Below are 72,089 nucleotides of genomic sequence, written 5' to 3' on the forward strand. Positions count from 1 at the left end.
ACACATATATATACTGCCTTTCACATATGTAGTTACTCACACATGTAACACTGAAATATACATTCACTCACTAACACACCCATACACACACTCACCCACCCATACAGTCCATCACAGATGCACTCTTGAAACCATGCACCCAGTGAATCACTCACTCACACATCTATGCACAGAGCCACACACACCCCCGCAAACACTCAGGCACCCATACAGATACTCAGACAACCAATCAATAACCCATATAGACACTCAAGTAGCTATTCGCAAACCCATGCAGCCGCTTACACACCAACAGACAGATGGATACAGACATTCACACAGTTTAGTCACTAACCCATGCATTCAGTAAGATATGTTTAATCACTCACTTATAGAGTCAGTCACGCACCTACTAAATCATCCATTCAGACACTTATACACCCACTCATTCTTCAATATGCCTTTCCCGATATATATTAAACATATTTAAACTTTACAGAAACACACAGTCACTGGATGATGTCATCAGTGATGTCATTTGAGATGTCATCAGTGATGTCATCAGTGATGTACTGACCATGCCATGAGTGATGTAATATGTGACGTCATCAGCAGTGCATTGCGGGGGTGCGAGTTATAGTTAGCTGAACTAACTATAACGAGGGAATTTCATTGTTTTTGTACGAGTGAAATGTCCAACTAACTATAACTTTCCCTAAAACCTATGGTTTTTTCAGTGAATATATATATATACATATATTTTTTGATATATATATATATATATATATATATATATATATATATATATATATATATATATATATTCACTGACAAAAACACAGGATTCAGGGACGTTATAGTTAGAAATTAGCATTTAAAAAACCTTGGAAATTCACTGAAAAACCACAGGTTTCAGGGATGTTATATTATAGTTAATTGGACATTTCACTCGTTCAAAACCAGAGAAATGTGGCCGTTGTAGTTAGTTGAGGTAACTATAACTCGCGCCCCCGCAATGCACTGCTGATGATGTCACATATTACATCACTCATGACATGGTCAGTGACATCACTGATGATATCTCAAATGACATCACTGATGACATCTCTGATGATATCATCCTGTAATTGTGTGTCTCTGTAAAGTTTAAATATGTTTTATATATATATGGGCCACGGTTTATTGAAGAATGAGTGGGTGAATGATTGTCTGTATGGATGATTTAGTAGGTGCGTGATTGACTGTATAAGTGAGTGATTAAACATGTCTTATTGAATGCATCGGTTAGTGACTGAACTATTTGAATGTTTGTATCAGTCTGTCTGTTCGTGTGTAAGGGGCAGCATGGGTTGGTGAGTAGCTACATGAGTGTCTAAATGGGTTATTGATTGGTTGTCTAGGTATCTGTATGGGTGCCTGAGTATCTGTGTAGGGGTGTGAGACTTTCTGCATAGATGTGTGAGTAGGTGACTCACTGGGTGTTTGAGTTCAAGAGTACATCTGTGAATGGCTGTATGGGTGGGTGAGTGTATGTATGAATTTGTTGGTGAGTGAATGGATGTTTCAATGGTACATGTGTGAGTAACTACATATGTGAAAGGCAGTAAATGTGAGTGTTGGAGTAAATAAATTACTATATTTGAGAGTGAGTTATTGTGAGAGTGCCTGTATGGATGAGTGTGTGATTGTGTCAATGAATGTTTGAGAGAGTAAGTACGTGTTAGTATCTGTATGAATAAGTGAGGTGGTGTGTGTATAATTGTGTAGGTGAGTAAATGGGAGCGTGATTGATTCTTTGCATGACTATGTGTGTGAGTAAATCTATGGGTGAGTGGCAGTGTGTGAATGTCTGTATAGGTGTATGAGTGTATATGATAGTGCTGTGTTGATGAGTGAATGCATGTATGAGTGACTGTATGGGTGAATGAGTAGATAGGTGTGTAGACCTAGGAATCAGTGAGTGGGTATGTAGTAACTGGTATTGGTGTATCTTTGGTTTCAAAAATGGTAGTCTGTATTTTAGAGTGAGTGTATCAAAGGCTATATTAGGGTGTGAGGAGGTGCCATGTTATTTTCATGTGGATGATGCCATCAGTGATGTCATCTGTGATGTCATTTGAGATGTCATCAGTGATGTCATCAGTGATGTCACTTACCATGACATGAGTGATGTAAGATGTGACGTCATCAGCAGTGCATTGCGGGGGCTCGAGTTACAGTTACATCAACTAACTATAACGGCTGCATTTTTCTGGTTTTGTATGAGTAAAATGTCCAACTAACTATAACGTCCCCAAAACCTGTGATTTTTTCAATGATTTTCTAAGGCTTTTTTAAATGCTAATTTCTAATTCTAACGTCCCTGTTAGAAATGGGGATCTCTAGTTGGCAGAGGTATGTATCTTTGAAACTTGCTTCTAGTCAGGGTAAGGGACAAACACACTCTAGATAGCCACTGCTAAGTAGCTTGGCACGAGCAGACAGAATTATCCTCAAGGCAATATGTGAAGTATTTGTACCAATACTCACAGTAACATAGTGATAACACCACAAATGGACACCACAAAGGTTTTTAAAAAAAAGTATATTTATCTATCTTCACAAGACCAAAACAACAAAAATCCTACATACACAATAAAAAGGTTTTCAGTAAAAATGTCTTTTAAAAGTGTTGCCAATAATAAACTTGTAGATTCTTCTTCTTTGTGCACAAGAGTCCTGAGGCAAAACAGTCCTTAAATTGTAGCAAGTTATGTGCCCAAAACATTGTAGTACAAACATGCGTCACTTCAGCACCGACAGACGATGCCCCCTACTGTTTTGAGCCCTAAAATACTCTAGCAAAGCTGACTCCGTGGCCAGCGATCATGAAGGTATGCCCTCAAATGCGCAGTAACTAAACTGGAGGTGTAGCACAGACTGCGCATTGTTGAAATTGCCGCCTGAGAAGCCCCTTGCAGCCCCGCAACCGACCCCAGGCAGCGACACTTGCTGCGGCTCTGGACTTCAATCTGAGCATTACCTGGGGGTTGCGATTCCTCCTCTCACAGCTGGTGTCCTGGCAGGCAGTCCCTGCGGCAACAACTGATTGTCTAAGGGAATCCCAGTTGCTAAGCAGCCCCTTGTCTCCGCTCCGGTTGCAGCGTTGATCCTTTTCTCGTAGCTGCAGTCTTTGACAATCGACTCCTGTCGGCGGTGGTGAAAGCACGCAGCACTCTGTAGGTCGCAGCTCGGGTCGGCGGTGGTGACAAGCCCTCAGCTGCTTTATTTCACGGCAGAATTCATGGGATTACAGCACAGACAGGGCTGGGTGCTGGCACATGCACACAGCGGCACTGCGACTCATGCCGATGAGGGTATCAGATAAACAGAACTTAAAATGATCAGGGCCTCTTGATGTCACTGCAGGCTTTACAAAGGTTACATGCTGCGCCCAGACACAAGCAAACAGTGTTGTGAAGATCTTGGAAACTTTGATGTTCCTGAGTTTCCACAACAGGAGGCCAGCTCTCCTCAGGCCCTTGGAGATTTCCTTTAAGTAGAGGACACAGCACACAGCAAAGTCCTTCTCCTTCCCTTGGCAGAATAGCAACTGCAGGTCAGCCCCAGAACACACAGCAAGGGCAGTCCTTCTTCTCAGTTTCTCGCGCTCTTCTCCTTGGAAAAGGATCTTCTTATTTCCAAGAGTGCACAACTTCTTCTTTTGTCAGTATGGGTCAGGGTCTTCAGACACACTGCAGGAAGTGGAGCCAGTCTTTTGTGGAAGGCAGGCAAAGCCCTAGTCAGGTACAGGTGCTACTCCTCCCACCACTCAAAATGCAGATCGGCCTTTTCAGCCTAGGGTTGACTCACTCAGACTCCTGGAGCCACCCCAGCTCCTGTCACTCCAAAGCCAGACAGTCAATCCGCAACCAGGCAGAGGCACACAGAAAGGTTGAACAAGAAAACAGGCACTTTCTAAAAGTGCTATTTTTGAACACAGAATTTGAAAACCATCCTTACTAAAATATGTGTTATTAAATTCTGAGTTCAGGAATACCAGAATCCAATTTTCCATCTTACTCCTATGGGAAGATATGCTTGTAAAAATGTCAAGGAGCATTACCCATTCTGTCCTATGGGCAAGATAGCATTTCAATAGTGAAAAACAAAATTGGCAGTATTTCACTATCAGGACATGTTACACACATCAGTACATGTTCTACCTTTCACATACACTGCACCCTGCCCAAGGGGGGTACCTTGGGCCTTCCATAGGGGTGTCCTATGTGCAAGGAAAGGGAAGGGTAGGGCCTGGCAAGTGGGTGTACTTGCCAAGTCAACATGGCAGTTAGCAAACTGCACGCAGGCACTGCGATGGCAGGCCTGAGACATCATTTTAGTGCTACTCATGTGGGTGGCACAATCAGTGCTGTAGGCCCACTAGTAGCATTTGATTTATCAGTCCTGGTGCAGGTAGTGCACTATACTAGGGACCTACTGGCAAAACAAATTTGCCAATCAGGGAGAACATATCACAATATCAATTTATACAGTGAGCACTTGCACTTTAACATTGATCCGCAGTGGCAATGTACCCAAAGCATCTAAGCCAGCCAAATGAAATCCAGCACATTATCAAAAACACAGGAGGAAGAGGGAGAAAAGTTAGGGAAAACCACGCCAAGGATGCCAGGTCTAACAGTCCCTGAAACCTATGGTTTTTTCAGTGAATTTCAAAGGTTTTTCAAATGCTAATTTCAAACTATAATGTCCCTTAAACCTGTGTTTTTTCAGTGAATTTCAAAGGTTTTTTAAATGTTAACTTCTAACTATGCCTACAGAGGTAGGACATGTGCAGAAAGAGGAAGAAAAGTAAAGATCGAAGCAAGAGATTTGCAGAAAGAACCAACAGGCAAGAGAGATGCAGAAAGAGGGAAGAGTGATGCAGAAAAAAACCAGGGATGCAGAAATTTGGAACAGAGATGTGCAGAAAGTAGGAACCTAGTTGCAGAAAGAGGCAAGAAGAGTACAGAAGGAGGCAAGTGAAGTGCAGAATGAAGCAAAAGAGGTGTAGAAAGAACCAACAGAGGTGGAAAAAGAGGAAAGAGGGTTGCCGAAAAGGGTAGGAGAGGTGCACAAAGAGGCAAGAGGGGTATAGAAAGAGGCAGGAGGGGTAAAGAAAGAGGAAGAGAAATGCAGAAAGAAGGAACAGAGGTGCTGAAAGAGGCACAAAGGGTGTAGAAAGAGACAAGACAGGTGAAGAAAGAAGGAACAGAGGTACAGAAAGAGGCAAGAGTGGTACAGAAAGAGGGAAGAGAGGTGTGGAAAGAGGCAAGAGAGTTGCACAAAGAGGGAAGAGGGGTACAGAAACAGGCAAAGGCGTGCAGAAAGGAGCAAGTGAGGTGCAGAAAGAGGCAAGAGAGGTATAAAAAGAAGCAAAAGAACTGCAGAAAGAGGCGAGAGGTGCAGAAAGAGGCAAGTGAGCTACAGAAAGAATCAAGATAAGTGCAGAAAGAAGCAACAGCAGTGCAGAAAGAGAGAAGAGAGGTGGATAGAGAGGCAAGAGGGGTACAGATAGAAGTAAGACAGGTGTAGAAAGAAGGAACAGAGGTGCAGAAAGAAGCAAAAAGGGTGCAGAAACATATAAGAGGGAAACAGAAAAAGGCAAGAGAGGTGCAGAAAGAGGGAAAAAAGGTGCAGAAAGAGGCAAGAGGGGTACAGAAAGAAGCAAATGAGGTGCAGAGAGTAGAAGAGATTTACAGAAAGAGGCAAGAAATAATAATAATAATAATAATAATAATAATAATAATAATAATAATAATAATAATAATAATAATAATAATAAAAGAGCTTGTAAAGCGCCTGGTTACACTAGGTATTGTGTCCCCGCGCTGCGGCCGGAAAGTGCTACACGGGATGCGATAAAAAGCAAGCAGAAACATAAAAAAGCCCTATGTCTGGAAGAGCCATGTCTTCAGTTTTTTCTGAAAAATGTTTTCAGATTGTTCCAGAGGAGTGCAGAAAAAGAAAGAAATGTGCAGAAAGAAGTAATAGAAATGCAGACAGAAGCAAGAGAGGCGCAGAATGAAGCAAGAGTGGCTTGCGCACCATTAGTACCAATGTAACACCCACATTTAGCAATAAGTAACTTGTGACCATTCTAGGTTTGCAAAGGGCCTGCCACCATGCTGTAACACTTGTCGCTGCAGTTTTGGTAACTTTTGAGCTGTTTGAACTAGAAACAAGGCTTTTTTGTTCAAATCTCCAGATTAGGGAGCAGATGATGAGTTGGGTGGCTAATGTGGAAAATTTATAATTGTGCGAATGTCGGTGCAGCCAAACAGTCGCATAATTCAAGTGGCTCAGCTCATACCTCTGACTAGGTCCAAAAGTGCTCCTCAGTGATTCCTTTTTTTTTGTCTCACTGAGTTCATAGTTGAGCTTCTATGGAAGCGAGAAAGACTAAACCTGAGGTTACCACTTCACAACGCAGACTACCACACCACAAAATTACTCTCCATAAGACATAATCCCACTCTACTAAAATTCCTATAAAATAAATACCACATACTTTCTATCCACATAATTTCACTGCACAATTTACCACATAATTCCACTACACACAACGTACATCCACTCCACTCACAAAACAGTATTAAAAAACATTTACATTTACAACGCCAATAGCTCTAACTCTCTCAAATGCAAAACCTATTTCATTGCAAATACTTCTTTAACTAGTAGACGCATTTGTAGGGTGGTGGAGAAAGGGTGGTGGGCCTCCGACTGGCACTCAGGAATTCCGCTGTGTAGGACTTACAGGAAGTACCAGTAGGGCTTCTTGCCCCCCAAAGTCCCTCAGGAGTAAACTGGACTTCATCCCCCATCCTGTAGTCTTCCAGAAGACACGTTTGCAGAGTGTTGGAGAAAGGGGGGCATGGCCTCCGAAGACGTTTTAGCAATCCCACTTTGTGCGACTTACTGGAGATAACAAGAGGGGTAGTTGGCCCCCAAGGAAATCCTGGGGGCCAACTATTCCACCTGTTACCTCCAGTAAGTTCCACACTGCAGGATTGCTAAGTTCTCATAGCAGGCCACGTCCCCTTTCTGCACCACTCTGCAAATGCGCTTCCTGGCATGCTCTTGGATGGGGATTAAAATCCCCTTCGCTGCTTGGGGTCCTTAATTGCCAACTAGCCTACCTGATACCTCAAGTATGTCCCAGATAGTGGGATTGCTGAAAGGTGGACACAGGCTACGCCCCTTTTCTCCAGCACTCTGCAAACATGCCTCCTGGCGTGTTCTGGGTTGAGTGATTAAGTCCCCATGAAACCTGAGGGTCTCTAGGGGCCAACTAGCTAACCAGGTACATCTGTATTCTTGTGACTCAGTTACCGAGTCACAAGATGGCTCCCAAAACTTCCTGGTTTGAAGTGTTGGCAGCCAATCAGAATTAAGCTTGTGCTCGGGAGGGTGTGCGAATCCTTCTTGGTGCTCAGATATCGATAATATTATTTTTCAAAGTTCTTAGGAACTACTGAATGGATTTACACATTTTAAAAAAAGGTCGCTTTCTGAACCAAGAGCTACCTTTTTGCCAAACTTGATGTAAATCCGTTCAGCAGTTCGAGCTGTAGCCTGTTCTAAAAATTTCAATGGAAATTAACATGAAGAAAACGTGTTTTGGGACCCCCCTTTTTTCTCGGCCTCGCTTGACAAAAAACGCCAAACTTTCAAGACAGGAGCTGACCTGAACTGGTCATGAGTTTGGAAAATTTCACAAAGATTTGTCAAATGGCACTAAAGATATTGGCAAATAAAAAAATGTTTTCCTATGGATAATAGGTCCTAACTATAACTATATGTAATATATATATATATATATGTTCACGGGAAAAAACACAGGCTTCAGGGACATTTTAGTTAGGAATTAGCATATAAAAAAACTTTCGCAATTAAAGGGAAATAACGAATTTTACAGAGACGTTATAGTTATGCTGAATATGTGTTCTTTTTTTGCATGCAACGACCGCATTGTTATGGCATGTGTTGTTACGCATGCGTGATAAACGCTGTTTACCAGTTAGGCTGACATTTCACTCATACAATACCAGAGAAATTCAGACGTTATATGTTAGACGGCGACCTCGGGGGAGCCCGGAAGGGGGTCCTGACTACCCTGAGTCCCACCCGTGTAGTATCGTAGCCGGGCACTGGCGGGAGATTCCCCAGGGGGAGGAATCTCGCAACTAGGATCGTACTTCTGGCACCACACGACACAGAGTGACCACACTGGGTATTCTCAGAAAACAAGCTTTATCCAATAGGTATCACTGCAAATATGTACAAGGTGAGCACGGGCTCAAGAGTCTCGGAAAGGTAGGGGGTAGCGGGACAGTCTCTGGTACCGGTTCAAAGCAGGGACGTATCCGGCGCACAGCTCACAATCCTCGAGCTGGGGGATACGTGGTCGGAGTCGGGGTCCGGCGGGACCGTGAGAGTCTGGGGGAGCCGCAAGTCACTCAGCGGGCTCAGGTACAGGTTCGGAGGTCTTACGATCTTCAAGGAGCCGCGAGTCACTCAGCAGGCTCAGGCACAGGTTCGGAGGTTTTACGATCTTCAAGGAGCCGCGAGTCACTCAGCAGGCTTCTGCACAAGTTCGGAGGTCTTACGATCTTCAAGGAGCCGCGAGTCACTCAGCAGGCCCAGGCACAAGTTCGGAGGTCTTACGATCTTCAGGAAGCCGCGAGTCACTCAGCAGGCTTAGGTTGGTTCAGTTCCAGGAGCCACGCACACGTCGGCAGGCTCTCGTTGTTCCAGCGTCGAATCTACCGGACAGTCTCAGAGCACCCCTTGTTATAGGTCGACCCCTCTTTGATGTCCGGAGTCTGTGCAGGCAGGGGTCTTGTCACCTGGGGGCCGCTCGTCGGGGTTTCCTGCTATTGTCTTTTGATCCTTTCAGGGCCGGGTCGGGAGGAGTCCCAGACACCCAGCAGGCACGGAGCCAGCCCGCAGGGAGGCCGGAGGGCCGATCGAAACCCATCGTCCCAGGGGAGTTCAGAGGTGCGATAGAAACTGCTCCTCCCTCTCTCATCCCCTGGAAGCGTGATGTCCTCCAGCCGGAGTGGCGCCTCGAGGCCCGGGTCGCGCTGGGGCCGGGCGGCCACCTTGTTGCATGGAGTGGGCACGCGGGCCCGGGGTGGCCGAAAGGAGAGAGGCCATGGACGGGGATGTCCGGGGTTGGTGCGGGTGTCCTGGTGGGAAGGGTCAGCTGGGCCGTGTGCTTGGGCTGCAGGTACCAGGTTTCGGTGGTGCGGGGGCACGGAGGGCCATTCTACGAGGCCAGGTCCAACACGCATCCCCCCCAGCTGAAAGCCGGAGAGAACTGCCCATCACCTTGGGGGGGTTCTCTTCGCTGAGGCGGAAGAACCGGGAGAGGCCGTCAGCGTTGGCGTGGTCCGTACCAGGGCGGTGTTCTACGGTGAAGTCCATTCCCTGGAGGGAGATTGACCACCGCAGTAGCTTGGGGTTTTCTCCTCGCATCTGCATGAGCCATCGCAAGGGCCGATGGTCAGTTTGGACTCTGAAATGAGTGCCGAACAGGTAGGGTCGTAGTTTTTTGAGTGCCCAGACCACGGCAAAGGCTTCGCGCTCTATGGTGCTCCACCTCTATTCTCGGGGCAGCAGCCGCCGACTGAGGAAGGCGACGGGCTGGTCTAGGCCTTGATCATTCACTTGGGACAGGACGGCCCCAATGCCATGCTCGGAGGCATCGGTCTGGACTATGAACTCCTTGGTGTAGTCGGGAGCCTGGAGGACGGGGGCAGTGCACATGGCCTTTTTTAGAGCATCGAAAGCTTCCTGGCAGGCAGCCGTCCACTGCACCTTCTTTGGCTGTTTTTTAGACGTGAGTTCAGTGAGAGGGCCGACAAGGCTGCCATACCCCCGAATGAATCGGCGGTAGTAGCCCGTGAGTCCCAGAAAGGCTCGGACCTCCGTTTGGGTGATGGGTGGTTCCCATGCCAGGATGGCGTCGATCTTTGGCTGTAGAGGGGCGACCTGGCCACTCCTGACTTGGTGCCCCAGGTAGACTACGGATCCTTGCCCGATCTGGCACTTGCTGGCTTTTACTGTGAGGCCTGCCTGGCGCAGGGCGGTTAGCACTCTCCGGAGGTGCTGGAGGTGCTCACTCCACTCTGAACTGAAGACAGCGATGTCGTCCAGATAGGCCGCGCTGAACTGTTCTAGCCCGGCCAGGACCCTATTCACCAGTCTCTGGAAAGTGGCCGGGGCATTTTTCATCCCGAAGGGCATCACGCGGAAGCGGTAGTGCCCATCGGGGGTGGAGAAAGCAGACCGCTCCTTGGCCCCTTCGGTGAGCGCAATCTGCCAGTATCCGCAGGTGAGGTCGAAAGTGCTGAGGAACCGGGCGGCCCCTAGTCGGTCAATGAGTTCGTCGGCTCGTGGAATGGGGTGGGCATCGGCTCGGGTAATGTCATTGAGCCCCCGGTAATCCACGCAGAACCGGAGCTCGGGGGCGACACCGGGGGCCGCTGCCTTCGGAACCAGGACCACGGGGCTGGCCCAGGGACTGTCAGAGGGCTCGATCACCCCCAGGGTCAACATCTTCGAGACTTCAGCTTGAATGCAGGACCGGACCCGGTCAGGAACCCGGTAGGCTCGGTGTCTCACCGGCGGGCTGTCCCCGGTGTCCACATCGTGAACACACCAGTTGGTGACCCGGGGGGTCAGGGAGAAGAGGTCGGAAAATTGTCTGAGGAGCTGGCGGCAGTCCGCTTGTTGCTGGGCAGTGAGGGCTGGGGAGAGGTTCACTCCCTCCACGGAGCCATCCTGCTCCTTGACACACAGGAGGTCCGGGAGGGGATCCGACTCATCTTCGGCCCCGTCATCGGTGGCCAGCAGGAGGCTCAGTTCTGTCCGCACGAAGTGAGGCTTGAGGCGGTTCACGTGCAGGACCCGGAGGGGATCCCGAGGCGACTGGACGTCCACCAAGTAGGTGACTTGACTCTTCCTCTCAACCACTTTGTAGGGCCCAGTCCATCGGTCCTGGAGGGCGCCAGGCTTCACGGGGGCCATGACCCACACCTGCTGGCCCGGCTGGAACTCGACCAGAGTAGCATTCTGGTCGTACCAGCGCTTAATTTCTTCTTGACTCGCCTCCAGGTTGGCCTCGGCCAGTTCTCGGAACCTCCTGGTCTGGTTCCGGAGGGCCAGGACATATTGGAACACATCTCGGGGGGTGGTCTGGGGTGCTGCCTCCCACCCTTCCTTAACCAAACTGAGGGGACCTCGGACGGGGTGTCCATAGAGTAATTCAAACGGGCTGAACCCTAAGGACTTCTGGGGGACCTCCCGGTAAGCGAACAAGAGGCAGGTGAGCAGGACGTCCCACTTACGCCGGAGGGGCTCTTCTAGGCCAGCGATCATCCCTTTCAAAGTCCTATTAAACCTCTCTACTAGGCCGTTCCCTTGGGGATGGTACGGGGTGGTGAACTTATAGGACACCCCACATTGTTGCCACAGGGACGTCATATACCTTGATATAAAATTAGTGCCGCGATCGCTCACGACCTCGCGGGGGAAACCCACCCTGGAAAAGATCCCCATCAGGGCCCGGCCCACCACGGGGGCCGTAATGGTGCATAGGGGAATAGCCTCCGGATAGCGGGTGGCGTGGTCTACTAGGACCAAGATGAAACGGTGACCTTGGGAGGTGGGGGGGTCCAGTGGCCCCACGATATCGATTCCGACTCGTTCGAAGGGGGTACTGACGACCGGGAAGGGTTGGAGGGGAGCCTTGCGCTTCCCCCCACGCTTCCCACAGGCCTGGCACGTGGGGCAGGACTTGCAGTGTGCCTCTACCGCTGCTTTCATCTTAGGCCAATAAAAATGGGTCACGAGACGGCTGTAGGTCTTGTCCTGACCCAGGTGGCCGGCGAGGGGGACGTCGTGGGCTAAGCCCAGGAGGAAATCTCGGAAGCGGAGGGGTACCACCCGTACCCGTCCGGATCCCAGCACCACTGACTTCTGCTCACTATACAGGATGTTATTCTCCCAATAGATTCGGTGCGTTCCGGTCTGGTCACCTGCGGCTTGGCCCTCGGCCTGGCGCCGCAGCCCGACCAGGGAAGGACAGGTGGCTTGCTCCCGGCAAAATTCTTCCCGGGTGGGCCCGCTCTCGTGGCGCCAATGGGCCAACTCGGGTAGATCCCCCAACTCGGGGACCGGGGCGGGGTCGGATGGTGCGGGTTCGTCGCTGGCGACGGACCCTTCTGATGGGGGAACGGGAGGACCCTCGGCGGGGACGGTACTGGTTTCTTCGACCGGGGTGCTCTCGACTTCTCTCCGGGGAGTGAGTCAGGCTGTCATAGATTGGGTGGTGGCACACACCCACTCGGGGAGTCCCATCATTCCTAGGTGGGCCTTGCGCTCTACGTGCTTCCAGGGAGAACTCTCCAGGTCATTCCCTAGGAGGCAGTCGACCGGCTGGGAGGTTCTTACGGCCACCTTGAGTTTACCTATCACCCCTCCCCACTCAAATGGCACCAGGGCTACCTGACACATACTTTCCCTATTGTCTGCGGAAATTACGGGGCAAAAGACATTGGGGAGGATCTGCTCCTCGGGGACTAGGTGCCTGAGGACACCGGTGATACTGGCCCCGGTGTCCCGCAGGGCCTCTACCTGGTGGCCATTGATCTTGACGAGCTGCCCATATTTCTGTGTGTTGGAGGGTAGGAGGCTACCAGGGATCATTTCCCTATCTCCCAGGGATACTAGGGCCATCGCGGCGGGTTCCCACTCCTCGGCTTCCTCAGCCTCCTCCCCCAGGGCTACGTTGGCTATCTGTCTCGCAGGGGGGACTTGGGTGGCCATGGGACACTCTGGGTCATTGGCGTAGTGCCCGGGTTTCTGGCAACGGAAGCATGTGACGGTCACCCGGTGTCCCCGTCTCCCAGGGGGCCCGGTCACTGGTGGGGGGGGCGCCGGGAAAGGTGGAGGTGGTGTCTTCGGGGGGCTAGGCTGGGACTCTCTCGGCCCTCCCTGGTTCCCTCCCCCTCTCTGGCGGGGTGGTCCCTGACTGGTTCGGGGGTACTCTCCTACTATGCCCCGGGAGACCCGGGTGTTGGTCCAGCGGTCGGCCTCCACAGCCAGCTTCCGGGGATCTGTGAGCTTGCTATCCAGCAGATGTTGACGTAGCTCTATGAAGCAGTTCGCAGCCAGATGTTCCCATAACATGAGATCAGTGAGTTCGGCAAGGGTGGTGACTTTGCTGCCCTTGACCCACCCATCGAAGGCCCGACTAAAAAAGTTTACATACTCCACCCAGGTGGTGCCCGGGATCTTCCTGCAGTCCCGGAACCGTTGGCGGTACATTTCTGGGGTGAGGCCGTATCTTGTGAGGAGAGCCTCTTTCATGTGGCTGTAGGAGGTCTGCAGGGAGAGGGGTAGGTCGAGCAAGGTGTCCCTTCCTTCGCTCAGAAACCGCCCCCACAACCCCGCCCCCCAGTCCTTCTGTGGGATCCGATCGGAGGTCATGGCGACCTCGTAGGCCCGAAACCATTGCTGAATGTCATCGTTTTTATAATATTCCTTGACCACATCCTTGGGGATGTGGACCTTCTGTTCCGCTGGGGGGGCCGTCTCTCGGTTTCCCGAGGGCCTCCCGTCCTCATTTCGGGCCTTGAGCTCGAGTTCCTTTAAGCTGCGTTCGTGCTCCAGTTGGAGCTTCCTTCCTTCGTGCTCCCGTTGGAGCTTCTTTTCTTCCAGTTCGCCTTGTGCGCGCATTTGCTCTACCGCTAGCTTTTTCTCCGCTAACTTCAATTCGCCCTCGATTTTGAGTTTGGCTAACTCGAGTTCATGACTGCGGCTTCTCTCTCTGTCCGCGAGTTCTTCCGGGGATAGGCCCCCGTCTGGTACGATGCCTCGCACCTGATTGCCGCTGCTTTCACTTGGGGGGGTTCGGCTTCGTCGGGGCGCTCCCCCGTGCCTTCCGGGCGGGAGGCCCCGGTCTCCACCCAAGTTTTCAGTGCTTTCTGCAAGTCTTCCTTAGTGTTGAGGCCAGTGGTAGCGATTTTAAGTTCTTTGCAAAATTGCTTTAGCTCTTTGTGCGTGTATTCTTCTAGATGCTCCACCTGGAACACTCTGTTGGCGTTGGTTTCTGCGGAGCTCATGGCGCTTCCTTCTGCCATCTTTGTTGGTCGTGCGTCCGTTGTTCACTGTACGATCTCTAGGTGATGGGCCCGAATCCCGTCGCTTGCCACCAATGTTAGACGGCGACCTCGGGGGAGCCCGGAAGGGGGTCCTGACTACCCTGAGTCCCACCCGTGTAGTATCGTAGCCGGGCACTGGTGGGAGATTCCCCAGGGGGAGGAATCTCGCAACTAGGATCGTACTTCTGGCACCACACGACACAGAGTGACCACACTGGGTATTCTCAGAAAACAAGCTTTATCCAATAGGTATCACTGCAAATATGTACAAGGTGAGCACGGGCTCAAGAGTCTCGGAAAGGTAGGGGGTAGCGGGACAGTCTCTGGTACCGGTTCAAAGCAGGGACGTATCCGGCGCACAGCTCACAATCCTCGAGCTGGGGGATACGTGGTCGGAGTCGGGGTCCGGCGGGACCGTGAGAGTCTGGGGGAGCCGCGAGTCACTCAGCGGGCTCAGGTACAGGTTCGGAGGTCTTACGATCTTCAAGGAGCCGCGAGTCACTCAGCAGGCTCAGGCACAGGTTCGGAGGTTTTACGATCTTCAAGGAGCCGCGAGTCACTCAGCAGGCTTCGGCACAAGTTCGGAGGTCTTACGATCTTCAAGGAGCCGCGAGTCACTCAGCAGGCCCAGGCACAAGTTCGGAGGTCTTACGATCTTCAGGAAGCCGCGAGTCACTCAGCAGGCTTAGGTTGGTTCAGTTCCAGGAGCCACGCACACGTCGGCAGGCTCTCGTTGTTCCAGCGTCGAATCTACCGGACAGTCTCAGAGCACCCCTTGTTATAGGTCGACCCCTCTTTGATGTCCGGAGTCTGTGCAGGCAGGGGTCTTGTCACCTGGGGGCCGCTCGTCGGGGTTTCCTGCTATTGTCTTTTGATCCTTTCAGGGCCGGGTCGGGAGGAGTCCCAGACACCCAGCAGGCACGGAGCCAGCCCGCAGGGAGGCCGGAGGGCCGATCGAAACCCATCGTCCCAGGGGAGTTCAGAGGTGCGATAGAAACTGCTCCTCCCTCTCTCATCCCCTGGAAGCGTGATGTCCTCCAGCCGGAGTGGCGCCTCGAGGCCCGGGTCGCGCTGGGGCCGGGCAGCCATCTTGTTGCATGGAGTGGGCACGCGGGCCCGGGGTGGCCGAAAGGAGAGAGGCCATGGATGGGGATGTCCGGGGTTGGTGCGGGTGTCCTGGTGGGAAGGGTCGGCTGGGCCGTGTGCTTGGGCTGCAGGTACCAGGTTTCGGTGGTGCGGGGGCACGGAGGGCCATTCTACGAGGCCGGGTCCAACATTATAGTTAGCTGAGCTTACTATAACTCGGGCCACCGCAATGCACTGCTGATAACGTCACATATTAAATCACTCATGACTTGGTCAGTGACATCACTGATGACAACACTGATGACATCTCAAATGACATTACTGATGACATCACTGATGACATCTTGCAGTGAGTGCGAGTGTTCCTAAAAAGTTTAATAATGTTATTTATACATATACGCCAAGGTGTATTGAAGAATGAATGGGTGTATGAGTATCTGTATGGATGATTCAGTGTGTCGTGACTGACTGTGTAAGTGAGTCATTATATGTTTGTCAGTGAATTTATGGGTGAGTGACTAATCTTTGTTTATGTCTGTATCAGTCTGCCAGTTGGTGTCTAAATGGCTACATGGGTTGGTGAGTAGCTACATGAGTGTCTATATGGTTTATTAATTGATTCTCTGAGTACCAGTATAGGTGCCAGAGTGTCTGTCTGGGTGGTTAGTGGGGTGTGGGTGTATCTGTTCATTACTGCATCTGCAAGGGGCTTTATGGGTGAGTGAGTATGCCTATGGCTCTGCTGTTGAATGAATGAATGTCTTATACAAGGCGGGGAATGATGGGCTATTAAATATTAAGGTCCAGCATACATGCCCAAAAGACAGTAAAACTAGAAATGGTATGAAGTTCCTATAATGTGTGGCAGGTATTTGTAAGAACACACGTGGTAACGGGGCATAGATAATAAGGGTGAGCAGGACCCTCACACACCCCACAAGTAGGTCTCTTGCTTCATCATCGGGTCTAGCTCCTTATCGGGTCGGCAGTGCAATACCCGATCAGGCGCCCGGGAAGGGGCCTTCTTGGCGGAGATCTTTATTCCCAATGCCGTTAGGTGTAATGCATGTGAGGGCCCTAATAGAAAGGTAACTAGAGTAGATGACGGTGATGTGTGGGGGATGTGAAAGATAAAACAGGGGTTAGTGATCCACTCAGAACAGTTTTAATGAGTTGTGGTCACTACCCTGATTAAAACCAAAGCAAAACGCACATTCTCACTCTAAGGTTTGTGAAGGTATATGCTAAGACGGTCAACATGTTTCTTGCCTTTTATCTATTAGATGGCAATTCCTCAGGACCAGATTAAATACTACCTACACTTTTTTGGTGGTGGTCAAGACCTCTCATCCTTATTATCAATACCGCAAAAAGAATAGCGGATGCTCTGCTAATCAGGATTCAGACAGCAGAAGGTGCAATCAAGGTCATTATACAAACAACAGCATATGAAATTAAATTAGCAGAGATTAATGCTGAAATTGCAGATAATAGGGAGTACCTAATGAAACAAAAAATCTCTAAACTCCAGAAAGATATACAGAAATTTTCAACAGAAAAAGTCTACCCTTACCTAAGAGCTGATTATACTACATCAGCAACAGGTTACTCATCAGATGAAAGCTCAGGCCTCTCAAGACGGGGCTCCTCATCCAATAGTGACTCTAGCACAGGCAGTTGGAACAACAAAAAGACTAGACCTTACCAACTTCCGATGTACCCACCCTACAACATGCCCCCGTACCAGGGACCACAGTTCTAGCAATACCCCATGTACCATCAAGGCTCCCCACCCTTCTTGGGTACTGAGCCACCTTTTTTAGACAGAGGTTGGGGCAGAGGAAGAGGACCTTCCACCTGTGAGGGGCCATTACCCCTGTGGCTCATGCTCTGTGTGTCCCCAAACCAAGGTCAACAAAGAGTTGACATTCCCTAATGGGATAATCTGGAAAATGTTGACACACACCAATTGTAACTCATCTAATTGCGTCTACATGATGATTTGCCCCTGTGGACTCCTCTATATAGGAATGAGTACCAGGCAGGTAAAGACACAGATTTTGGAGCATAAAAGCAACTTCAGATGTAACAAAACAAACACCAAAATGATAACACACAACCACGCAGAACGACATGCCCCTGATTCCTTTCAATGGGGTGTTCTGGAATCACACCCTGGCATGTCTAAAAAATCACTATTTCGCCTTGAGCAACGTTGGGTATTGCGGTTAGCCACTGACAAGAATGGGCTCAACGAGGATATACCTTGGAGTCTCCTCACATGATCTCCACAAGATTCCTCCGTTTTCCACATTTGATATGATTGCCCATCATTTGTGCTATTCACCCATACAACCTTGTGAACATAAACTAAGATGTGATGCCCATTTGTCCTCTTTGACACACCCTTTATTCCTATGGATAGTCATGCACCCATACAACCTTGTGAACATTAATTAAGATGTGATGCCCATTTATCTTCTTTGACACACCCTTATACCCAGGGATAGTCATACACCATACAGAGTTACCAGTTACACTGTACATCAGTACCCCTTTCTGACAAGATTCATTTATTGACCGTTGGCACTGAGAAGATAACATTACCTGGTCCCTTTATTTGCGTTCACCGTCATGGTTGCTTCCCCAATGGGACCAGCCCTACATGGCGTTCTATCAACGAGGTTAGCGGTGCAGCCTTTTTGACACAGCTTGCAGGTCGTCCCGGAAGTCCCGCCTCCCGCACTCTACCGGCCGACTATAAACATACAGACGCGAGTGTTTACGGAAGGAGCCCGGTCCAGTAGAGTGAATGGGTAGGAATACGGGAGGTTCCACACTTTGTAACTGTGAGTATATGAGGCTGCACCTCACCCCTCCATGGCAGTCCGTATCTGTGATTTGTGTGATGCGCACATGGTGGCCGCTAAGGTCATTCACACACCGTGGGTCCTTGCTCCTGAGTCCGTGGTGATTACCGATTGGCGTGCACTTGAACCTAAACAACAGGTGCCTCATTCATTATGTGTTGGTTCTGGCGCTCTCTAGTTTGACATTTGCCCTTGACATCTCAGAGTACTGCTCCGTGTGTTGGCTTTGGAAGCCGTTCTAGTTTTTGCAGGGCGGTGTGTTGGATTGTGGGACTGCCGCATGTTGTACCACCCGTCATTAATGATACTGACTTCGGTGAGTGTTATCTATGTACCCGGTGGCTGCAGCGAGGGGGCATCTCTCATGATCTTTACATCCTAGCACTTACTAGTATGGTTGGGAAACCTTCCCCCTGACGCACACACCTTACTCTTTTATGACACCATTGAGGCCCGTTACACGCTGGCCCCTTGGTCTTGCGCTACATGTCGAGTACCAACTATGGGACCTGGTTCAACAATGTCATCTTACTCTTGTTTACCAGGACACTACACTTACTTCTACCGGTACTCGATGCTGCTCACCACTGACCCAATTTGGGTGAGTTCCATTGCTTTGCCTCTAATTGTGGCATTGTGACGCTTGCTCGCCTGTGTTTTTATCTGCTGTTTTTAATGTATTTTTCATGTGTTTTATTGACGTAGTTCACAGTTGATGCATTTCACGGCTCACTTGTGTTCAGCACGTGTGCAATACACCATGAATGCTTATGGAGATTCCTGTACATCGCTTTGTCCTTGATGTGATGTTATAATATCTTCACATTGTTTTATTTTGCAGGTCTTGGTGTAGATCAACTGGTACCACACATTTTTTAGGGTGGTGTACGTGTGGTCATTACTGATACCCCTAAGAGGTCTTGACCACCACCAAAAAAGTGTAGGTAGTAGCTAGACCCGATGATGAAGCAAGACACCCGCGTGTTGGGTGTGTGAGGGTCTCCTTTCCAAAAAGGAGGACCTTTTTCTCCTGCTCACCCTTATTATCTATGCCCCGTTACCACGTGTGTTCTTACCATTACCTGCCTCACATTATAGGAACTGCATTCCATTTCTAGTTTGAATGAAGGAATGTCTCAGTGGTATAGGGGTGAGTAACTGCATATGTGTAAGGAAGTATTTGTGAGTGTTGGAGTATATAAGTGACTGTATGTGAGAGTGAGTGGTGTGAGAATGCCTGGATGGATGAGTGTATGCTTGTGTCAGTGATTGTATAAGAGAGTAAGTATGTGTTAGTAGCTGTATGAATAAGTGAGGCTGTGTGTATAACTATATAGATGAGTAAATAGTACTGTGATTGACTCTTTGGGTGAGTGACTAGGTGTGTGAATAACTCTATTGGTAAGTGGTGGTCTGTGAGTGTTTGTATGGGTGTAGGAGTGCATAAACCAGTGGCTGTATTGATGAGTGACTACGTGTATGAGTGGCTGTATGGGTGAGTGAATAGATGTGTGTGTAGACTTATGAATCAGTGAGTGGGTATGTACTAACTGGTATTGGGGTGTCTAAGGTTTCAAGAATGGTAGTCTGTATTTTAGATTGGGTGTATTAAAGGTTATATTAGAATGTGAGTAGGTGCTTCAGAGAGTATGTGGATGATGTCATCAGTGATTTCATCAGTGATGTCATTTGAGATGTCATCAGTGATTTCATCAGTGATTTCACTGACCATGTCATGAGTGATATATTATGTGACGTCATCAGCAATGCATTGCGGGGGTGCGAGTTATAGTTAGCTCAGCTAACTATAACAGCTACATTTCTCTGTTTTTGTACGAGTGAAGTGTAAGCCTAACTATATAGCATCTCTGTAACCTTTGGTTTTTTCCTTGAGTCTCTAAGGTTTTTTAAATGCTAATTCCTAACTATAACATCCCTGAAACCTGCGTTTTTTTCAGTGAATTTCTAAGGTTTTTCAAATGTGAATTCCCAGCTATAACGTCCCTCAAACCTGTAGTTTTTTTAGTGCATTTCTCTGGATTTTAACTAGTAGTTACATTTGCAGAGTGGTGGAGAAAGAGGTCTGGGCCTCTGACCATCTCTCAGGAATCCCGATGCTTAGGACTTACAGGAGGTACCAGGATTGCTTCTTGGCCCTCAAGGTGCCTCTGGTGTAAAGTGGACTTCATCCCCCAAACAGTAGTGTGCCAGGAAGCACGTTTGAAAAGTGGTGGACAAAGGGGGCGTGGCCTCCGAAGTCCTCTGAGGAATCCTGCTGTGTGGGACTTACTGGAGGTAACAGGAGGGGTAGTTGCCAACTATTCCTCGTATTACATTCAGTAAGTCCCACACAGCAGGATTGCTGAGTTCTAATAGCAGGTTGTTCCCCCTTTCTCCACAAGTCTACAAACTCGCCTCCTGGAGCGCTCTTGGTTGGGGGTTGAAGTCTCTTTGCAGCTTGAGGGTTTCTGGGGGCCAACTAGCCCACCTGGTATCTCCAGTAAGCCCCACACGGCTGGATTGCTGAGAGATGATCAGAGGCCTCGCCCCCTTTCTCCATGACTCTACAAACGCGCCTTCTGGTGCACTGCTGATTGGGGGATGAAGTCCACTTTAGTCCTAAGATCCTCAGGACACAAGGAGACCTTGTCGCCCTACCAGAAGTGCTCCAAGAGTTGCGTTTGCAGAGTGGTATAAAAAGGGGCATGTCCTCCAACCACCTCTCAGAAATCCTGCTGCGTGGGGATAACTGGAGGTAACAGGTGGGTGAGTTGGCCCCTAAGGACCCAAGGCATCAAAGAGGACTTCATCCCCCAACTAAGAGTGCACCAGGAGGTGCATTTGCAGAGTAGTGGAGAAAGGGGGTGGGGCCTCCAACATGTTGCCGACTTCCTTTCTTTAAAATGTAGTAAGTTAGGCTAAGTGACTCCATTTCCTTTGACCATTTTGGCCCCGGGGACCCCATCTCCTGGGGCCTGACCAATTTTTTTTTTTTTTTTAAATAAAACAAAAAGGGAGGGGGGCACGCGGCCCCCTTCCCGAGGCCGATTTACCCCCGGGGACCCCATCTCCCAGGGCCAGGCCTTTCTTTATGATTGTTTTAATGGAATGGGTGCCACGGGGGCCCCATTTCCCGGTGCCCGGACATTTTCTTTCCTTATTCCTTTTTTTTAAAGGAAGGGGGGCTGTGTGACCCCCCTTCCCAGAGCCAGTTTGCCCCATCCCATGGGACCTGCACTGTCTTCTTTTTTAACATTTTTGTTGGGGGGCCAAACGGCCCTCCTCCTGAGGCCAATTTATGCCCCAGGGAACCCAACCCGCAGGTCCAGGCCTTATGTTTTTTTCTTTTTTAAAACAATTAAAATGGGTAGGGAGACCTGCACAGCACCCCTGCCTGGGCCGAGATTGCCATGGGGACCCCATCACCTGGGGGCATGGCCGCTACATTGGGGTCCGCGGAAGGAGCCTCAAGGCCCCCGCAATCCCAGCTGGCTCCCTGCCTCCTTCGGGAGCCAGAATTGCTTTTGGGCAGAGAGAGCTGCAAACATGCAGCTCCCTCTGCCCAAAAGCAATACTGCTTCATGAAAGAGAGAGCATTTTTCATGATCTTGCTTCCATGAAGCGAAGCATTGTTTGCTATGGCGTTGCTCTCGCCATGCCATTCCGGTGTGAGCATGGGCTTCTATGGGAGTTCTCTGCGGCATATTATCAACCCCATTATTGCTGCTTTAGCAGCAGTTTTCTGCCGCTAAAGCGGCGATAATTTTAACGCCGTGCTTGATAATATGGCCCATTGAGACCCTGGCAGGTCTGGAAGAATTGAATGAGGATGTAGTAGATTGGGCTAATAAGAAAGATTTACCAGAGCAATTGGGTCTTGAGACTGGAGGTACCGCTACAACAAAATTTAAAACCAAATCCACCTTTAATCCAAATCTCCCACATGACAGTTTAGACACTTACCATGAGATTGTAACACGAGAACTAATGAAGATGTGGACCAGTACTAAAAATAAACATGCACCTAACCTTACATCAGACCAGAGAGTAGCACTGGGCACATTGAACGAATACCAGAGTTTTGTCATTAAACCATCTGACAAAGGGGCAATGTTTTCCTGTGGGACATAGATAAATATAAACAAGAGGCAAACAGACAGCTCATATCATCAGGGACCTACATAAGATCTAATAAAGAGGTGTATGATGAGGAAACCAGCTTTTTCTATGCTGTATTATCTGGGTGGAGAGAACATGAACTCATAGGGGAGGATGAATTCCACTTCCTCTATGTGAAGAGACCTACAGCACCTTGTTTTTACATGCTGCTGAAAATTCACAAGGACAACATTAACCCACCAGGTAGACCCATTGAATCAGCCAATGGGAGTCTCTGGGAAAACACTTCTGTGTTTTTAGATTTATTTCTGTTCCCCTATGTCCTAAGCCTTCCCTCATACTGTAGATTTTATCAACAAGATTGAAGGTATCCATTGGCAGGACAATTACTGGTTGGCTACAATTGGTGTAATTGCACTATACACATGTGTTGAGCATTCAAAAAGTATTGCAGCCTGCAAACATATTTTTAGAAACAAGTCTATCTTTCTTTATGATCACATCATTATGGTGATAAGCATGCTAACATTTTGTTTAGAGAACAACTTCCTCTTGTTTGAAGATAAGTGGTACAAGCTGGTGGTCGGAACTGCCATAGGAAGCTTCTTCGCACCTAGCTATTCCTGTATGTTCATGGGGTGGTGGGAGGAACAAATTATTTGGATAGAGAAAAATTAATTATTGACAAAGCATATTGCTTTTGGACAAGATTTATTGATGAAAGTTTTTTGATATGGAGTGGTACCAAAGTAGAACTGGAAAGGATTTTAGTGCTGTTACCTGCAATGAAGTCAATTTACAATTCACACACAAGAGCGATCAATTGCAGATGGAATTCCTTGATGTATGTGTTAAAATTGAGAATAGTGCCATCTCCACCACACTTCATAGGAAGACCACTGCAGGCACCAGTATATTACACGCGGCAAGCCACCATCCACCTAATTTAAAGTGGAGCTTCCCATTTGGGGAGTTCATCAATAATAAACAAAACTGCAATACAACCCAGGTCTATGAGGAGGTTAAGGGGAAAATGATTGGCAGGTTCAGAAGGAGAGGCTCCCCAATGAAAGGTTTGCAGGCCGCAGAGAGTAAGGCAGCGAATCTGAACAGACACACTTTACTAGCTAAAAGATAAGATAAGAACCAAGTTAGATTGAGTACAACATAAAACACAGAGTCAGGAGTTGTCAGGAACATTTTAAATAAACATTGGCCCATAGTCACAGGTGATCCGGTGGTGGGCTCACATGTGTCCACACATCCGATGATCACATACAGAAAATCTCGATCCCTCAAGGACATGCTAGTGAATAGCGACATTGGCAATGCAAAGGAACAAGGCTGGTTACAGCAACAGAAGGGCTTCTTTAAATGTGGCAAATGTAAAGCCTGTATGGGCAGCAGGAATAGAAAAACATTTCCCTTACCCACAGGCAGAACAGGAGAGATAAGGAAATTCATGAATTGCAACTCTGACTATTGTGTATATGTGGTGGCGTGTCCCTGTGGAAAAATGTATGTGGGCAGCAGGATTTTTCCACTGAAAAAGAGAATATTAGTGCATCAAAGGGCAATAAGGAATGGTGAGTTAAGTTATTCTACCGCCAGTCAGTGGCTAAAATGTCACAATCAGAACACTTTTTATTTCTTTGGCATTGACAGGGTGGCAGAAAGCCCAAGAGGGGTAGACAGAGAGAAGTGTTTAAGAATCCTGGAATCCAGTTCCATTCTGCTTCTTGGCAGCAAGTCTCCTTTTGGGATGATTGAGGAGGAGGAACTTTTTGCCCACATTGGATGAGTAATTGATTACGTTCCACAGTTTACGACCTGCTTCCTTTGTGATCATGATTTTCCCTGGTTTTACTGGATGGCAGTGGGGATCCCAGCTGGCATGCAGCATTGACAGTCCAGAATAATTTCACAGGTAGCCTAGTAGGCTGGAGGTCTGGCCTCTAGGCAGTTAATGGATTCATTTAATGAGTTTACCAGAATAGTAGTTTAGCAAGGCCAAGGGGTAGAGAATAAGTCCTCCTGGTGTACTGTTTTTAATTCCCCCATTTTCATTTTTTAGAATATATTTCTTGCACGGTATCCACCATTCACACAATTAGTTCTTTCCACCCCTCCCCCTTTGTTTTTTAAATGAATAATTGGCTGGTAGTTGTGACATCAACCGTGGAATTTTGTTGTCTGGAGTTATGTATTCAAGGGCCACTTGGCCGAGATCAAATTGTAGAGTGACCGGGCACTTGCGTAATCCACTTGTTAGGCCAGTATTGCACGTGTACCTGTGCAATGTCAGGATTGGCAAGGCAATAAGCGAAGCAGAGGCAAGTTGTGCAAGGTCTTTTGAGCCTATACACTTTAGACTCGAACCTTAAAACCCACAGAGGCTAAATAGGGTAACTAGGGTTGCAGGATGATACAATTGTTGATTTGCTCTGATATGACGGAATATCAGTAGCAGTAAAGTTATAATAATATTTTTGCAAACTCTAATGCTTTGATATTAGGAATATGCATTTCAATTGTGAGCCATGTACATGTTTTATGAATGAACAAAAGTGTAAACAATCACAATGCTTGAGGAAATGAAGGATGCCGTTATAGTCTGTTCTTTGCGTCCATGCAAACAGCCGGAAATGGATTGTCTGCCTTCTATTTCACTTTTTGTTTCACGATAAAATGGTGAATTTGTATTGTGCAATTTGGCATTGAAAAAAGACCTCTGTGATCGAAACGCGTTGCCGTTTAAATAAATGCATCTATATTTGAGACCACGATCAAGGAGTGCGAGTCTTCTTTGTATCTATACCCGCGACTATGAAGGTTTCCTTGTGTGTATGTATATATATATATTCACTTAAAAAACCATAGGTTTCACACATGTTATAGTTAGCTGGACATTTCACTCGTAAAAAAACAATGAAATTCCCCCGTTATAGTTAGTTCAGATAACTATACCTCGCGCGACCACCACTCTATCACAAGGATGATGTCATCAGTGATGTCATGAGTGATGCCACTGACCATGTCATGAGTAATGTAATATGTGACGTCATCAGCAGTGGATTGCGGTCGCACGAGTTATAGTTATCTGAACTAACTATAACGGGGGAATTTCATTGGTTTTTTATGAGTGAAATGTCCAGCTAACTATAACATGTGTGAAACCTATGGTTTTTTAAGTGAATATATATATATATATATATATATATATATATATATATATATATATATTTCCACCGATGAGCTCAATTTTGTGGACTCCTGGCGATTCTTTACTCTGTGCGGAACTTCGGTGGAGCCGTGCCATAATTAATTCATCAGCAGTTTCCTTCACAGGAGAACAATCAGTACGCACTCACAGGATTCTCTTTATTCAATAGCATCCAGTTTCAAGGGAAATACCGACGCGTTTTGTTATCTACGGATAACTTGGTCACGGTTGATATTTACACATTCAAAACACTCTATAAAAGTGAGATGTCAAACATGTGACTGCTGATGTCACTCAGTATTTGCACAGACTTCTGGTGTTTGTAGTCAACTAAAACATACATGATGTCAAACATTTTGTTTCAATAACCGGCAGTCATATATCGCAAAAGATTTTAAGTTTTTGACATAAATTGACTCATCTTTTATTAGTTGGCAACGTTTATATTTCCTTATGAAATGTTGTCGTTATTCTTTTCCTAATAAACTTTTATCAGTAGAGAGGAACTGATTTGTATTTCACGGTTTCAACAAAAACTTTATCGATTTGCTTGTATATTTTTTTATTTTAATATTTTATTATATATGAATATATTTTTCTTATTTTATCAGGGCCGGTGTTTGCGCAACCTGCAGTGTTCTAAAATAGAATTGTATTTCTGCAGAGGCATCTAACATCATTTTATATGCTCAGTCGCGATCTTTTATATTCTGACTGCTCACCCGGTTTGACTCTTACAAATCGGAGCTCCCATTCCCGCTATTATGAAATGAAATCCTGACCTTGATTATTTTTTACCACTTTTCCTCTTTTTGGTATCATACGGCAAAGTTTTGTTCCACATTTAATTGAATTTTACTGTAATTGACCCCTCCAGTGGGCTAACCTTAAAGTCACATGCGTTGCTATGTGACGACTTCTAACCTCTTTCTACTGATATTGTCACTTACGTTATTTTATATTATATATTTTTACCTCTGATGGACAATTTCATAATTTGTTGTCCGAATCGACATTATCATTGTTACTACTTCAAATGATGTCAAATGTATAAACCAAAAAGCAAAATAATTGCTTAAGAACTACCTAACAGATTTTTAAACACATTCTGATATGAGGGAAAACCCCCAATCAATCAATCAATCAATCATAGCATTTGTATAGCGCGCTACTCACCCGGAAGGGTCTCAAGGCGCTTGGGGGAAGGGGTCCGCTACTGCTCGAACAGCCAGGTCTTGAGTTGTCTCCTGAAGGCGAGGTGGTCCTGGGTCAGCCGGAGGTAGATGGGGAGGGAGTTCCATGTCTTGGCCGCCAGGTAGGAGAAGGATCTGCCTCCGGCGGTGGCTCTTCGGATGCGTGGTACGGTTGCGAGGGCGAGGCTGGTAGACCGTAGCTGGCGGGTGGGCATGTAGAAGGTCAGGCGGTCGTTGAGGTACTTGGGGCCCAGGTCGTGGAGAGACTTGTGTGCGTGGGTGAGGAGCCTGAACGTGATCCTCTTGTCAACGGAGAGCCAGTGCAGGTCCCTCAGGTGGCCGGAGATGTGGCTGCGTCGGGGGATGTCCAGAATGAATCAGGCGGAGGCGTTCTGGATGCGTTGGAGTCTTTTCTGTAGCTTGGCTGTGGTTCTGGCGTAGAGGGTGTTTCCGTAGTCCAGTCGGCTGGTGACGAGGGCCTGGGTGACAACCATGTAGACTAAAAAAACATTTTTTACCACATCCCCCTTTTTTTTCACCAGGTCAACATCACAGTTTCATAATTGTCATTTACACAGTCATGTTCAAAGATGAACATATAGTTCTTCACTTTGATTAAGGCCTCACGGGGTAAAGGTTCTAAAATTCAATATTTGACGGGATTCTCTGCGACTCAGATTCTTTTCCCGATCCCCACCTCTTATATGTGGAGATATTGTTGCAAGTGCGTAGAACCGTAAAGATGCCCAGTCTCCTTCATGGCTGAGTTCCATATGTTTCGCAACTGCGTTGCTCCTATCCTTATTAATCGTTGCTCATAAGTGTTCGAGTATTCTCTTTTTCAGCTCACACTTCGTGCTACCAATGTATTTTAGTAGGCACGGACATTGGATTACGTACACAACAAATTGGCTTTTACACGTTATCAATTCTTTTATTTGCCATATCTTGTTAATGGGTAACTTGACCTCCGTCAAGTTTTTAGCAAACTGGCAAACTTTACATGTATGGCATTTTAGGAAGCCCTTTGTCCTTAGCCATTGTATCCCTTTCTTTTTTTCTTTGTCTTGATGATGGCTATGTACTGATTTGTCTCTCAGATTTTTTGCACGGCGGAACGTGATGTTTGGGTGTTGACCCATTATTCCGCTTAATGTTGGATCCAATTGTAAAACCTTCCAATTTTTTCTGAGAATTTCCACTATCTGTTTTGATTCTCTGGTATGATCCAAAACTAGTCTCACTGTGGTGTCCTCCAATTGGGTTACATTTGATTTTTTTGAAACTTTGCGATTTTCATCTAATATATCTTGTCTTTTCTTTTCATTGGCGCGTTTCCATAGAAAGGAGACATCAACTAATGCCACCCTACATGTGGAGAGTTTTCACAAGTCATCAGTGAAGGATTATTTCCCAAATGGAGAATTTTTGAGACTACGGCGGATTTGTTCAACAAGAATGGGTGGAACACAGCAAAAATACAGCAAAGTGATTCAAACATCATGGATACAAAGAAGGTATCATTAAAAAATGCTGGAAATGCACCAATGAAAAGAAAAGACAAGATATACCAGAGAATCAAAACAGATAGTGGAAATTCTCAGAAAAAATTGGAAGCTTTTACAATTGGATCCAACATTAAGCGGAATAATGGGTAAACACCCAAACATCACGTTCCGCCGTGTAAAAAATCTGGGAGAAAAATTAGTACATAGCCATCATCGAGACAAAGAAAAAAAGAAAGGGATACAATGGCTAAGGACAAAGGGCTTCCTAAAATGCCATACATGTAAAGTTTGCCAGATTGCTAAAAACGTGACGGAGGTCAATTTACCCAACGACAAGATATGGCAAATAAAAGAATTGATAACGTGTAAAAGCCAATATCGTTGTGTACATAATCGAATGTCCGTGCTTACTAAAATACATTGGTAGCACGAAGTGTGAGCTGAAAAAGGGAATACTCGAACACGTACGAGCAACGATTAATAAGGATAGGAGCAACGCAGTTGCAAAACGTATGGAACTCAGCCATGAAGGAGACTGGAAATCTTTACGGTTCTACACACTTGAAACAATATCTCCACATATAAGAGGTGGGGATCGGGAAAAGAATCGGAGGCACAGAGAATCCTGTCAAATATTGAATTTTAGAATCTTTACCCCATGGGGCCTTAATCAAAGTGAAGAACTATATGTTAATCTTTGAATATGACTGCGTAAATGGCAATTACGACACTGTGACGTTGACCTGGGGAAATAAAAGGGGGATGTGGTAAAAAATGTTTTTATCTTTGTCACAGTGCATATGCAACGTTACACTCCCCAGCACATATTTTATATTACAACTTTAGAGACTAGTTAGGTTACACAACACTGCCCTGTGCATATTACACTCCAAGGCGCATATCGCATAGCACGCGCTAGTGCCTGTGCTATCTCGCGCTCTCCAATGAATCTGTCATTGCGCACAATGTATTGCATATTATATTTCACGCCCGGTTCATCTTATATCACACTTTTTGGTGCATAGTTTATACCATACACTATATCTAGTTTTCATTTTCAATCGTGCTCTCAGGACTATGTTCTATATAACACTGTGTTCACCTACCCTTTTCACGGGTATTACATTTTGCGATAGGGGGTGGAGGGTCAGGGGGTGTTTCTGCCAAGTGAGCCCGGAGTCACAGTCACAAACGTCCTCTTCTTCCTGAATAAAAGTGAGATTATGCTGCATACTTGTTCATATTTTAAGTAGTTCGCACAGACACAATGTTTTAAAAACAATAAAGTTCCTAATACCCGCCTTCTCTGAACAGTTAGCTTGCTGCCCCATCCCCTTCCTCCCTATCCTCTGTTGTGTGAATCCATGGACTAGCCTCCTCCCTCCTGCCATGCATGGTCTGATGTGCTGCCACTGCCCTCAATTTAGTATGATGTACCAGTCCACTCCTCCTGCCCTCCATTGCCCAATTCTATGCCCCATCATTGACCTCCTGCTTAAACTCTGTGCTTAGCTTGCTGCCCCTATTCTCCTTCCCCCTGCCCTCCGATGTCTTTGTGCATGCCCCTGCTCCATCCTTTTTGCCCACCATGTCCCATGGACCTGCCACTCCTATCTACTCTGAGTGTTCTGTTGAGCTGCCACTCCCCTCCCACCTGCCTAGCATTGTCAGATGACTGTAACCTGTCCCTGCCACCTCCACCCTGCCTGTCCACATGCCATGCCCCTATCCTCTTCCTCCTGTCCTACATGGTCCATTGTACTGCCACACCCTTCTGCCCTCCCTGGTCTGTTGTGCTGCAACTGCTCCTCCTGCCTGCCCCGTGTGGTCTGTTGTGAGGTCCCTTCCCCTGAACTTTCTTGTCTGTGCACAGGTCCTGACCCTCCCTTCTATCCTCCATCGTCCTTTGTGCATGCCCCTCCACCCTCCTTCTTGCCCATCATAGCCATTGTGCTGCCACTAACCCTCCCACTTGCCATGCATGGTCTTCTGTGCTGCCATGGCCCCTCCCACCTTCCCTGTGTGGTCAGTTAGCTGGCCCTGACCCCCTCCCACCTTACCTACATGGTCTGTGTGTATGCCATCACAGTCTCACTGTTGCTCTTCATGGTGTGTCTTGCTTCTAGTGCCCATCCTGCCTGACCTCCATGGCTATCTTGCTGCTCCTGCCCTGCCCCCTTGCCCCCAGCCCTACTCCCTCCCTCCTGGCTTGTCTGTTCCATTGTAATGCCCCTGATCCGTCCCTCCTGCCCTTTATGGTCTGTTATGATGCAGCTTTCTCTCCTGTCTGTCTATTATGGTCAGCTAGCTACCATTGCCTCTTGCCCCTCTGTTCTCTGTTGTCCATGTGCATGGTCCTGTCCCCTCCCTCTTGCTTTCTATGGATTGTTGTGCTGCACTCCCTTCCTGCATGCCCTGTGTGGTGTATTGTGCTGCTGCAAACCCTGATGCCTGCCCTGCAGGGTCAGTTTGGTGCACCTCTCCATGTCCCTCCTGTCCTCTGTTATCCAAGTCCATGTCCCTATCCCATTTCCTTCCATGATCCAATGTACCATACTTGCGAACATTTTGAACTTGGTAAGAGGGAGATTTTGAAAAAAAACTGGGGTATTGATTTTCCCCTTTGAGTTACATTGAAAAAGAGGATATTGTAGACCGGAGACAGATCAAATAAAGCCCATTTCAGCTTAAAAACATTGGACGTTTCCTGGCTGAATCGGGTCTGTTGGCATGTATGGTTGTACTACCATTGCCTCTTCCTTCTGCCCACAATGGTCTATTACATTGCCACAGCCTTGAAGGAGGGTAGATTTTGTATCACAGGGGGCCCCTGACCCGTTCTGTCCACACCTGAAGTATGAGACCCTTGTCCTTGCCCTGCCAGCTGCATTTGTAGGCCGTATTAAATTGACCAGCGGGTCCTGTGTTGCTATATAATTATCCTGAGACATCCTTACCACTCAGCCAGCATAAAACCCCTGTGTAGGCCCTTCTGTTCAATATGTAGGCCTCTTTGTTAAATTGACCATAGCTCTGCAATTTTAGTGTATAGCAGTCTGAAGGCAGGTCTGCGAGGCCTTCTGATCCAAACTAGTAGCCCCCACCCTACCCGAGTGCTCCGTGCTCGGTATCAAAGTTCAACATCCCCCTGAAGCTGTCGACATACAGTAGGCTGCATCCTGGACTGGTACTTGCTTCCTGGGCAGGTTTCCCGCTTTTAAGGAAGTGGCAACCGCAGAGCGTCAAGTTAGGAGAACTGAGGAGATTTTATACATGAATATATTGAATTCCCGTACAATACCCATTATTTTCTGCTTGCTCTATGGAACTTACGATAAGCGATTGGCCTGAGAGACTGACCTTTTCACCCAGTCCATTGTCAGCATTAAGTGGGTAAATGACGAAATGTCTGGTAAAATCTGCAGACGAAGCTTTTGGGTAGCATACGTAGGTAGATGTAGCGTGCAAAGGAGCCCACAAAATGATATAAAAAGGGAGCACCCACAGATATCGACGGACTACCTCGCCGTCTGTATGTAGGTTAACAGGCAGTGCAGGTTTTCCCCAAGAGCTGGGAGCTCTTGTCTTCCTTTGCTTAAAATGTCTTGCTCTGCTTTGCTTGAAGTATCTTATTCTATTTTACCTATATGAAATGTCATGTTATGTTTAACCATTGTTCTCTTTACTTTTGCATTTAAAAGATTTTGTATTGTAATTGCAGGAATGCTTGCTCTAAGAGTAAACGTGAGTGTTCCTAGGTAACATTTTCCTTGGTGTAACTTGTTTCTCATGATGCATTTATAGATGTGTTTTCTCTCTCTCTCTGTCAGTACATTAATTGAGATACAGAGAATATTATGACAGCTGTATGATTATCTGGATTCTGTATTTTGTACTTTATGTCTCTATTCTGCGGTTTCTTTGAAGTTGCATCTTCTCATTAGACTGCCATTGTATTCTGCCTCCAATTCCATGTCTCATATGTCTGTTTTCTTCATTTTTGGAGCAAGCGTTCCTAGGCACCCCGGCTCAAATTAAGGTGCCCCTTTTGTCCCTGACTCACTCTCCTGCTCAGTTCTGTGGTGGCTCCCGGGGATCTGGGGACCGCCCCTAGCTTCCTTGACCCGTAATAGATCTTCCCTCCAACAGCCTCTCTTGCAAGTCCTGTATTGTTGGTTTGTTGCCCCTGCCCCCCTTTCCACTGCCCTCCATAGTCTGTTGTGCTTCCACGGCCCTTCCTGCCTGCTCAGTGTGGTTAAATTGTTGCCTTTGCACCCTCCTACCTGCCTTCAATTTTCAGAGTCCGTGCCCCTGGACTCTGCCTCTCAACAGTATCCTAATGAACAACTAGATTGCTAACATTCTATATTTATTACAAAAGTGTGGAACGCCTGACATCATCTTGATGTAATCAAAACTGTAATACCTAGAGCATTTCCTTTAGAAATTACATATATGAGAGGGTCTTATTGGCATCAAAATTATGGTTAGTGCTCTAAAAGACTAAAATAAGGACATATTTTCTGAGTTTTCAAATAGCGACAAAGCACTTTTAAATTATTTGTTATCTTTATGTTTTTTTATCCAGTTGACCACTTGATTAAATGTTGCACTTAGGGGAGAGGTTGTGGTGTTACTTCCAGAACTGCAGACTTTGCAACTGGGGAACCAGGTTGAAGTTTCTGCTTCAGCTCGACATTCTGTGATTCTGGTCAAATCACTTAGTCTCCCCATGTCTACAACCAAAATGAATTTGTTCTTGTGTGATGTAACCAATGCTCATGTAAAGCACTCCAATACCTGACAAGTCTGCACTATATAACACTGCAAAAACACAAAATAATAAGTGTTTTGCACACTTCTGTCATTGGGCTATATTTGGGCTACATCTGGGTGATTTTGGGCTACATTTGGGCTCTTTTGTCTCCGGTGGCCATCTTGGGAGATTTATTTGTTATGAAGTTTCCTAATTTCCTCATGTACTGCAGTCTCCTCAGTAGGAAATGCTTTCAGTTTTTTACTTTGATTCCATCATGAAGGTATTCAGATATGTCACACATTTGCCATAAATTCTGAATGTTAGCACTCTAGTTGCTCATTAGATCACTGTAGTAAAACTACTGCACCATGGAAGTCTGCTCCTGGTATTAAAAGTGCATGTTTCAGTCTGCATGTCAGAATTTTTTAATGAAATAGAAGAGGATTTGAGAAGTCACTCAAAATGTGCCCTCATTTTCTTTCTTCAGCATTAATCATAATTTCTATGGCAAAATGAACCTCCTCATTGTGTTCCTTTTTAAATTAAATGTTTTAAGTGTTACCAGTTTATTCCAATCAAGATGGCTTCAGGTGTGCCATACTTTTGTCATAATGAAGACAGTAAGCGCTCTAGTTGTTTTTAAGAACATTCTGGGACATTCTGTCATTGGGCTATACTTGGGCTACATCTGGGTGATATTTGGGCTACATTTGGGCTCTTTTGTCTCTGGTGGCCATCTTGGGAGACTTAATTGTTATGAAGTTTCCTAATTTCCTCATTTACTGCAGTCTCCTCAGTAGGAAATACTTTCAGTTTTTTACTTTGATTCCATCAAGAAGGCATTCAGATGTGTCACACATTTGCCATAAATTCAGAATGTTAGCACTCTTTTTGCTCATTAGATCACTGTAGTAAAGCTACTGCTCACCAGGGAAAACTGCTGCTGGTATTGAAAGTGCATGTTTCAGTCTGCATGTCAGAATTTTTTAATGAAATAGAAGAGGATTTGAGAAGTCACTCAAAATGTGCCCTAATTTTTCTTTCTGCAGCACTAATCATACTTTTTATGGAAAAATGAACCCCCTCATTTTGTTCCTTTTTAAATTAAATGTTTTAAGAGTTACCACTTTAATCCAAGCAAGATGGCTTCAGGTGTGCCATACGTTTATCATAAGTAGGACTATTAGTGCTCTAGTAGTTCTTTGGAACACTCTGGGAAGCTGCAGTAGAACACAAAGGAATCAACTGACAGTCTCTGCCCTTGTTGGATGTACATGTTTTACTGAGAATGTCAGACTTCATTCTCACATGACTGAGAAAGATAATGTGAATTTACAGAAAATATGCTCTCAGTTTAGCCTATAGATCACCTTCCAAACCTCTGTGGTAAAAGCATGAGAAAATATTTTTCTCTCAATCATGATATCCCAGCAGAAGGCTTTTTCACATGGTGAAATCACCTTAGAACATACCACAATTCCTAAAATGAGTATGGTACCATCAACAAATGATTTATAATGTAACTAAAGTCTTAAAACCTTCTATTAACTGCAATGCTTTTTAATGAGGTGCTATCATGTATATTGGTCCCAAGATGGCTGCCAACACTTCTTGGATGAAGTGCTGACAGCCAATCAGATCTCAGGATGAGATGTGTGGTTAGGCTCCGCCCACATATATATATGCTTTTAAATGCTATTTTCTCAGGAAATACTGAACAGATTTACACCAGACCTGCAAAAGGCACTTCCTTGACCTTATGGCTACCTCTCTGCCAAATTTCAAGTAATTCTGTTCAGCCGTTCGGGCTGTAGCTGTGTCTAAAGGTCCTATGGAAAAATGCATGGGGAAAACGCGTTTTGGGACCCCCTTTTTTCTCGGCCCCTGCTTGACGAATCCCCCTGAGACTTTCAGGGTAGGAGCGGAGCGTAGCGCCCCACCTATTTTGAAAATTTTGCGAGGATTCGTCGACCGGCGCCAAAGTTATTCCAAATAGAATGTTGCGGATTTCCTATGGAAACAGGGTCCTAACTATAACTACCTACTGGCGACCGCCAGTAGGTAATATATATAAAGCTTCGAGTCCACCAGGATGCGCGGTCAGCACTCCGGAATGGGTGCGATTGTAACGTGGCGGTTCTAACATGGCGGCATGCGGTGCCTTCTTTTCCACTGGAGGGGAAGTTTGAGCAGTATATATATCTATATATATATATTATCTACTGGCGGTCGCCAGTAGATAGTTATAGTTAGGATCGTGTTTCCATAGGAAATCCGCAACATTCTATTTGGAATAACTTTGGCGCTGATTGACGAATCCTCGCGAAATTTTCAAAATAGGTGGGGCGCTCTGCTCCGCTCCTTCCCTGAAAGTCTCGGGGGAATTCGTCAAGCTGGGGCTGAGAAAAAGGGGGGGTACCAAAACGCGTTTTCCCCATGCATTTTTCCATAGGACCTTTAGTCCAAGCTACAGCCCGAACGGCTGAACAGAAATACTTTACATTTGGCAGAGAGGTAGTCCTCAGGTCAGGGATGTGCCTTTTGCAGGTCTGATGTAAATCTGTTCAGTATTTACTGAGAAAATAGCATTTAAAAGCATATATATATCTATAAGCGCGCACCGTGCGCGTGCGGTAAAACTTACCTTACGCGCACGCTGCCGTGCGCGAGCGCGATTCTGATTGGTTGTTAGATCTTAGTAAACATTCGAATCGGTCGAAACCAGGAAGTGTCGGACGCCATTTTGTCTCTCGCAGTCTGAGGGGGTGAAAAACAAAGGTGGAGAACGTGAAAAGGGGGCAGGGTGGACAGTTCCTGACCCCCTAGCCTTTGTCAGGGGGTCCCAGAAGGACCCCCAAGGGCCGGTACGCGCACGGTGAAAAACCTTAAAAAAATACATAACTTAGCATTTAAAAAACCGTACAAATTCACTGAAAAAACCATAGGTTTCACACACGTTATAGTTAGGAATTAGCATTTAAAAAACCTTGCAAATTCACTTAAAAAAACCATAGGTTTCACACATGTAATAGTTAGCTGGACATTTCACTCGTGAAAAACCATTGAAATTCCCCCGTTATAGTTAGTGCAGGCAACTATAACTCACGCGACCGCAATCCTCTGCTGATGACGTCAGATATTACATCACTGATGACATATGTGTCTTTCTGAAAAAAAAAATATTTGTAATATATGTATAGCTAAAAATTAATGGAAGAAGACATGGGTAAATAAGTGTCAAAATACAGTGATGTAATATCTGATGTCATCAGCAGAGGATTGCGGTCGCGTGAGTTATAGTTGCCTGCACTAACTATAACGGGGGAATTTCAATGGTTTTTCACGAGTGGAATGTCCAGCTAACAATAACATGTGTGAAACCTATGGTTTTTTAAGTGAATATATATATATATATATATATATATATATATATATATATATATATATATATATATATATATATTATCTACTGGCGGTCGCCAGTAGATAGTTATAGGTAGGACCGTGTTTCCATAGGAAATATGAAAATTCTATTTTGAATAACTTTGGCGCCGGTTGACGGATCCTCGCGAAATTTCAAAAACTAATGGGGCGCTCCGCTCAGCTCCTACCCTGAAAGTCTCGGGGGATTCGTCAAGCGAGGGCCAAGAAAAATGGGGGGTCCCAAAACGCGTTTTCCCCATGCATTTTCCCATATGACCTTTAATTGAAGGTACAGCCCGAATGGCTGAACAGAATTACTTTGGCAAAGAGGTAGTCCTCAGGTCAGGGATGTGCCTTTTGCATATATGGAGTCAATCTGTTCAGTAGTTCCTGAGAAAATTGCAGTTAAAAGCACATACATATCTATAGCCGCGCACCGTACGTGCACCGTACGCGCACGGTGCGCGCACCCTAACGTGCACGAGCGTAATTCTGATTGGTGGATTCATGACAGTCAACATTCGAATCGGTCGAAATCAGGAAGTGTCGGCGGCCATTTTGTGTGTTGTATGTGTGACAGGGTAAAAGAAAGGTGGAGGCCGCCATTTTGAGTTTTAGAGGTAGAAGAGAGGTAAAAACACAAGTGGAGAACATGAAAAGGGGGCAGGGTAGAGAGTCCCTGACCCCCTAGGTCTTGTCAGGGGGACCATGAAAGACCTCTTAGGACTCAAAAAAAAATTGTTTTTTAAAATATCGCACGGGCGCGCACTGTGTGCGCACGGTGGCAAAAAAAAACATTAAAAAATCAAGTATAAGTGTTTAGATGTTGGTTGGCTCTAAAAAGAGCCGTTGTGTTAATTAAGTGTTTTTTTGTACCTACAAGTAAGTACCGATGCAAAGTCTAAAGTTAAAGAGGAAGACTCTGTTGCCTTCATCTGTGAAATGAACACTGTCTCCTCTATAAATGCCTTGCATGTTGTAACGCAAGTTGTTGTGGTATATAGAACTCATACCATAGTCTCTGAGGAAAGCAGAAACAGACTTATTGACATGCTTTCTTGCTTTGTCAATCTGTGGACAATATTGGTTGGACCAGTTCTACTTTTGCCTTTGGCATATATTAGAATATACAAAGGTAGTTTGTGGAAAAAGTGACATCAATTGCACAAAGGTGTCCTTAACAAGCATTTCCAGACCTACCCCAGTTAAAGTGCCTAGGTCATTTCCACCACAGTGCACAATTATAAGGTCAGGCTGTGGGAGATGTAGAAAGGATTTCACCAAGGGCATTAATTGGTGCCACTTTAACCCTCTCTGACCAATCCATTTAATGTCTACATTTGGCAAAGCAAGGTCTTTGAAAATACCTCTTTTTTCTGCATACTTTTCACTCCAGAAGACATAGCTATGACCTACAATCCACACTGTGAACATCTTTCAAGGAGATCTGGATGCACTCAGAAGGTGTCTTTCAGTAGAATGGCAATATGAAAAGAAATATAGTTGTAAAATGGAGGCTTACAAACTTTTGTTAATAAAAAGAGCTCATTGGCTGTTTCAGATCATTCTACACTAAAAACTAGGCTGTAAGTTTAAATTTTTAAAAGCATGTTTTGTATTGGTTCAGAAAAATGTGTACCCACAGAACATTACTTTAGATTTGCTGTTAGGTTTGAAAAGTCAAGCACTCTTGCTCTTTGGATTAGAAACATTGTGTGCTGAACTTCTGACCTCTCTGCTCACACCAGTGTTCCATGACCTGTTGCTATGGTAGAAGGCAGAAGTCTTGTGGGGGGTAGGGATCATTTGGAAAGGGTTGGAATTTGCAACCAATAGAAATGTGTGTTTCCATTTGAAAAAATGTGGGAAGCACTGTGATTTGAAGTTAACATGTATATGTGTGAAAAAAGAGAGGGAAACATTGCCATTTACTGGTTCTGCTGAGAGGTGTACAGTTCAGAGATTCAGGCTCTGATAATCTGCTGTGTGAGTGCCACATTTCTTTCTCAACTAACTACTTTTAAAGGTGAGTTATGAATTTGAGAGGGGATGTATGTGGTGCATTTTGATAAAAAAAATGTAAATGAGATTCTTGTTTTAAAGTTGTGTTTTACATTTTATGTTTTGGAAGATATTTAACTGCCTTGAACTTGTCAGATATTATGGAGTATGTCTTCAAAATAAGTAAAGGTGTACTGGTATCAACCAGGAATATTGTTTTCTGCCTAGAATCACACCATGAGTCTGTGTGCACACAGGAATTTGTTGTCAGAGATTTAATTTGTGGTGGTCTGGTTCTGTAAGACTTGCATTCATAGGAAAGGGGCAGCTTGTTTTCTTGAACTGTGATGGTTTGCATTCAGCAGAAATCACTATCTCACAAATGAGAGGCAAATGCTAACACATTTGAAAACAACAGGGTAGATTTTCCTTCCACACCTGCCATGGGTGAGGCAGATCCTACATGTTCAAAACTGCAATTAACCCTTACCCCACATGTACTCTTACATACATCTGTGCAGTCTTCATGCAGTTCTGCAAGCGTCCATGCAGATCTCTCTTGCACCTGACAATACACAGTCTCCAGAAGCATGCTCTTAGCACACAGGCAGTTGCTTCTCCTGCACTCCCATGCTAAGTATTCAGCACTTTGTGGTATTTTAGATAGTAGTGTGTTACGCTACCACATTCAACATCACCAATGCTCATTTCCTTTGCTCTAGTCTAATCACTCACCCAGGTTCCACATGCTCATGCTCTCAAGTAGCTGTTAGGACATGTGCTCTTTTCTGCCTCTCTAAACTATAAGGAAAATGTGTCAGACTCTTACAGTAATTATCACTTGCAAAACCACAGCAGTAAATGTGCTTTGAAATTGCCAATGAAAAATCGTTTTCTGCCTAGAATCACACCATGAGTCTGTGTGCACACAGGAATTTGTTGTCAGAGATTTAATTTGTGTTGCTCTTGTTCTGTAAGACTTGCATTCGTAGGAAAGGGGCAGCTTGTATTCTTGAACTGTGATGGTTTGCATTCAGCAGAAATCACTATCTCACAAATGAGAGGCAAATGCTAACACATTTGAAAACAACAGGGTAGATTTTCCTTCCACGCCTGCCATGGGTGAGGTAGATCCTACATGTTCAAAACTGCAATTAACCCTTACCCCACATGTACTCTTACATACATCTGTGCAGTCTTCATGCAGTTCTGCAAGCGTCCATGCGGATCTCTATTGCACCTGACAATACACAGTCTCCAGAAGCATGCTCTTAGCACACAGGCAGTTGCTTCTCCTGCACTCCCATGCTAAGTATTCAGCACTGTGTGGTATTTTAGATAGTAGTGTGTTACGCTACCACATTCAACATCACCAATGCTCATTTCCTTTGCTCTAGTCTAATCACTCACCCAGGTTCCACATGCTCATGCTCTCAAGTAGCTGTTAGGACATGTGCTCTATTCTGCCTCTCTAAACTATAAGGAAAATGTGTCAGACTCTTACAGTAATTATCACTTGCAAAACCACAGCAGTAAATGTGCTTTGAAATTGCCAATGAAAAATCGTTTTCTGCCTAGAATCACACCATGAGTCTGTGTGCACACAGGAATTTGTTGTCAGAGATTTAATTTGTGTTGCTCTTGTTCTGTAAGACTTGCATTCGTAGGAAAGGGGCAGCTTGTATTCTTGAACTGTGATTGTTTGCATTCAGCAGAAATCACTATCTCACAAATGAGAGGCAAATGCTAACACATTTGAAAACAACAGGGTAGATTTTCCTTCCACACCTGCCATGGGTGAGGAAGATCCTACATGTTCAAAACTGCAATTAACCCTTACCCCACATGTACTCTTACGTGCATCTGTGCAGCCTTCATGCAGTTCTGCAAGCGTCCATGCAGATCTCTCTTGCACCTGACAATACACAGTCTCCAGAAGCATGCTCTTAGCACACAGGCAGTTGCTTCTCCTGCACTCCCATGCTAAGTATTCAGCACTGTGTGTTATTTTAGATAGTAGTATGTTATGCTACCACATTCAACATCACCAATGCTCATTTCCTTTGCGCTAGTCTAATCACTCACCCAGGTTCCACATGCTCATGCTCTCAAGTAGCTGTTAGGACATGTGCTCTTATCTGCCTCTCTGAACTATAAGGAAAATGTGTCAGACTCTTACAGTAATTATCACTTGCAAAACCACAGCAGTAAATGGACTTTCAAATTGCCAATCAAAAATCGTTTTCTGCCTAGAATCACACCATGAGTCTGTGTGCACACAGGAATTTGTTGTCAGAGATTTAATTCGTGTTGGTCTGGTTCTGTAAGACTTGCATTCGTAGGAAAGGGGCAGCTTGTTTTCTTGAACTGTGATGGTTTGCACTGTGTGGTATTTCAGATAGCAGTGTGTAACGCTAACATATTCAATGTCACCAAGGCTCATTTCCTTTTCTCTAGTGTAACCACTCACCCAGGTTCCACATGCTCATGCTCTCAAGTAGCTGTTAGGACATGTGCTCTTTTCTGCCTCTCTAAACTATAAGTAAAATGTGTCAGGCTCTTACAGTAATTATCACTTGCAAAACCATAGCGGTAAATGTGCTTTTAAATTGCTAATGAAAAATCGTTTTAAGCCTAGAATCACACCATGAGTCTGTGTGCACACAGGAATTTGTTGTTAGAGATTTAATTTGTGTTGTACTTGTTCTGTAAGACTTGCACTTGCAGGAAAGGGGCAGCTTGTTTTCTTGAACTGTGATGGTAGGCATTCAGCAAAAATCCCTATCTCACAAATGAGAGGCAAATCCTAAAACATTTGAAATCAACATGGTAGATTTTCCTTCCTCTCCTGCCATGGGTGAGGTAGTTCCTACATGTTCAAAAATGCAATTAACCCTTACCCCACATGTACTCTTACATACATCTGTGCAGTCTTTATGCAGTTCTGCAAGCGTCAATGTAGATCTCTCTTGCACTTGACATGCTCATGCTCTCAAGTAGCTGTTAGGACATGTGCTCTTTTCTGCCTCTCTAAACTATAAGGAAAATGTGTCAGACTCTTACAGTAATTATCACTTGCAAAACCACAGCAGAAAATGTGCTTTGAAATTGCTAATGAAAAATCGTTTTCTGCCTAGAATCACACCATGAGTCTGTGTGCACACAGGAATTTGTTGTCAGAGATTTAATTTGTGTAGATTTTATTGTGTAAGACTTGCAGTCGTAGGTAAGGGATAGCTCATATGATATGTTTTGAAAAGCTCATAAAAAATATAGTAATATATATAAATTACATAAAGGTATTTTTTTTTTAGTTTCTTTCAGGTATTGCTGAACAACACGGAAATAAATTAAAGATGCCTATAAAATCAAAAAAGAGAAAAGAACAGCAACAACATCTATATTTGAAGACAACTGGACAAAAAAAATAGTTGAATAACCTCATGTTGGAAAACAGAAAAAGCCTTCTGGTAAGCAGACTAAGGATTTTTTAAAAATATCTTCAAGCAAAGAAAAAATTTAAGAAATATATCCACTGGAAATAGTGTTTCAAGTAGAAAACAACCAGACAATCGACAGAATATACTAAATGCTAATGTACAAACAGAAGTAAGAAAGAATGACTTAAAAAGAAAAATAGATTTTAAAAACATTCGTAGAAAAATGTTTGAGAGAAGAGGGATGTTCAATTTGCTAAAGGATGTGAAAAAATATAGGAAGAAAGCCAAATATTATAAGAAAAAGAAACATATTGAAACAATTGTTGCAAAGGCTTTGGAGTTAAAAAGGAATCTATTCATTTTAATTTTGAACAGGATCCGTACATTAGATAAATTAGTGAATGTAATGAAGTCAAAAAGCAAAAGAAAAAGAGAAGTGAAAAAAAAAATCTTTTGTAATGTGTTCTTAGGGGAATGGAAGCATAGTTCAAGTACTGAACCATTTTTTTTATTTTTAAGTTTTACTTATCTTTCATCATTAATACATCATTATCACAGCATTATCCAGTACTTTGCAATGAAATAGACCTATATACAATAATAGCTCAATTAATATTGACGTTACTTTATAACAAAATAATCATACATCATTGGTGTTTTTAATCATCACTTCATAACCTGAAGGAACATTAAAAAGAAAGAATGAATATATATACTGATGGAGGAGAGAAAAAGTTGAAGTGTAAAAGGAAAAAAAAGTCCTTAAGCTGACACCATTTCCTCCTTCCATTTCCTTATAGGCTCCCAAATTTTCAACCCAAATTTCCTCTTTTTTTTGCCTTTGCATGCATAAATTGCTTTTTCCAAATTTTAGGCGGACAGTAAGCTTGCCAGCCATTGATGCATGACAGGGGGTCTTGTATCCAACCAGGCCCTGGCAATAATTAATCTATACACTGCCATTGCTATAAACAGGAATTCACAATGTGGGACCCCCGGGTCTGGGCTAACCCCTGGCAGAACCAAAGTCGGCGTAAGCGAGACTTGGATACCTAAATATGTAGCTAAGAACATTTCCAAATCCCGACTTAATGTATATAGCTGAGGGCAAGATGCAAATATATGAGTAATATCTGCTCCTAAAGAGTTGCATCTTGGGCAACTAGTCCCCTTGGTGCCCCCTCACTGTGCAATTCTAGCAGGAGTATAGTACAAAGCATATATTGTTTTGTAATGCTGGGCCTGAAGTGGAGCTGAACAGAGGACGGTATGTCCAAGGACCAATGATTCCTGAAACAATCCCGATTCAATGGATAGCTTCCCCATCCATTTAGCGTCATATTTGGAGATATCATCTGGTTTCACTTCTGCGAATATTGCATAAAAACTACGTATTGTGCAATCCCCCCCCTTACTTATTTTGTCCAATATGGCATTATTCCCAAATCCGGCGGGCCCCCCTTTCTTAGTGTTCAAAAAACTCCTAATTTGAAGATATTTAAAAAAACTTCTCACGTCCAATTGGTACTTAGTGGTTAGATCCGCAAACTGCACTACTCCCTCTTGATCCAACAGATCCCCTATCTGCCCTATCCCTTTGCTCACCCATTCTGCCATAAAATTATCCGCAAAAATAAATTCCGGGAATGACCTATTCCGATATAATCGGGTATATCTATTGAATCTACCTATTCCGAATTTTTTCCTGAATGCAGTCCAGATCTTGATAACCGCACTAACTGTCTTAAACCTTGTCCTCTCGTAATATGAAAAGTCGGTACAATTCAGGAGACAGTTTCCAGCATCTTCACCGAGAACCACTGCATATACATCCGTGGAACTATTAGTGACCCTGTGGTCGTGAACCCCTCCCCAATTAAGCCCTGCATATATTGTAATGCAGCAGCCCAATAATACAATCTAAAATCCGGTGCACCCCACCCCCCCCCTTTCTCTGGGAAGAGAAATAAATTTATAAGCCCTCGGTGTTTTCCCCTGAGCCCATATAAATCTATTCAAAATTATCTCTAATGCATGGAACCACCTAGCCTCAAAATACAAAGGAATGGATCTAAAAAGATAAAGAAATTTTGGCAAAATTACCATTTTAATTATATTGGTACACCCAACCAAAGATAAATGAAGATTGTTCATTCGTTCCAAAATCTAGTCGTACAGTTGCCATGAGAGGGGTCATATTCTGCTCCACCACATTTCCCACCTCTGCCGAAAGCTCAATGCCGAGGTATACTGCCGACCTAACAACTCGATTATCATTACAGTGTGTAGACCCGTTTTTAACAATCTGTGTCTTAGTGCTGTTAAGTTTATACCCTGAAAGCTGGCCAAAGCGGAAGGCTTCATGTTCCACCTCCCTGATGGCCTTCGATGGATTAGACGTTATAATGGCTACATCGTCCGCATAAGCCAAGGTTTTACACACTCTGCCATTAATCACTACTGCAGGTATCTTATCATTGGCCTCCAGGCTATGTAGGAATGGGTCCATGAAGAGGGCAAATACCAAGGGGGATGACGGACACCCCTGTCTAGTCCCTCTGCTTATCTTGACTGTTGGAGAGTACCCTCTGTTGACCCTTATCCTAGCCATAGGATCTCTATGTAATGTCTGAATGGCTTTTATAAATCCCTCCCCTATGTCATACCATCTCATAATTGCCCAAAGGTAATCCCAGGAAACCCTATCAAACGCCTTCTCCGCGTCTAAAAACAAGGCTGCCATAGGGTCTCCCAGGACCTCCGTTGCATCAAATAGTGTAACTAACCGCCTAATATGCTGGGTAGTGCTTTTCCCAGGAATAAAACCAATCTTTTAGCTAAGATTTTAGAGAATATCTTGACATCTGCGTTCATTAACGTGATAGGTCTATAAGACCCTGGAAGTAGCGGGGACTTTCCTTTCTTCAAAATTATTATGATATCTGCTCCCCCCCAAGAGTTAGGAATTGATTCCCCTGTCTGTCCTCGGCTCAAGATATCAAAAAGATCTTGCATAAGTATATCTTGGAAACGCTTATAAAATTCGAGTGGGATCTAGTCAGGGCCGGCTGCTTTGCCTGAGGGAAGACTATTGAAAGCTGTTGCGACTTCTTCCAGCTGAATTGGTAAATCTAAGGCTACTTTCTCTTCCTGTGGAAGTTTTGGTGGCAATAAGTTACTAGTGTACCCTACAACATCAAGACCCTGGTTTTCACCCTCCCGGGAGTACAGATCCAAATAAAACTGTCTAAAAACTTCTCTTATAGCGTCGGGGTCTGAGATCAAATTGCCCTGTCCATCTGTAACCTCCTTGATATCCGCCGCGGATACATTCTGTCTTGTACGGACGGCTAATATGTGCCCCACTCTCTCACTTAGTTCATATGCATTCTCTTTTCTTATTAGGTAACTAACTGCTGCTTTCGTAGCAATGTTCTCAATGATTTCAGTTTTAATCATCATAATTTTGAGCAGCTGATCCTCCAGAGGTAGATGTAGTTGAACTCCTTGAACCAACTCATTTTCCGCGTTACAGAGTTCTTTAGTCAGGCCATCCAATCTAACCTTGTCCCCCTTGCGTTTATGGCCAGTATAGCTGAGGGTCTCCCCCCTAATCCCAGCTTTAAACGCGTCCCATACCATTCCTGGAGATGCTGTTCCTCTGTTCATTACCCAAAATCTCTTAATCCACATGTTCATATGTTCTCTATATCCCTCATCTTTTAATACTGCTCTCTTGAAGGTCCACTGTGAAACCTGTCTTTGTGACTGCCCTATATCCACTGCTAGAATCAGGGGATTATGGTCTGAGATAATCCTAGGTTGCTTTTCCATCAAAAAACTCGCAGCGAGAGAACTAGAAATGAGAAAATAATCAAGCCTAACCAAGACCTTATGTGGTGCAGAGAAAAAGGTGCTACCTTCCTTGTAAGGGTACAATTTAACCCACGGATCAATCAGAGAGTTGTGGTGTACCATTGCAGCCAGAGCCCTGTACATTTTCTTCTTTCTACCAGTATATTGCCCCCCTTCTTGCGTAAAAGAACTAAGTGGGTCGTGTATATTAAAATCCCCACAACATATTATGGGTTCTGGCCAGTGAGCCAACTCAGTGTCTAGAAATTGAAAGACCTCCGGATCATCCTCAGTAGAACCATATATTGTAACCAAAGTGCACTTCTCTCCCTTATATGTTATTTCCACCACCACCCATCGCCCCCATTGATCCTCTTTTTTTCTATTTACAACAACCTCCCTACTCTTGGCTAAGATTGCAACTCCCCTTGTCCTTGTCCCTTGCTTAGAATAGGCCAGCAAATGAAAGCCCAGTTGTTCCAAGAGATATCCCTTACCCCCCTCAATATGCATTTCCTGGAGACACAGAATATCTATCCATAGTGTTTTAAGTACTGCAGCAGTTCTCATTCTTTTGTTGACATCGTTCAGCCCACAGATGTTTATTGATGCAATTCTGCACGACATTAAAACACGTCAAATGTACAACCACTTAGAAAAACCAGATCTTTAGAGCAACTAGAGTCAACACCAGAAAGCGATAAAGAGTGTGCAGTACCGTACATGCTGTGAAAAGTGCATAACTTACATATACAACCACCCCCCCCCCTCCCCCCTCTCCCCCCTTGACCTCCCCACCACCCTACTCGAACTCCCGCCCCCCCAGCTACAGGCAAATAGGTCAGGCATGACCTATGTGTGGCAGCTTTTGAAAGCAGCAGTCGCATCCCACCCCCCTCATTGAAAGCCAGTTATTAACCTGCCTTCTCCCTCCCACTCCCCCACTAACGAAGCGAAAAAGTATTCAGCCTAAATGTGAAACAAAAATCATTGTATGAGGAGGAGGAGGTACTGGCTAAAAGGGTTAAAAACCCCTATGATTCCTAGCTAAGCCTACCGTTTCCAAAAATCACCTATCCCACCTTCTGCCCCTTGAGTTTGTCAATGTATTGCTGCACTTTTATCTCAGAAGTAAACATCTTTACGTATCCCTTAACAATAATCTTGAGCCTCGCTGGGTAGAGTAGGCATGCTTCATAGCCTAGGCTCTGTACAGAAGCTATCAGTTGCCTAAGGCGCCACCTCCTCTCCACCGTGGCATGACAAAAATCTGGTCTTGCAAAGAATGTGACCCCCTCAAAACTGCGCCAAGCCTCTGGTCTTGCCTTATTCATTATATCTTGCCTAGCTAAAAAGTTTCCAATATATATAAGGATAGCTCTAGGTTTCGTGGATTGCGACTCCCCATATGTGTTTCGTTGTACCAATGGAAACCGGTGGACCCTCTGTACTTCATTCTCCCAATTCCATTTGGTAATATCTGGGAAAGCCCCCTTTATCAGCTTGATTACATAAGCCCTCACATCCTCCCCCTCCAACCCTTCGGCCACCCCCAGTAGTCTTATGTTGTTCTGGCGCTGCCGGTTTTCATAATCCTCAAGTTTCCATCTTATGTCCTATGACATCTTCTCATGCGTCTCTTTGAAAGCCTGCCAGCGAGTAACGTCGTCTTCTAGCCTGGCTGTCCGCTCCTCCACATGCGATACTCTGTCTGCCATTTCCTCATACAGCTTGTTCATTTTTCTCATGGAGCTCTGTATCTTTTTTGTCACCAACTTAGCTCTCCGACTCTCGGTTCTGGCCTCTGCTTGCATCTGCATCAGAGTCTCATATAGCAAACCCAGTGAGGGTGTCGGAGGGGGTGCACCTAAGTTACCTGCCCCGTTGACTGCCCCCTCTGCTTCTTCCTCCTGATATAATGATAACATTGCTGAGTAATCCCAGCAAAGTTTTAAATCTGAGGGTTGCAGTTGAGGGCTGCTTGAGGGGTTTATTTTAGCTCGTCTTTTACTTCTCTGATAACTTGCATGCCCTGGTGGAGCTTTCTGGATAGATGATTTGGCTGCAGTGTCAGAGTCAGAGCTTAATTCTTGAGTTTCATCCCCCAGCTCGCTAGAAGGATAGGACTCTGACCCAGAGTCCTCGTTGACAGAAAAAAAGCACTCCCCATCAGGTGCAGCAGGAGCCCCCCCCCCCAGAAATGACTGCCATATTGGTAATTTTTCTTATGGACGCTATGCCTCCCACTTTTGAACCCCCTGACAATGTTCTGCCATCAGTTCTTTCTGTATCAGCCCTTAGGAATTGTGGCGGTATTCTTTGTGTCTGCTTACTTGTGTCTTGAATTTGTCTTCCAACGGAGGACTCACTCCGTTGCCTCGCCTCCGTCTCCTCATTCGAATGTGTAGAACCAAACACAAGAGCAACCCATATGTCCCTGTGAACTGGGTATTTTGCACTAAGCAATAACAATGTCCACAAGGAACTTATTTGAAATAACGTATTTGCAATAGGGAGTACAAATTTATATACTCATAACTGAGTCAATCAGAAAAAAATACATAATGATTTAAATTAAATTTGAAACAGTAACCTGGACAATAATTTACTTCAGCCGAAGTAAAAATTGGTTTATTTTACAATTAACAATTTATTCACAAAAAACAGTTAAGATCACAGATTTTTTCTAATACTATAGGCACATTTATAGAAAGTGAGAAAGTGAACCCAGTGCCGTGATCATAGCCTTCAAAGTGAAAGTTTAAGTGAATAGAAATCAAGGGAAGGTCTTAAAAACAGTGAGAGGCATTCAACAATAGCATGAATCTATCTTGCTCTCTCTTAGTTTGTGTCGACGGCGTTTCAACCCGCAATGAATAAGGGGTCTCTTCAGGACAGTTATCTGGGGACTAATAGTAGTTTCGTATTCCCACAATGTTGTATGGTATACCACTGATTGAAGCAGGGTTTGAGGGGACTTTTATCAGTTCAGTCCTGCATGTATATCTGTAAAAGTGATCATCACTCGTCCAGGACGAGTGATGATCACTTTTACAGATATACATGCAGGACTGCAGGACTGAACTGATAAAAGTCCCCTCAAACCCTGCTTCAATCAGTGGTATACCATACAACATTGTGGGATTACGAAACTACTATTAGTCCCCAGATAACTGTCCTGAAGAGACCCCTTATTCATTGCGGGTTGAAACGCCGTCGACACAAACTAAGAGAGAGCAAGATAGATTGATGCTATTGTTGAATGCCTCTCACTGTTTTTAAGACCTTCCCTTGATTTCTATTCACTTAAACTTTCACTTTGAAGGCTATGATCACTGCACTGGGTTCACTTTCTCACTTTCTATAAATGTGCCTATAGTATTAGAAAAAATCTGTGACCTTAACTGTTTTTTGTGAATAAATTGTTAATTGTAAAATAAACCAATTTTTACTTCGGCTGAAGTAAATTATTGTCCAGGTTACTGTTTCAAATTTAATTTAAATCATTATGTATTTTTTTCTGATTGACTCAGTTATGAGTATATAAATTTGTACTCCCTATTGCAAATACGTTATTTCAAATAAGTTCCTTGTGGACATTGTTATTGCTTAGTGCTCATTCGAATGGGCAGCATCTGCTTCTGCATCACATTGCTTGTTCTGCCTCTGCCTCTGCTTCTGACTCGGCTCAGAGCTTGCAGGCGCCGCTTCGCTCTGCTTCTCTGTCACCGCCGGAGGTTCCGCAGGTTCCGGCGCCTTTGCAGCAAAAGATTCTGTAACTGAGGGCTGCCTAAAAGTCGGGTCCTTTCCAGCCGCATTGCCCTATAATGTGAGGCTACAAAGCTCCTTATTATTGTCTTTTCCCGCCATCGAGGTCTCTCTGTCATTTTCCTTCGCAGAGTTTTCCTTGGTGTTGGTGTTGGTTACTGGCGGTTGTGACCGTTTTGCCGATTCCGCCTCCTTCTGCGGTTTTGTTGCTTTGGGTGGCATAGCGCTCCTGAATCAAACAAACAACTTTTGCCACGAGATGGAAACAGCAGCCGATCGCCGAGAAGTGCTCTCGTTTTGGTAAACCACCGAAGCGCTGTAATATCCACAATCAGGTAAGAGAGATCAATTTGATTATTCATACCAGCATTATCCTAGTTTTTCACAGCATTTAAGCATATTAGAGGAGGGTGGTCTCCTGCGACTCTCTGCTGCAGTCAGTCAGCGGCCATCTTGCCTTCTGGCCTGAACCATTTTTTAATGAAGAGAGTTATCTTCAAAGTAATAGTTTGCTGCATGCAGTTGACATCAGTGGTCGAGCATATGAAGTTAAGGATGGTTGTGTAATGGAAAAGGAGAAAATGGTTCCAAGAAATGAGGAAGAAGTGTTAGCTGATGAGGTTATGGGGAGACGTCCTAAAGCCCCAGTGTACACTTGGAATTGTAGTAGTATTTGTACTGTACGACAGGAATCTATTGATAAATTTTGTGACTTTCTAAGAGAATATAGTAAAAAAAAGTGTTAAACAGAAGATTAAGGTGCTTCAAAGACTAGATCCATGCAGAGTGAGAGAGAATACTGGTTTGCAAGGACATTCTCTGGCTTGTCTTTCTATGAAAGTTTGTCAAAGTGTTTTTCACCATTTTAGGATGCTGGCAGTTCATCATACTGAAATGAGAAAGTTTGTGAGAAGATTGTATTTTGCTAAAAGCCCAGCACTAAAGTTACATGAGTTGAATAGTGCTCTGTTCCGTGGATCTGTAACAGATGTGAAGAAGGTTTGTGAGGATATTGAGTTTTGTTACTTTGGTCCAGAGCAAGAAAGTGCAGGAAATGACACAGTTATTGAAGAAAATGTGGAAGAGAATGTAGAACCCACTGTTAGTAAAACATTTGAAGATCAAATGACAAAATTTACTATCATCTCTAATGAAAGACCAAATATTACTTGTATTTGTTGCCGGAGAAGCCATTACAAAAATCAAACAAGGAAGGTTTATCTCTATAAGAAAAGTGAAAAAGAAAATGATTCTAAGTGGAAGGATTTTGCTACATATTTATTTCTGGAAAATTGTTTTGATTTGGGTGAAGATCAGCGTATTTGTAAATATTGTTATAACAAGTTAGAAGAAAATAAAATGCCTGCTAGAGCTGTACATAATAATTTAGAAATGGTTGATATTCCTGCAGAACTTAGTGATTTAAATACGTATGAGTCTATACTCATTCAATGTGTCCATCCGTTTCAGATTATAGTTCGTATGGAGCCCAAAACAGGCAAATTACCTCCTTCAGATTTACAAAGAGGTTTAAAAGGAAGAGTTGTCTATTTGCCATTGGATTTGAAAAAAAAAATTGAAACAATTGATGCAGATAGTTTGGGAACTGAACCATTAGTTATTCTGGTTAATGGTGTACCTACAAAGAATAAGAAAATTTGGCAGGAGCTGGTGGATGTACGAAAAGTACAAAGAGCAAATTTATATTTGAAAAGAAATAATAAATGGTATGAATCAATTTATATGGATGAAGATGAAGAAGATTTACTAGCAGACACAGGAATACCAACTGGGCAAATTGAAAAAGTGGATAAGTCAAAAGAAGAAGAAATTTATGAACATTTCAGCATACATCCTCTTCATTCTAAAGAAGTTATGGGAAACACTATTGATCTCTTTCAGATGAAAAAAGCAAAAGGAACTCCTGTGAGTGTATGGGAGGAGAGCTTGGAAGCTCGTTGTTTTCCCCAGCTGTGGACGATATGATGAACGTCCAGTACAGATTCCTGCTTCTGAGTATCGGACTACAAGGTTATATGCAGAAGATCCAAAATTTCGTCAAAGTATTCCTTATTTGTTCCATCTTTTATTTGAAAGTGACTTATCAGCACTATCTTATGCAGTAAATCACATTTTGAAAACTGGAGTACATCTACATAATGTCTCTGTAAAGGATTTTCTGAACAAAGTGCAACAGCGAGATGATCATTTGGAATCACAATTAATTAATCTGATGGCTTGTCAGCATGGGACTAATGAATATTGGTACCGACACCATGGAGAATTGAAATGTATGTTACGGACATTAGGAACTCCTACATGGTTCCTTACCCTAAGCTGTGCAGAGTACGCTTGGGATGATTTACTGGATTTTCTTTGAGAGGCAAATTCAAATATTGAAAACATCCAATACAAGACAGCAGGAGAATTGTGCTCATTGGATCCGGTTAATGTTTGCAGATATTTCAATCATAGATTTGAGGCTATGATGTCCTTCATCTGCAATAAAAAAAATCCACCTCTTGGAGAAGTTGTGGATTTCTTTTGGAGAAGAAGTACCAAGCAAGAGGTGCTCCTCATATTCATATGCTGTTGGGGATCAAGGATGCCCCAAAATTTGGAACAGATTCTGATGATGCAGTTTTATCTTTCATTGAAGGATATGCAACATGTGCTATACCTAAAAGCACAGAAGAAAAAAACTTAAAAGAGCAAGTTTTACGTTTCCAAAGTCATCGGTGTGGAAAATACTGTCGAAGAAAGTACAAGAGTAAAGATAAATTCTACACAAAATGTCGATTTGGATTTCCACGACCTGTTCTTTCAAAAGGAAGAGTAAACAGTTTTATGTCAGCTGTGCCACATACTATTACAAGAAAATCGCCTAAGAATACCTACAACCTAAGAAGAAAAGAAGAGTCAAAATATATAAATGACTACAACCCAGTCATTTATCCATGTGGAATGCTAACATGGATATACAGTATGTAGCTGACAATTCTATTGCTGTTGCTCGATATGTCAAACCTTACATCACTAAATCTGAGAAATGGAATTGAAAGAAATGTGGGAAGAGAATTCTCACGAGAAGACTGTCAGTAAAAAGCTATACAGTTTCAGTTTAAAGATGTTATCGAGAAATTGGATCCTACGAATGCTCAGATAGGTTATCATCTGCAAGTCTGTACTCAAAAACCAGAAGAGAAGTGGAGAAGTGTGGCTCAATGATTAGAGCGGCAGACCCTGATGCAGAGGTCTAGCCCGGGACCCGGGTTCAATTCCCCTCCTCGGCGGGTCTTGGGCTCAAAATTCCACGGACCTGATAATTCTTGCCTCTGTGCCATTCCAATCATGGAGTCCCACTCTGCAACTCTGGGCAATAGCTTGCTTAATCTCCACAACGGCCCCCACAACGCTAAGGATGCCTGGCCTCCACCTTGGGGGTGCCCAGGAGTGGACGCATCACAGGGAAAGCCAGGATGGGTTCCACAGCGGTATTCGTACAAGCGCCTTGAGACCCTTGCGGGTGAGTAATGTGCTATACAAGTATCATTTTACATTTACAAGAATAATTTGGGTAAGTTTAGGCCTTGCAGGAATGCGAAATCGGGTACTGAAATCTATTCGAGAAATTGAATATTTAGCAGAGTATGAACCTGAAAGTACAGACCTTTTAAGAACAAACATGTTGGACACATATTACCCAAAGAGAAGTCATCATCTTGAGAACATGTGTCTCTATGAAGTGCTGCAGAACTACATTTATAAACGGAATGCAACAGAAGACATCAACAATGGAAAATATAAAGTCATTGGTGAGGAAGGATGTTTGGTAAAACAAACAAAAGGAAGTTTGATTAATCACAGAAAGCTGAGTTGCGACACTACTGACAAGAAGGAATTTTACCACTTAGCACTTTTACAGTTGTTTATACCATGGCTCTCAGAGGATGAATTACTTGGACATTTTCAAAGCTATGAAGATTCCTTTAATGCATGCAAAGATACCATCGAATGCAGTACTTTCACAACTTATGTAGAAATGTTAAATGAAGAAATTGAACAAGAAGCAACAATTGCAGCTGAAGTAGCTAGAGACAGTTCTCAAGACAGTCAAAGTTCTGGGACGCTCAGTCAAGATCCCCTAGGACAACCAATCGTAGAAAATGAAGCTGCAATAGCCATGACTGAAGTGGAAACAGCTATGAATCAAGCTCAGGAAGATTTAATAAACTTACCAAGTTTGGAACAGCAACTGAATGATGAACAACAAGAAATTTATGAGGAAGTCACAAAACAAATTGATCATGGATTACTACATGAAAATAAAGAGTGCCCATGCACATCATTTGAACCAATCAGAATGTATGTGAGTGGACAAGCCGGAACTGGAAAAAGTTTCTTGATTAAAGTAATTAGAAGCTACCTACAGAAAAAAACTGATTCAACTTTGTCTTGTGTTGTTACTGCTCCAACTGGGTTAGCAGCATATAACATAAAAGGAATTACCCTCCATCGTTTGCTAATGTTACCAGTAGAGCATGAGAACAAAATACAATACCACAAGCTAACAGGAGAAGCATGTTTTGAAGTTGCAAGAGTATTGAAAAAAATGAAAGTTCTCATCATTGATGAGGTAAGCATGGTATCAAACTTAATGCTTGCCTTTGTGCATTTAATAATGCAGCAAATTCTAAAGAAAAACTATGACGTGCTATTTGGAGGAAAACATGTTATAGTTTTGGGGATCTACTGCAGCTCACTCCAGTTAAAGGACAACCAGTATTTCAAACTCTTACACATGAAGACACGAAAAAGTCGTTAGGAAGTATAGGTAATGTGAATATTTGGATATACTTTGAGTATAAAGAACTCATTACCAATATGCGGCAAGCAAATGATGATGATTATGCAAGTATTCTCAAAGATATCAGAATTGGACTACTCACAGAACATGGCAGAAAAGCTTTACAGAGTCGATTGCTATGTAATTTGTTCCCAACAGAACAAATTGTTCCAGAGAAAATATACAAGAAAATTGCTGGAAAAAATACTGTAATCTACATGAATACTCTATATTCAATCAAGAACTTTTGAAATTGGAAAATGAAGAGATTGTCAAACTGGAAGCTGTGGATAAAATACAACATGAGGGAATAACTATTATATTGACAAGCAAATTGACAACTAAATTGGATTCTCTAGAGAAAAACATATCGAAAACAGCTGGTTTAGAAAAAAATCTTTATGTATGTATGAACTGTCGAGTAATTTTAAGACGTAATTTGGATGTAGAAAAAGGTTTAGTTAATGGAGCTATGGGTAAAGTTGTGGGTTTTGTTAATTACCAGAAAAAAGATGGAATTGAATTTTTAAAAATAAAATTTGATCAGATTGAAGAGGTTAAAGACATTTGTCGTTGTTCAGTTCGTTTCTTGCTTGTGAAAGACTTATATGTACGTAGGAAGCAGTTTCCATTTTCTCTAGCATATGCTGTATCTATTCACAAATCTCAAGGATTAACTGTAGATAGTGCTTTTGTAAACATTGGATCTACTGTGTTTAAAGAAGGTATGGCATATGTTGCTTTGTCACGCGTGAAAAAAATATCTGGTTTATTCATGATAGACTTTGATGAGTCAAAAGTTAGTGCTGATGCAAACTGTGTAAAGGAATATAATAGATTAAGAAGAAGCTATGCTCCTCATTTAGGTCAGTATCCTGTGTTTGAAAAACGTGTTGTTTGTCGGAAAAGGAGAATTGAGAATATCTGTAATGAGGATGTACAGAAGAGAAAACAAAAGGAGAGTGATGTGATTCCAAGCAAAAAGAAAAAGGACAATGTTGAAGAGGTTGTTGGTTGTCATTTTGAAAATAGCTCTGGTTTCAACTGCTACGCTAATGTAGTGCTGAATGTTGTATTTTATCTTGAAAGTTTGCAAGAGCAGATAATACTAAATCATGAAAAAAGATTCTGTTCTCTGCTGAGTATTCTTTTTGAGAAGCTGAGTAATGATAAAACTAAAATAGAAAGTGCTTCTGATGTTAGAAATCTTTTAGATGTATGTTCAGGATGTACACAGTTTACTCAAAATGTCCAGCAAGATGCACAGGAATTCTTGATGTATATGCTTATGGTACTGGAAGATGAAGGGGTAGAAATAGAAAATATGTTTAGTCTCTCTTATAAATGGGAACATAGTTGTGAAAACTGTTTGAACACATGCAGCTCTAATGTTGATTCTGAAAGGTTCATATATTTAACATTACCAGAGAGTAAATCAGTGACTTTTAGTAAATTAGTTAAAGATGCCAATCACAACATGGAATGTTCTCAATGTAAATCAGACATGTTATCAACGTTATTTTAAAATAAATATGGACAGTATGTAATTTTAATGATGCAACGTTGTAGAGCTGATGGTACAAAATTGGACACTTTAATAAAGAAGTTTACAGGACATCAATTATCAATATCTGGAAAAACTTTTGTTGCAGTTGCAATAATTTTCCATGATGGACCTTCTATAACTTCTGGTCATTACACAGTTTATCTAAAATGTGAAAAAGGCTGGACACTGTGTAATGATTCTCAATTGATTTTCAAGCAACGTTTGCCTGCAGAATTACCGAATTCCTACTTAATTTTTCTAAAACCAAAATTTTAGATACAAATTGCAGCATCTGAACAAACCATTATTTCGATTTTATTGGATTACCATTGGTTATTTCACCAAAAAAGAATTTAAAAATTACCATTTGGCCTCATGGAAAGGTAAAAATGTCTCTTGTGGACTTCTTTGACAGATATTATTTTGGTGTATGTGCTTAAGCAACTAGATTTACAGACGTTATTTATTGCAAATATTTATTGTTCTTAGAAGATATTTTTATTATATATGTTACATTTCTATCAAGGTATGTTTTACTGAGAAGAGATTCAGGGCTTTTTTTAAACAATCTTTCAGATTGTTAATTTTTTTGCCCGCTGTTAAGTGATGAATGCAATTGGTTTCACAATTTGCAGTGAAATTCAATATATTCTGAAAACAGCAAAAAAAGGGCAAAAAATTACTTTGTTAAATATGAAAATATGTGTACTGTATTCTAAACTGTACTGTTAAATATTTTATAATTTAGGAAAATTAATCCTTTTTTCTAGCAATTAAAAAAAAACATTTATTTATAATTAAGTTATTTTGTTGGTCAGGTAAGTTTGAAATATCTGTATTTCTCACCCCTTCACTTTCATGCTCCCTTTTTTTCACTTCTCCTCACTCTGCTTTTCTCATTCCCCTTCTCTCTGTCTTCTTCCTTTACTGCTGTTTCGTAACTCCCTCACTCCTTCTCTACTACTCCCCTAGGTTTACTGCCTCCATCACTACTTTTTCAACCATGTATCTCTCCCTGTCTCCATGTGTCTCAGTCATTCTAACTGCCTTACTCCATCTCAGTTCCTTGCTCTCTGTGTCTGATTCTGTCTCTCTCCCTTTGTCTGTCTTACCCTTAATTTCCATTACATCTCTGGGGCAGATTAACAAGGCCTCTGCGCCACCACTACGTCACTTTTCATAACGTACTGGTGGCGCAGGGAGCTCCTTCGTATTTACAAGGAGAGGAAAAGCCACCCTACGTGACTTTTCCTCTCCACATAAATACAGCCACTTCACACGCAGCAGTGTGTGTTGAAGGGGCGTTCCATGGGTGTTGTTTTGGGTGTTCCCACGCAACACACAAAGAACTAGACACATCTCCAGGTTTACAAGAAATCGTAACTCTGGAGATGTGTTTGAATGCTAAGCAGCCCTAGAGGTGGTGTTGAGAGGCACAACGAGGAGAAATGTTTTTATTTCTCCTCGTTTTTTCCTCTTTTAGTGCGTCCTCCATTCTACAGCACGCATTGAAAGAGGAAAAAGCCTCTTGTGATTGTTTTTGTGCAGGAAGGTGTCCCTTCCTGCATAAGAACAATCTCCCCACCATGCAGGCATCCTTGTACCATGGTGCAAGGGAGCCTGCGCTGGCGCATGGCTGCAGTTTGTAGGCCTGCGCAGGAGAAGCATAGAGATGCGACAAAAAAATCGTATAAAAAATAGAATTAAAAAAAAAGATTAAGTGTTTGGGTGTTGGTTGGCTCTTAAAAGAGCCATTGTGTTAATTGATTGTTTTTTGGTACCTATAAGTAAGTATCGATCCTGTGTCTAAAGATCAAGAGGAAGACTCTGTTCCCTTCATCTGTGAAATGTACTCTTGCTCTTTGGATTAGAAACATTATGCGCTGAACTTCTGACGTCTCTGCACACACAACTGTTACATGATTTAATGCTATGCTAGCAGGCAGAAGTCATGTTGGGGGTAGAAATCATTTAGAAAGGGTTAAAATATGCAACAACAAAAAAAAATGTGTGATTCAATTTTAAAAAACGGTGGAGAACATGAAAAGGGGCCGAGTACAGAGTTCCTGACCCCCTACCTTTTGACAGGAGGTCCCTGAAGGACCATGAAGGGCGGGGAATTTTTTTTTTTTAAAATGATTAAAAAAAAGATTTTTTTTTTTTATGTTAGGTGGCTCTAAAAAGAGCCGTTGTGTTAATAGAGGGACAGAGGAAGGAAAGAATGGTAAAAATTATACGGTGCCGCACGTGTGCTGCCGTATCTTGCTCTCTATTAGGGGAATGCTGGTCTCCCCCAAAGCAAGAAGAGCATAAAACGTATTGCACCGTATATGCACCCTCTCAAACAGAGGGTGAATGTCCAGAGGAACAGAAGAAGGTGAAGCTGCCACTGCAGAGGAAGTGCTTGGCTGAGCTGCCAATGACGTACTCGGCTGAGCTGCTGCGGATGTGCTCGGCTGAGCTGCAGGAGGGTTTTCTCTAGTAGCTCGAGCATAAGCCACAGGATGTACATCCCTAATGTGCCTGATCATAGTGAAGATACTAAAAGAGTACTTCTTCTTAGGATCTCCTCTAGATAAGACACGTTTACAAAGAATGCAGGTGACTTTGGGAGCATTCACTTTCTTCTGCCCCTCTGGAAATGAAAAAAATTGCCAGATAAAAGACTCTTTCTGTTTCCTCTGTCTCTGTCTGACAAGGCTCTCCTGCTCACTCCCAGAAGATGACTGCTGCTCTGCCATTGTATTTGTTGGAAGTTTCTGGAAATGAAACTACTTTAAACCAATGGAAAGTGTTGTTTCTTGATCACATGACTTACCGTGCGCGCACCGTACGCTTACGGTGCGCGCACGGTACAAGCACGCATGCGCGTACGTAAGACGCACGCATGCGCATTCGGAGCACGCGCGCATGCGCAAAAAGAACACGCGCGCATGCGCAAAAAGAACACGCGCGCATGCGTGTACGGAGCACGCGCGTACGCATCGCAGACGAAGTACGCATGCGTACGTAAATCACATACGCATGCGCACACAGAGCACGTTCGCATGCAAACTACGTGCGCGCACCGTAGTTGTACCGTACCGTGCACGCACTGTAAGCTTACAGTGCGCGCACAGTAAAAAACCCTTAAAAAAATAAAATAAATAATGTTTAGAGGTTTGTAGAAGATATTAACTATGCTGTTCAACTATATCTAAAAAATTTTTAAAAAAGGTCAGCTATTCCATATTGCAGGATACAGTAAATCTATAATCATATACATAGGTAGCCTATTGTTGAAAAAATAAATAAATAAAATAATAATAAATTCATAATTTAGCATTTAAAAAAACCTTTGAAATTCACAGAAAAAAACCATAGGTTTCACACACGTTATAGTTAAGAATTAGCATTTAAAAAAACCTTGCAAATTCACTGAAAAAACCATAGGTTTCACACATGTTATAGTTAGGAATTAGCATTTAAAAAACCTTGCAAACTCACTGAAAAAACCATAGGTTTCACACACGTTATAGTTAGCTGGACATTTCACTCGTACAAAACCAATGAAATTCACACGTTATAGTTAGTTCAGCTAACTATAACTCGCGCGCCCGCAATCCACTGCTGATGACATCACATATTACATCAGTCATGACATGGTCAGTGACATCACTCATGACATCACTGATGACATCTCAAATGACATCACTGATGACATCACTGATGATGTCATCCATTGAGTATGTGTTTCTGAACAGTTTTAATATGTTTAATAAATATAGGGAAAGGCCTGTTGAAGAATGAGTGGGTGTACAAGTGTGTAAATGGATGATTTTCTGTGGTGCGTAACTGACTCTATAAGTGAGTCTTTAAATGTATCTTACTGCAGACTAGTGACTTACCTAGAGCTTACCTTATCGCGGACCACGACGCCATCGCCAGGAGTCACGGAGAACCACTGAGTGCTGTCTGCAGCGTCGCTGCCCCGGGACTTCAGATCCCGGCTGCCTCAGCGGCGGCGCATTCTCTACACACCACGCCAGCGCCAGGAGGCGCATATTCACGGGACGCGTACGGGACGCGCCGGGCAAAGCCCGGGCCAAGGGCGGGCCCGTTTTAGCCCGTTCTAGCCCGGACAAGGCCGGGACGGGCTTGGTCTCTTTCATGTACTCTCTACAGTTAAGGTCAGTCTGTGGAATCCTTACATCAAACTTTTGTTTGCAGATATTATCGACGCTTGGTTGAGTACTGTACGTATACATAATGTCTGCTTCTCCTCCAATCTGTAGAGACAACGCCAAAGACATTAGAAGGCCAACAGGAGGAGCGTTAATGGGCACTCTGGATAATTTTTTAGTTAGAGTGTCCTCTGCTCTTGCCAAGGATATTGAGCTAACAGAAAAAAGACTATCACTTGACATCGCCTTTGAAAAAAGATCTTCTATGGGCAGGATAGCTGAAGCTCGATCTCCGGATTCACGTTGGAGTAATACCCAAGATTCATTGGCATTAATGACTTCCGTAGAGGAGTGGGGTGCAGGGGCCACCAGAGCTACCAGAAGTAGTAAGACCCCTGACCATTGAGCCTCCCGGTATCGCCAGTATATTAGATAAGAGTTTAGACATAGTTACCCCTGCTGTGACAGGAGGCATACGCTATGATAAAATTAAAACTCGGTCTACTACTAGTACCAAGGCGGTGCCATCCAAAAGTGAACAGGGTCTCTCTTCAAAACGGAGCCGTAACAGTAATAAAGTACAAACCCCCGGAAAGAACAAAAAACCTAGCAAAGCTCACTCTGTGAACAAGCCCGTAACTCAACCTGGAAGTACTTGCATTGCAAGTGAAGATATAAACAACGTCCCTTCTGATGAACAGAATAGCACAACCGAGATGGGTCCATCCTTTTGGTTAAAAATGGAACATTTGATTAAGAAGTCTTGGGCCCCATTAAGTGAACGTTTGGACTCAATTGACTCTAGATTAATATGCCTTGAACTATTGCTAGCCTCATCCCAGGGTAGGGAAGGGAGACAAGCCACTGGGTCAGCCAGTAACTATGTTGGGGGAGGGGGAGAGGGGTCTATTATAACCCATGGTGCAGAGATACCCCCCTCTGTCCCCAGGGGGCCTATAGCCCCCAGCAAAATGGCTGCAAGTGAAAACTTGGTAGTACCCCGGGGAAATCCCCCTGAACCAGTCTCAAACAACTTATTAAGGGTAGCGCATTGCGGCAAAGAGAGTCTGATAAGTCCGTAACACATAAAGCAGCATCGCATAAAAACATAAGGGCCTATAGCGAAGCTCCATTACCAAACATCCAGCTTCCTCCAGAGTCTGCACCCTATGTAGTGGTCCTGGTGGGGGCTCCTTCATTATGTCAGGGTAAGAGGGAATCACACCAGGAGTTAAAGAACAAGTGTATCCATTGGCTCAACAAGAATCGTCCACTACCAATACATGTCTCTGCTGAAATTCTCCACGCCAGAAGAGTGGGCTGGGTAGGGTACAAACCAAAGTCAGTGGGGGGGGATTGCATAGTTGTTAATTTCAGGGACTGGAGGACGGTGGATTACATTTGTGATTGGTACCAAAACGACCCGGTATCATCTATTCACCCTCTTCCCCTGTCTTATTTCTATGCAGCCGTGTATCCAGAGAGGGGTAGTAACCAGCATTCTGGAGGACAAAAGGAGTGGTGGATGGGGGAGAATATAACGCTGTTTAATAGGTTTGACGTGCTATCTGGCTTGGAAGAATGCGACTGACTTCAAGGGGATAATTTAGGTCAGAGGGTGGTTAATACAGCCCCCAATGAGGCAGAGGTGGTCGAAGTACAAAGGGTAACTGCTATAGATAGCCTAGTGGTTAATACCGATCCCCAAACTTCAACCTGTAAATTCTTGAGTTGGAATATTGCCGGGATGAGAAGTAAGTGTAGGGATAGGTCCTGGTTGGAAGAGATAAAGTCCTATGACATCATGGCATTTCAGGAAACATGGGACACAAACCATAATTTTTATATAGATCGGTATACGCATTTTTTTATCCCTGCTAAACAGGCCCAGTATGGTAGAGCACAGGGAGGGTTAGTAATGTTTTTTTCCCTGAATTTGAATGGCTTATTAAAACAGATCGATGCGAGCTGCCACAATTGTTTGGAAGTGGAGCTATCTCGGCCACATTTTGGGAAATTATTACTGGTTAATTTTTATAATTCTCCCAATAGCGAGTGTTTATATCAATTTTTAATATGTCTAGAGGACTTTTTAATAGCATATAAAGCAAAAAACCCGTGGGCTGAGGTTATTGTTATGGGCGACTTTAACATTCACCCATGTGGACAAAACTGTGTCTTTGACAATTCAGAGGTCCCCCATATTCTGCTCCTGTACCTTTTGAACACACTATGCAAGGGGAGACCCTCGAGAAACTTTTGGCTACCACAAATCTTTATGAATCTGGATGTATTGCGGGAGGCCCTAGGGTAGCTACCTTTAAAGGTACGGACACAGGTACAATCATAGACTACATTTTTATGACTGCCCAAGTCCTAGGCAGTGTTGTTTCTTATAAGGTGGGGTCTTCTGTTTTTAGTAACCCTGTAATTTTAGAAATGGCCCAGGGGGCCCAATTAAGTTTTACAGTATCCGAGAATATGGCTATCAGTCGAGAGGTGATACCAACGGATCGAGGCAGGAGATTGAAATAGTCGAAAGTAATTCCTGAAATTTTTGTGGGGGAGGTTTTGTCTAATACAGAGAAGGAAGTCAGTATCTGTTTGGATATTGATGCACCAAGTATACTGATTGTAGAGGCTTTTGACATTATCTGTAAACATATCAGTAGCAAGTTGACGAAGCAAATGCATCCCACAACTACCATTAGGGGGAAAAGATGGTTTGACAAAGACTGTACTAGGGCACATTCTGCTCTTCTTAAAGCATTAAAACATTGCCCCAGAAATAGGGAGCTAATTAGGGGGTTAAGGAAGTCTTATAAACAGGCCATCCGGTTTAGGAAAAATCAGATCAAAGATGAGGCATGGGACAAGCTCTTGTCCCAGGAGGTCTTGAGGGACAGTGGGAAATTTTGGCAAACTATCAACGACCCTTTTTTTTCCGGTGAACATAACTCACGACTTGATTGCAATATCCAAGATGATCAATGGACTGCCCACTTTGAGAAAATTTATGGTAGTCAAGGGGTTGAGAGCCCACAAGAATATATCTCTAATTCAGAATTAGCGTCAGTAGTGGTCTTCCAGGAGAGTGAAGTATGTAAAGCAATAACGGAGACTAGGATAAACAAGGCGCCAGGTCCGGATGGGGTCCCTGCGGACCTCTATAAAAGTCACCCTAGATTCTGGGCAAGGGTACTGACTAATGTTTTTAACGCATCAGGTTCAAATATAATTCCCATCTCTTGGTCAAAATCCATTATTATTCCGGTCTTCAAAAAAGGGCAAAGAGATGACCCATCCTGTTACAGGCCTATCTCCCTGATAGATTCTGCTGTGAAGATACTAGGCAGCGTTATTTTAGCTAGGTTGAAAGATCATTTTGAGGGAAGGGGGATCCTATCTAATGCTCAATATGGCTTCAGAGCCAAAAGGAGCATCAATGTCTTAATTTACACCTCCTTATTAGTAAGTACACTGTTGCTAAAAAGGGTTCCCTCTACCTGGGATTTATGGATCTATCAACAGCTTTTGACCTAGTAAATAGGTCAAAGCTGTGGCAAATTTTCCTTAATATGGGCATTGACAGTGCATTAGTTAAATTTCTTGCTGACCTCCACTGTGGCTTGATTGCTTCTATACGAGTCACCCAAGACGGGAGATGCACAAGGCATTTTAAATCAGAAAGAGGGGTTAGGCAGGGGTGCATTTTGGCACCCCTACTTTTTACACTATATATTAACGCATTAGAACCTGCCCTGAAGGGAGCCTCGTTAGATGTTCCAAGAGTAGGAGATACAACTATACCAGTTCTCCTTTATGCTGACAATGCGGTTTTACTGGCCCGCACTGGAGTCGGTCTAAATAAATTGTTAATGAAGTTTGACAAATTTATGGAATCATGTAATGATAGTAGGGGAACAAAGAAAAAAGAAAAATATAATGACATTTTTTTGTGGAAAAGATGAGGTTAGTAGGGTCCCTGTTTTTACATGCCTAGGTTTCTTATTTGATGAGAAGGGGTCATGGGGTCCGCAAATGAATCTTAAACTAAATGTATTTGCAAGATCCACATCAGCCTTTATGGGTTTTTCAAAACGTCTTGGAGCCAGACCCATGGAAGCTATTTTAAAGGTTTACAAGGCAAAATGCCTTGCAATAGCTACTTATGGTTTCTGAGATCTGGGGGTATGTCTCACAAGACCATCAGATCCAAGTGGTGGAAAATACATTTCTAAGAACCTTATTATCTGTGCCACAGGCAACCCCTACCTTTTCGATACATGTGGAGATGGGGCTGGATTATGTATCAAATAAAGTGAAAATGGCCCCGATATTATGTTGGCTCAAGACTTGGCTCAATGAAGAGATAACTTTGAACCATATGATCCTGAAAGATTGCCTGGCTCTAGATATGGCCATTAAAATCCCGTGGTTAGCATACATTGAATCGACTTTTAAAAAACTCGGCCGGCCGGAGCTTTTTTCGGCTCCGGATACCATTAAGAAAGCAAACATGGAATTGATAAAAACTGCCATGGTAAACCTTCAATTAGCGGAAAGGGAGGAATCAGAGCTGAAAAAACCTCTAGTTAGATTACACTTTAGGTTAATGAGTCTACCAGGTCTGGAACTCTACCTGAAGCTAGTTACATGCCCCTTTCATCATTTTCTGTTAATTAGATTTCGATTTAATTTAATTCATTTTTCTCTGGGAGATTTCCCCAAATGGGGTGTACCGGATAATGCTGAGCCTTGCAAGTGTGACAATTTGTCACCACAAGATACTTTGCATTTTGTCATGCTCTGCAAGCATTACTCAGACATTAGGAAAAGGTATCTATTACCGGTGCTAAAGGAAATAGGGTTTGCTCAGGTTAGACCGGCACTTATACATTTACAATTATTGAGTAGTGTCCGGACTATTCTCCATGTCGCTAATTTCTTAGTGGCAGCTGCTCGAATCAACAATATGAAGAAAAAAGTAGGTTCAGGGAATGCTGTACTTTGACCTGGTACGATGCTGTGGTTTTTATTCTGATTTTATTTTATGGTTATGACCTTTTAACTAATTTTAAGTATAATATTTATTATTCATTATTAACTGTATGGAATTTTTATTGTATACCCTAGTATGGATATAAGGGGAGTGTGTCATAGGTCCCTGTTTTTATGCCTTCTATAATTATAAGTAAAAGAATGTATGGTGCTTTATCTGTTTTTACCCTTTAATTGTTTATTTATGTTAATTATTGTAATTGTGTCTTTTTGTGATATTAATTTATCGAATAAAAGTATATGACTGACTGACTGACTGAGTCATATCTTTTTGCGAAAGTGAATATCTGTCCGTTCGCATAATCATCACAGTAATGTCTGAACTTGTATGTTTTACGATTCTTTATTTTTTCCTCCTCTTTTTTGAGACGAACATTCATCTCCTCCACCATTTTCTGTTTGAACTGTGGATCCCCTTGTGGCTCAATCTCTTTTTCAAGAAGCTCTATTTTTTCCTAAAGCGCCCCTCTATCAATATCTGCATACTTCACTAGAACTTGAACAAGCCGTCTAGATGATTTAAAATTACATTTCCCCCACTCCGCCATCAGAAGAGGGTTTGGAGATTCGTAGCTGGGGGCAATCATAATTCGAAGACCCCTTGGGATCCTCCCAACATCCAGATACCTTTGGAGTGATCGTGCCTCCCACCACTTTGCTTGTTCCTGGCGCTTCAGTTTCTCTAGTACACGAAAGCTGTCCCTGAGGTCTTTGCCCTTGCTGGGTTCCTCATTGGCCACCTTGCTGACCCCCTGATTATAGAGAAGAGAGTAGTAGAGAGTAGTAGAGAGTGAGTAGTAGAGAGTGAGTAGTAGAGAGTAGTAGCGAGTGAGTGGTAGAGAGTGAGTAGTAGAGAGAGAGTAGTAGAGAGTAGTTGAGAGTGAGTAGTAGAGAGTGAATAGTGAAAAGTAGTAGAGAGTGAATAGTGAACAGTAGTAGAGAGAGAGTAGTAGAGAGAGAGTAGTAGAGAGTGAGTAGTAGAGAGTGATTAGTAGAGAGTGAGTAGTAGAGAGTGAGTAGTAGAGAGTAGTAGACAGTGAGTAGTAGAGAGTGAGTAGTAGAGAGTAGTAGAGAGGGAGTATTAGAGAGTGAGTAGTAGAGAGAGAGTAGCAGAGAGTAGTAGAGAGTGAGTAGTAGAGTAGTAGAGAGTAGTCAGTGTCAGTCAGTGTCAGTCAGTCAGTGTCAGTCAGTGTCAGTCAGTCAGTGTCAGTCAATCAGTGTCAGTCAGTGTCAGTCAATCAGCGTCACTCAGTGTCAGTCAATCAGTGTCAGTCAGTGTCAGTCAGTTAGTCAGTGTCAGTCAGTCAGTGTCAGTCAATCAGTGTCAGTCATTGTCAGTCAGTCAGTGTCAGTCAACCAGTGTCACTGTCAGTCACTCAGTGTCAGTCAGTGTTAATCAGTCAGTGTCAGTCAGTCAGTGTCAGTCAGTCAGTGTCCGCTAGAGCAGCTCTGCTGGCCTGGTTCTCTGGCTCTAAAGCAGCTCTGCTGACCTGGTTCTCTCCATCTAAAGCCTCTCTGCTGAGCTGGTTTCTCTGGCTCTACAGCAGGTCTGCTGACCTGGTTCTCTGGCTGTAGAGCAGCTCTGCTGACTTAGTTCTTAGGCTACAGAGCAGCTCGGCTGATCTGGTTCTCTGGCTCTACAACAGCTCTGCTGACCTGGTTCTCTGGCACTAAAGCAGTTGTGCTGACCCGGTTCTATGGCTCTAAAGCAGTTCTGCTGACATGGTTCACTAGCTCTAGAGCAGCTCTGCTGACCTGGTTCTCTCCCTCTAGAGCAGCTCTGCTGACCTGGTTCTCTCCCTCTAAAGCATCTCTACTGACTTGGTTTCTCTGGCTCTAAAGCAGCTCTGCTGACCTGGTTCTCTGGCTCTAGAACAGCTCTGCTCACCTGGTTCTTAGGCTACAGAGCAGCTCTGCTGACCTGGTTCTCTGGCACTAAAGCAGCTCTGCTGACCTGGTTCTATGGCTCTAAAGCAGCTCTGCTGACTTGGTTTCTCTGGCTCTAAAGCAGCTCTGCTGACCTGGTTCTCTGGCTCTAGAGCAGCTCTGCTCACCTGGTTCCCTGGCTCTAAAGCAGCTCTGCTGACCTGGTTCTCTCCCTCTAAAGCAGCTCTGCTGACCTGGTTTCTCTGGCTCTACAGCAGCTCTGCTGACCTGGTTCTCGGTCTCTAGAGCAGCTCTGCTGACCTAGTTCTTAGGCTCTAGAGCAGCTCTGCTGACCTGGTTCTCTGGCTCTACAACAGCTCTGCTGACCTGGTTCTCCGGCTCTAAAGCAGCTCTGCTGACCCGGTTCTATGGCTCTAAAGCAGTTCTGCTGACCTGGTTCTCTGGCTCTAGAGCAGCTCTGCTAACCTGGTCCCTTGGCTCTACAGCAGCTCTGCTGACCTGGTTCTCTCCCTCTAAAGCAGCTAAGCTGGCTCTAAAGCAGCTTTGCTGACCTGGTTCTCTGGCTCTAAAGCAGCTCTGCTGGCCTGGTTCCCTGGCTCTAAAGCAACTCTGCTGACCTGGTTCTCTCCCTCTAAAGCAGCTCTGCTGACCTGGTTTCTCTGGCTCTACAGCAGCTCTGCTGACCTGGTTCTCGGTCTCTAGAGCAGCTCTGCTGACCTAGTTCTTAGGCTCTAGAGCAGCTCTGCTGACCTGGTTCTCTGGCTCTACAACAGCTCTGCTGACCTGGTTCTCCGGCTCTAAAGCAGCTCTGCTGACCCGGTTCTATGGCTCTAAAGCATTTCTGCTGACCTGGTTCTCTGGCTCTAGAGCAGCTCTGCTAACCTGGTCCCTTGGCTCTACAGCAGCTCTGCTGACCTGGTTCTCTCCCTCTAAAGCAGCTCTGCTGACCTGGTTCTCTCGCTCTAAAGCAGCTCTACTGACCAGGTTTCCCTGGCTGTACAGCAGCTCTGCTGACCTGGTTCTCTGGCTCTAGAGCAGCTCTGCTGACCTGGCTCTCTCCCTCTAAAGCAGCTCTGCTGACCTGGCTCTCTGGCTCTAGAGCAGCTCTGCTGACCTAGTTCTCTGGCTCTAAAGCAGCTCTGCTGACCTGGTTCTCTCCCTCTAAATCAGCTCTGCTGACCTGGTTCTCTGCCTCTAGAGCAGCTATGCTGACCTGGTTCTATGGCTCTAAAGCAGATCTGCTGACCTGGATCTCTGACTCTAGAGCAGCTCTGCTGACCTGGTTCTCTGGCTCTAAAGAAGCTCTGCTGAGCTGGTTCTCTCCCTCTAAAGCAGCTCTGCTGACCTGGTTTCTCTGGCTCTAGAGCAGCTCTACTGACCAGGTTCTCTGACTCTAAAGCAGCTCTGCTGACAAGGTTCTCTCCCTCTAAAGCAGCTCTGCTGACCTGGTTCTATGGCTCTAAAGCAGCTCTGCTGACCTGGTTCTATTGCTCTAAAGCAGCTCTGCTGACCTGGTTCTCTGGCTCCAAAGCAGCTCTGCTGACCTGGTACTCTGGCTCTAAAGCTGCTCTGCTGACCTCGTTCTCTCCCTTTAAAGCAGCTCTGCTGACCTGGTTTCTCTGGCTCCACAGCAGCTCTGCTGACCTGGTTCTATGGCTCTAAAGCAGCTCTGCTGGCCTGGTTCTCTGGCTCTAGAGCAGCTCTGCTGACCTGGTTCTCTGGCTCTAAAGCAGTACTGCTGACCTGGTTCTCACCCTCTAAAGCAGCTCTGCTGACCTGGTTTCTCTGGCTCCACAGCAGCTCTGCTGACCTGGTTCTCGGCCTCTAGAGCAGCTCTGCTGACCTGGGTCTCTGGCTCTAGAGCAGCTTTGCTGACTTGAGTCTCTGGTTCTAGAGCAGCTCTGCTGTCCTGCTTATTAGGCTCTAGAGCAGCTCTGCTGACCTGGTTCTCTGGCTCTACAATGGCTCTGCTGACCTGGTTTCTCTGGCTCTACAACAGCTCTGCTGACCTGGTTCTCTGCACTCATGATGCATGCACCCGACTTCGCGAAAATAGATTAAAAAATAATAAAGGATTTATTATAAGTACAAATATATTATTTTTATTCATATCGATAATCTCTTGCCCTAATATGTATATTAAAGACACATACATATCATTTTGGAACATAGTTTTTTTTCCGGGAATCGAGCACCCAGCGCGCCCCAGCACGTATATGACGTCACGCGGGACCCGCCACCATGCAAGCATCTCGTACCGTAATGCGCATGTGTCGCAAATGTGTGGGAGCAGGAGTCGCGGACTGGTCGCATACCAATCGGGCACATCACGTAATATTAAATGTATATGATGTAACTGAAAAACACGCAGCCGTCACACACCGTACTTGGATCCTTCACGACTTTGCTAAAATGGCGGCTAGAATCCGCACACCCACCATGATGTGTATGCTTTCAGTGCGCGACTGAAAAAAAATTTGATTTTTTTAAAAAAAGGAAATAATATAAATATATTAAAATAAAAAATGAAAACATAAAAATGTATCTATATTTCAGTTTGAATTATTTTTTTTGTGTGCAATTTTCAGAAAAATATATAATGTTATTTAATTAATAAAATATTTAGAAATAAACAGTTAAAAAACTGTAGAAAATCAGTACAAAAAATAGGTACAACTTCTATCACACTTAGAAATTAGCATTTAAAAAACCTTTGAAATTCACTGAAATAAACCATAGGTTTCAGAGACGTTATAGTTAGAAATTAGCATTTAAAAAAGCTTTGAAATTCACTGAAAAAACCATAGGTTTCAGAGACGTTATAGTTAGAAATTAGCATTTAAAAAGCCTTAGAAATTCACAGGAAAAAAACATAGGTTCTTACTTTGATTCCATCAAAAAGGTATTCAGATATGTCACACATTTGCCATAAATTCTGAATGTTAGCACTCTAGTTGCTCATTAGATTACTGTAGTAAAGCTACTGCTCACCAGGGAAGTCTGCTGCTGGTATTCAAAGTGCATGTTTCAGTCTGCATGCCAGAAATTTTTTTATGAAATAGAAGAGGATTTGAGAAGTCACTTAAAATGTGCCCTCATTTTTCTTTCTGCAGCACTAATTATACTTTCTATGGCAAACTGAACCCCCTCATTTTGCTCCTTTTTAAATTAAATGTTTTAAGAGTTACCACTTTATTCCAATCAAGATGGCTTCAGGTGTGCAATACGTTTGTCATAAGTAGGACTGTTAGTGCTCTAGTTGTTCTTTAGAACACTCTGGGAGGCTGCAGTAGAACACAAAGGAATCAACTGACAGTCTCTTCCCTTGTTGGATGTACATATTTTACTGAGAATGTCAGACTTCATTCTCACATGACTGAGAAAGATAATGTGAATTTACAGAAAATATGCTCTCAGTTTTGCTTATAGATCACCTTCCAAACCTCTGTGGGAAAAGCATGAGAAAATAGTTTTCTCTCAAACATGATTCATATCACATCACAGCAGAAGGCTTTTTCACATGGTAAAATCACCTTAGAACACACCACGATTCCTAAAACAAGTATGGTACCATCAACAAATGATTTATAATGTAACTAAAGTCTTAAAACCTTCTATTAACTGCAATGCTTTTTAATGAGGTGCAAGATGGCTGCCAACACTTCTTGGATGAAGTACTGACAGCCAATCAGATCTCACGATGAGATGTGTGGTTAGGCTCCGCCCAGATATATCTATCTTTTTAACTCTAATTTTCTCAGGAACTACTGAATGGATTTACACCATTTAAGCAAAAGGCACGAGTCTGAACTGAGGACTACCCCTTTGCCAAATTTGGTGTAATTTCGTCCAGCAGTTCGGGCAGTAGCTGCGTCAACAGGTCCTATGGGAAAATGCATGGGGAAAACGTGTTTTGGGACCCCCCTTTTTTCTCGGCCCCCGCTTGACGAATCACCGTGAAATTTTCAGGATAGGAGCGGACCGGAGCTGGCCGAAAGTTTGGAAAATTTTGCGAAGATTCATCAATCGGCGCCAACGTTATTCCAAATAGAATGTTGCGGATTTCCTATGGAAAATAGGTCCTAACTATAACTACCTACTGGCGACTGCCAGTAGGTAATATATATATATATATATATATATATATAAACCGCAGAATAGCTACCCCTTGTGGAAGAGCCACAGTAGGTAGGTAAATAACTTCTTTATTGTTCACGAAGGCTGCACACAGAGGATAACGGATGTCATTAGAAATGAAGCGCCAAACTGCCAGACGCTTTTCGAGTTGCTGAGGCTCTTCTTCAATGGCAATGGCTACAATGTATCACAGGATCAGTTCAGTGCAACTTCTTTTAGTTAGCTCCCAACGCCCCAGTGGGCGTGGACACTTCACAGGCCTTCTGGTCTATGTAGTTGCACTCAATATTCTCAAGTGAGTCTATCTTGTGATGCAAATTAAAGTAAAATTAAACCACAGTGGGATGATGTGCACCTTCGAATCATTCTATTGCATACTCAATCCTTCGTGAGAAACACTACGTCCCTTGTTGGCGATGTCAAATGGCTTCACCTTGGGAACGCTGCACTCGCAGCGGGGTTCTTCCGCATCCGAGGCAGGCCCCTGAACATCAAAACCGCAGATGAGTTACCCCTTGAGGAAGAGCCACTGTAGGTAGGTAAATAACTTCTTTATTGTTCACGAAGGCTGCACACAGAAGATAAGCGATGTCATCAGAAATGAAGCGCCAAACTGCCAGACGCGGTTTGAGTTGCTGAAACTCTTCTTCAATGTCAACGGCTACAATGTATCACAGGACCAGTTCAGTGCAACTTCTTTTAATTAGCTCCCACCGCCCCAGTGGGCGTGGCCACTTCACAGGCCTTCTGGTCTTTGTAGTTGCCTCAATATTATCAAGTGAGCCTATCTTATGATGCAAATTAAAGTAAAATTAAACCACAGTGGGATGATGTGCACCTTCAAATCATTCTGCTGCCTACTCAATCCTTCGTGAGAAACACTACCTCCCTCGTTGGCGACGTCAAATGGCTTCGCCTTGGGAACGCTACACTCGCAGCGGGGCTCTTCCGCGACCGAGGCAGGCCCCTAAACATCAAAACTGCAGATGCGTTACCCCTTAAGGAAGAG

This window comes from Triturus cristatus, chromosome 8 (assembly GCF_964204655.1).
Source record: "Triturus cristatus chromosome 8, aTriCri1.1, whole genome shotgun sequence".
In the NCBI taxonomy this organism is placed as follows: Eukaryota; Metazoa; Chordata; class Amphibia; order Caudata; family Salamandridae; genus Triturus; species Triturus cristatus.